Source organism: Lontra canadensis, unplaced genomic scaffold, assembly GCF_010015895.1.
Source record: "Lontra canadensis isolate GAN:19392208 unplaced genomic scaffold, GSC_riverotter_1.0 scaffold8, whole genome shotgun sequence".
Lineage (NCBI taxonomy): Eukaryota > Metazoa > Chordata > Mammalia > Carnivora > Mustelidae > Lontra > Lontra canadensis.
In genome coordinates, this window is record NW_022631002.1 from 36,080,113 (window position 1) to 36,152,201 (window position 72,089).

Consider the following 72,089-nt stretch of genomic DNA (forward strand, 5'->3'; position numbering starts at 1 on the left):
AACCCATTACTTTGGCTATTTTATAAGTCATCAAAGGGTCCGTGGTCAATCTTAGTTGTCAGAAGACTAAACAAATGCAATTCTCTAATTAGCTTCTTCATGGAATCTCAGCTAAGAGCAATTCATCCTGTGTGCTAAGAGAAGGAGTAATTGGTCAAAATTGAAAAGGGATAAATTTAGTTTACATATTTGGAAAAAAACTTGCTTTGTCAGATAAATCAGGCAGTAGAGTGATCTTATTAATGAACATGAAATAATCATTTGATGCTTTGAAAAGAGGGTTAGAAATGCTGAAGAGAAAGTGAATGAGAAATTGAGGGAGAAGAGACAAAAAAATTTGTCATTCTGCATTGTTTCTAACATCAACTTTAGACCATCTCTTCAAAAGGAATTTGAGGCTCACGCATTGATAAGTTTTAAAGTGTGTAAAATCTCACTTAAAACTGGTATTAAAGTATGTATTGTGCTTTGGCAAAGTTTATGAACTGCACTAATCTTAAACATAGAGCTCAATTAATTTTTATTCCTGAAAGCAACACCCAGAGAAAGACATAAAACCTTTACAGCACCACAGAGGCTTGCTTGCTTTCTTTTTTTCTTTTTTTTTTCTTTTTTTTTTTTTTTGCCTCTTTCTTGTTAACTTACAGAGATAACCACTATCTTGAATTTTATTCCCAGGGAGTAATTTTGTCAGTTTTTGAACTTTATATAAATGGAATTGTACTGTGTATATTTATGTGTCTGGCTTATTTTGTTTAGCTTAATGTCTGAGATTTATCTATGTTGCTACACATTAGTGGCTTACGTTTTTTTCATTCATTTATTCCTTTTTAAAAATTAATTTAGTGATGCAGTGCTCATTACATCAACTGCCCCCCTTAATGCCCATCATCCTTATATTCCTTGCCCGCACCAACTTTCTTCCAGTAACCCTCAGGTTGTTTCCTAGAGCTCAGTGTCACTTATGGTTTGCACCTCTTTAAATTTTCATCTTATTTTATTTTTCCTTCATTTCCCCATGTTCATCTGTTTTGTTTCTTAAATTCTACATATGAGTTAAATCATCTGATACTTGTCTTTCTTTGATTGACTTATTTCATGTAGCATAATACCCATAATACTCTAATCCCATCCACATTGTTGCAAATGGCAGACCATGTGGTTCTTCTTTCTTCTCTTATTGATTTGTTCTAGCACATTGATTGATTTGCAAATGTTGAACCACACTTGCATCCCAGGTTTAAATTCCATCTGGCCATGGTGGATAATCTTTTTAATGTGCTGTTGGAGCTTATTGAGAATCTTGGCATCCATAGTCATCAGGGATATTGGTCTGAAATTCTCCATTTTGATGGAATCTTTGCCTGGATTGGGGACCAGGGTAATGCTGGCTTCATAAAAAGAGTCTGGAAGTTTTGCTTCTGTTCCTATTTTTTGAAACACAGAATAGGTATTATTTCTTCTTTGAAAGTTTGGTGGAAATCCCCAGGGAATCCATCAGGTCCTGGGCTCTTGTTTTTTAGGAGGTTTTTGATCGCTGCTTCAATCTTGTCACTAGATACTGGTCTATTCAGGTTGTCAGTTTCTTCCTGATTCAGTTTTGGAAGTTTATAGGTTTCCAGGAATGCATCCATTTCATCTAGGATGCTTAACTTACTGGCATGTAACTGTTGATAATACTTTCTGATGATTGTTTCTATTTCCTTGGTGTTAGTTGTGATCTCTCCCTTTTCATTCATAATTTTATTAATTTGGGTCTTCTCTCTTTTCTTTTGGATTAGTTTGGCCAATGGCTTATCGATCTTATTGATTCTTTCAAAAAACCAGTTTCTAGTTTCATTGATGCATTCTACTGTATCTCTACTTTCTATCTCATTGATCTCTGCTCTAATCTTGATTATTTCCCTTCTTGTGGGTGGTGTTGGTTTAATTTGCTGTTGATCTTCCAGTTCTTTAAGGTGTAAAGAGATCTGGTGTATTCTGGATTTTTCAGTTTTTTTGAGTGAGGCTTGGATGGCAATGAATTTCCCCCTTAGGACCATTTTTTCAATATCCCATAGGTTTTTTACTGATGTGTCTTCATTCTCATTGGTTTCCAGGGATTGTTTAAGTTCTTCTTTGATTTCCTGGTTGATCCAAACATTCTTGATCTGAATGGTCTTTAGCCTCCAAGTGTTTGAATTCCTTCTATACTTTTTCTTGTGATTGAGTTCCAATTTCAAAGTATTGTGGTCTAAGAATATGCAGGAAGTAATCTCAGTCTTTTGGTATCAGTTGAGTCCTGCCTTGTGACCCAGTATGTGTTCTATTCTGGAGAAAGTTCCGTGTGCACTTGAGAAGAATGAATATTTAGGGTGGAATGTTCTGTTTATAACTATGAGGTCCATCTGATTCAATGTGTCATTCAAAGCTCTTGTTTCTTTATTGATTTTCTGCTTGAACAATCTGTCTATTACTGAGAGTTGCATGTTAAGATCCCCTATAATTAATGTATTCACATCAATATAACTCTATTTTGATTAACAGTTGGCTTATGTAGTTGGCTGTTTCCATGTTGGGGGCATAGATATTTACAATTGTTAGATCTTCTTGGTGAATAGACCCTGTAAGAATGCTGTAGTGTCCTTCTGTATCTCTGACTACAGTCTTTAGCTTAAAATCTAATTTTTTCTGATATGATAATTGCTATGCCAGCTTTATTTTGAGGCCCATTGGCATGAAAGATGGTTCTCCATCCCTTAACTTTCTGTCTGAGTGTATCTTTATGTTCCAAATGGGTCTCTTATAGAGAGTATATGGCTGGATCCTGTCATTTTGTCCAGTCTGCAACCCTGTGCCATTTTATGGGATTATTTAGTCTGTTCATGTTGGAAGTGATTATTGAAAGATATGATTTGTTGACATCATGTTGCCTGTGAAGTCCATGAAGGATGCAATCTGATCAAGATCATATGTTTTATAGGGACCTTAGGGTTGTTGGCCTCTTGTTCTTTCAGCCTATCTTCTGGCAGGAGGGGCCTGCCATGCTATTACTCATGCAACCCTGTTTGGGCAGAATTGCCTTGCCCCCTGTGGTGGGAGATGGCTCATTGAAAACTGGTTTTGGATGCTTTTGTTCTTTAGCGCCTTTCACTGATAGGTTTCTGCATCCCTTCTAAGTGTCGGAGCAGAAGTGACTACATCCTAACTTGTCACAGGACAAAGAGTTCGAAGTCTGTTCTCCAGAAAGCCCTCCAGCTCACACTGACTCTGTTTTTGTCTGAGCTGCTAAAAACCACAGCCACCTGGGTTGTACATCCTACAGCAGCACCCTGAGCCCTCACTTCCACATCCAGGCACATCTCTGCCTTTTGTGCTTCTAAAACCACAAGCTGCCCCCCAGTTCACATGTGTGCCCCCACAGCTCCAGATTTCAGTCTGGGGACTGTCCTAAAGTACTTTACTCACAGCTACTGGTCTGCGAGTCTGTGCTTGGGTCTCAGTACAAGACCTTTTTGTGCTCCTATATTATTTCACCTTCCTTATGCCAGCGCTTATGGTGGCTCCTTGCCCTTTCCATTTATCTTCAGATACCTGCCCATGGGACTGCAGCTCCCTGCTTCATACCTCAAAACCAGCGACCAGAGATATTCTCTTGGTATAGTTCCTGATATGTCTTCTTATATCTTAGGCTGACTTCATGGATGTTCAGAGTGGTCTGGCAGATATCCAGCTCAATTCAGGGGACTGGTTGAAATAAGGTCCCCTACTCCTCCAGCATCTTGTCAGACCCTCATGTTCCTCCATTCTTATTTGAGGTTCAGTGGGTATCTTTATGATCATTACTTTGAATTCTTTATCTGATAAGTTACTTATCTCTGTTTCATTAGTTTCCCCCCACCCCTTGGGTTTTTATCTCATTTCATTTGGAATGTATTCCTTTGTCTCATCATATTGTTTGACTTTCTGTGTGTTTTTTTCTTTTTCTGTGAATTAGGCAGAACAATTATCTTTCTTGGTCCTGAAGGAGTGGCCTTATGTATACTCATACATACTCCCCTATTTAAGCTGTGTGTAGCTGGTGACTTTGGTGGGCTGGCTGGAGCTGGAATGGGTGCAGGCCCAGGAGTTCCCAGTCTATGTCATGTTGGAGTTGCCTTGGCTGGAGCTGAAGTGGGCATGGGTCAGGGAAACCTTGAAGTGCACCACACTGGGGCTCTCTTGGGGGGACAACTGCAGCTGATGTGGGCCAGGAATCTGTGGTACACTGGGGTGGCCCTAGAAAGCTGGATAGAGTACCTGAACCCTTTTCCTTTCCACCCTATCACAATATAGGGGAAATGTAAAAAAAAAAAAAAATGGTATTCAGAGGGGTTTCCTATCCTGGAGAGCATTCCAGCAATATCCCACCCTTTTGGCAAACACTCTCAGATTAGTAAATATATGTCATTCACTTACCATCTCATTGTGTCTTAAACTACATTTTTTTTTTAATGCGTCTGAGGACACACAAGTCTTCACATGAAGCCTTCTGTGATATCCCTCCTTAATGCAGGTCACTGTGTTGGGGTGGGGTTCCAGTCTTCACCATATCTCTGCCTTTCCTACCCTTCTCTATTTGGTCCCTCTGTTATTCATTGTATAGTAGTTGTTCAATCAGCTCTCAGTTTTCTTTGGTAAAAATTGATCTATATGTGGGTATAGATTTAGTATATTCATGGGAGGAGACGAATACAGGGTCTTTCTTCATCACCATGTTGGATTGTCTCCTGAGCATCTTATTTTTAATGTGCACTCCCAGTGATAGTGATGGGTAGTGAGGGTTGATGTCTGTATAGCCTCAGAAGCTCTGACTTTTGAAGGAAACTTGTTTTCACTGTCTTATCTGTCAAATATGTGGTGACTGACCAGTACTCTGTATGCATTGGCTAGATGGTTTGGTGTCAGGAAGGCTTAGCCAACAACCTATAAAATCTACTTTCACATATGATATAACTGTGCAATTCTTTCTGTGGTGAGTGTTTTTATTTCCATAAAATCAAGAGAGACAACAACATTTCTAATTAGACTCATGGAATGCCTCCTGCTCATGATTTTGGTTTTTGGAATTTTTTGTTTAATTTTCAATGATGAGGTTAGGGCTAAAAAGCATAATTTTCTTTAAAATCTAGCTTTCAACTTTGTAAGTTCATTAAAACTCATAATGACCTGTTTTTCTAAGGATCAATAATAATTTGGCTTATATTTCATAAAAAGCCCATATCAGAGATGAAAATGTATGCTGCTCTGCTTTCTGGTATTCCATTTAGAGAGTATTTTTTGAAAGTGTCAGGGAGATGAGTAAAATGTCCTTATCCATGTTCAAGTTTGCCAGGAAAATCCATTGACAAAATGGTTTCCAGTAATTTAAAATAATTTAATACACTGTAAGCAAAAACCCCCTTTTCCATTTTTTTTTAAGTGAGAGAAATATCACCCAAAGACTGCTTTAATATGATTCCCGAAAAGCTTCCATATATCTTCAGAAAGATCAAGGGCTATTGGGGGATTTTATCCTCGGTCCAGGGAATGTATTTGTCTTTTAGGTATTTTGTAAAGGTCAGGAAGATGTCCAGATGGGTTGCAAGGATCTAAAACCTGTCCATTTCAGGCTTTTTTAGTTCCAGGCTAAGAAGCAGGGAAGTGGCCAGTACTAGCAAAGGATGACTGGAGATGCTTCTGGTGACAACTAGAAAGTTGATTCTTTAGCGGAAGAGAAGACTCTGGAATCAGAGAGTCTGGTTTTGGATCCTGGTTCAACAAATACTGAGTATGTGCAATTGGGGAAACTATCCAACTTGCTATGTATCCACTTCTTTATCTGTAACATGTGCATAATGATAATATAGTACCAGTTTCAGTAAGACTGTTATGTACATTCTACAAAAATGTACATCAAGCTGTGTATCCAGTAACAATCAGCTGTCACTTTTCTTATTATGTCTGGAGTCATAGGCCCTCTTGCCACTTTCCGGTGAACCTCACAAGTGTTCAACTAAGATAATTTTACAATACACAAATAATTTGTTGATTTATTCTGTTTCTGTCTACACATGGGTGGTTTTTATAAGAAGACAGAAAGGCAGGTTTACTTAGTGTAGAAATAAATTTTTAAAAAAGTTCCTGGAGTGGAAAGGTTGGGTTGAGTATTTCATGGAGTGTCTGAGATGATGTATGTGATTTGGATAGATGAATTAGAGTGGGAGCTTGATGGACAAAAGCCTCTCTTGCCAAACAAATCATCCCACCAGCTATGCTGGGATACAGTATTTCACCATTAAGATGAGCAGATTAGCTGAGAACATTGCAGTGGCAGGAAGCAGTCATCCTGATGAGCCAAATGTTACTTAGGAAAGTTCTGGGAGAATGTGTTGGTGGATGTGTTGTGGGGAAGAAACACAGACACAGGTGTCGCTGAGTTCAAGGAAGCCAGTGAACGGGGTATGGCAGTGAGGGCCATGTTATGACATGGTGACCACTCTAGCTCCACAGCCCACATACTTGGCTTGTTGCAGGTACCCAGTAACCATCTGACTGCAAGATAGGGATCCTCCATTCATCCTTTCAGCACTCCTCAGGTCTCAAGGACTCCTTTTCCTCTACTCCTGACATTTCTTTGTCCTAAATATCCTTTAAGTCTCAGTTTAGCCAAATCTTTGCCAGTCTTATAAAATAATTAGCATCTGAATGCTTTGAATGTGGATATATATTGCATTGGCCTCCATTCCTGTTCTCTGGTACAGCCAAGCTTCACTTTCTTCCCCCTCCTGCTCAAACCTGTAAGCACTTAAATTTCATCCCTTCGGAAGATATGATTTCCTTCAGGGCATCTTCTCTATTGCCACCAAGAGTCAAGCATTTCTCTGTAATTCTATTTATTTATTTATTTATTTATTTATTTATTTATTTATTTAAAGGGGAGGGGCAGGAGAGAGGGGGAGAGAGAATTTTTTTTTTTTTTTTAAGATTTTACTCATTTATTTGACAGGGAGAGAGAGAGAGAGAGTGAACGCAAGCTGGCAGAGTGGCAGGCAGAGGAAAGGGAGATGGAGAAGCAGGTTCCCTGCTGAGCAGAGAGCCTGATGCAAGGCTCAATCCCAGGACCTTGAGATTATGACCTGGGCCAAAGACAGATGCTTAACCAATTAAGACACCCAGGTGCTCCAGGAGAGAGGCAATCTTAAGCAGGTTTTGCAGCCAGTTTAGAGCCCAGTGTAGGGCTTGATCTCAGGATCCTGAGGTCATGATCTGAGCTGAAATCAACAAAAGTTGGATGCTTAACTGATTGAGCCACCCAGGCACCCCAAACATTTCTCTGTATTTCTAAAGCCCTCTGCATTTCTCCACCACATTGCTTCCCACCCAATATTTTTATTTTCTGTTTTATTTGGAAATAAGAATAGTTTCAGAGATGTTGCAAAAATAGTACAGAGGCATATTCGTCACTCAGCTTCCCGAGTGGTAATATTTTCTATAACTACAGAACATTCTCAAAACTGGGACACTGACATGATCATATAATTAACTATAAACTAGATATTACTCATATTTTACTAGTTCCTCCATACACTAATTTGTGTGTGTTTTTGTGCATAGTTCTGTGACATTTTATCACATGTATAGTAATAAAGATTTTCTCCTTAACCACATTATTGTCAGGCTTCTCTGAGTTCTTTTCAACTAGGCCCCTTCCATGGACAGACATGCCCTCAAGAGTCCAGTTTTAACAAGAATCCTGTTAAATTAGTTTGGTCATAATCCTCCACCTTCCATATCTGATCACCCTTAATATCTGACCAAATTCCTTATCTTCACCATCCCCAAGATGTCTGATCATCCTGACCTGACTTCAGCAAGAATTTCACCTTACCCATAATACTTCCTCTTAGAAATTTTCTATCCACTGACCCTCCCCACTCCCTGATCCTGCTTCTTGGCTATTAACTACCACTTTCTCTTGTTATATTCAGAGTTGAATCCAAACTCTCTTCCATATAGCAGAATGCTATTTTAGTAGTCTCTGTATCTATCCCAGTAGTCCCCATGAGTAAAATCTGCCTTACCACTTAAACAAGTATCAAGAACAAATTTTATTTCTTTAATAATAGAGATTATTACAAGCCACAACAATCAAGATAAAGAACTTTCCCTTACCACCAGGAACTCTCTCACCACATTAATTTCCTGTTTACCAGTCTGATTCCTCCCACAGATTATCAGCTGCCTCAGGGCAGAGTTTTGTTCACCCAGGAATCTCTTATGAAACAGAAAAAGTGCTTAGAAAATACAAGTTGAATAATGGGTTAATGAATCCAGAGTCTCTTCTTTCTAGAATGACTTCCCTATACTGTGAGGGCCTTGGGGGCATCAAGACACGTTTTCCTGGGGCGCCTGGGTGGCTCAGTGGGTTAAAGCCTCTGCCTTCAGCTCAGGTCATGATCCCAAGCTCCTGGGATCGAGCCCCGCATCGGGCTCTCTGCTCAGTGGGGGGCCTGCTTCCACCTCTCTCTCTGCCTGCCTCTCTGCCTGCCTCTCTGCCTACTTGTGATCTCTGTCTGTCAAATAAATAAATAAAATATTTAAAAAAAAAAAAAGACACGTTTTTCTGCACCCCTGTTGTCTGCTAAGGTCCTGGGCAAGGAGACCAGCCCAGGCAAGAAAGACATTACACTTCTAAACCTGGAAATTCTAGAGGCAAACAGTGGGATTGAAGTCCCTGATTAGGACAAGCCATATTCTGGTCCTCATGTTTGGTTTTAAGAAAATAATTTTGGGGGTGCCTGGGTGGCTCAGTGGGTTAAGCCTCTGCCTTCGGCTCAGGTCATGATCCCAGGGTGCTGGGATCGAGCCCCACATTGGGCTCTCTGCTCAGCAGGGAGCCTGCTTCCTCCTCTCTCTGCCTGCCTCTCTGCCTACTTGTGATCTCTCTGTCCAATAAATAAATAAAATCTTAAAAATAATAATTTTAGGCAACTTTTATGACAGAGCTACCTGTACTACAGCTTGGGGCCCAATAGGGATTCCTTGAGGTTTTCAGTGGATTGCTGCCTCTTAGTTCCTGACTTAACTCAAAACCTGACACCTGCCACTTAGCACTGAAGGCAGTTGGTGATGAAAAGACACTGGTGCAATAGCTGCTCAAGTAGTTGTACATGGTCCTTTTTAAAGAACTGTCTGTGCTCAGCATATTCCCAGCACAGTTATTCACAGTGAAGAAATTCCTCTTTGTCTGCCACTATTTCTACCCACATTATCAAGGTATCCTTGGATTTTATTCCCCCTGGATACATAGAATAGTTAAAGAAATGGACCCAAGAAGAAAATTTTCTTAAGCCTTTTGTTTTGCCCTTGTTCATTATTCTTTCCCTGCTTTGTTTATTTGTTTGCAAACTTGTATAGTTGTTTGGAGAAATTTTATGAGCACAGATCATGTAGACAAGATTAACTTTGTCCCATAATCAAATCTATTCCTGTGACAAAAAAATTAGCTTAAATTTAAAAGTGTTTGGTGAATAAAATTAATTGCATCTACTAAATAAAATACATTCTGTCCAATACATATAGATGTCCTGTCAACAAGACAAATGGACTCAGTTGTATAAGTATCTGTGTGGGTGAAATACATAATAATGTAATTACTTTGCCAACAAAATGCTAACTTGCTTTAATCATTCTGTTCACAACATAATGTAAAGTGATTTAGTGGGTAAAATGAATCCACTTACAAATTGTTTTATGGTCATAATGCAGCCCTTTGGTGGGATGTGAATTGATGATAATAATTTTATGGGCAACTGATTTTTCAATTAAAATGTATTTTAACAGACAAAATGGGAGTATTACAAATGGCTCCTGATAACCACATGCCAAGTAGCAGGAAGAAAGTATTGTCACCTACATTAACCAAAGCCTCAATTGAAAAGCCCTGAGTTCAAAAGGTGATTTACTTTCCTCTAATTTGTAATTTCCTTCCCTCCCATTTGCAAACTATTTGCTTCCTGCCTTTACTGACCCAATAACAAAAATTAGATCCAGCAATAAGCCCACCAATCACTGGCTGCCATGGTTCTTTCCTGGACCTTAGTTGACTATGCCGCATTGTTCATTAACAAGCATTTAGAACCAGGGCGGTTCTTTCTGTTACCTAACATGGACCCCATTATCTTCTGTTCAATAATTACTGCAGTCATGAAGATGGAATAAATCATTATAATATACTGGTTTTTAATTTGAGGCTGTGATGGAAATAAATTGTCATAATTTCCTTTTAGTAAGATCCAATGCCCTCGATTGCTGACCAGTTGGAACTTTGATTGCCTTTCAGGCTTAGGTTCTTGAAAATGGTCCCTCCTGCAATAAGTTAGCTTTGCTAGAGAGAAGATCTCTGTTCTCCAGCAGTCTTGAATTTTTTTTTTTTTTTTCTCCATAGCAGGAAACAGGGGTGATGGGCCCTAGATATTCATCTGCCCTTGTTCTATGGAGAGAAGTGGGAGGCAGTTCACCAGCCTGCCTCCCTAGTTTGGCCACTGATTGCCCAGTGATGTCTACTTACCTCCTCAAGCTTCATTTATATTCTTGCTGAGAGTCTCACATTCTTTCAGATATCCTTTTCTGGAGGTCAAACCCATAGGAAATGAAGCAAATGTATTTTGAGGCCATAGAGAGGAAAGGATCCATCAGAAATGCTGGACAGTTCTGTGGAGTGAGAGCAGAATTAGCAGTGAGAGCAGAAACTGCTAGAACAGAGATGGTATGGAAGCTGTGTTTGCTGTTCCTTGTCTGGGTGATCTTGAGTAGGTCACTCTACCATCCTGAGCTTCCCTTTCTGTAACTATAAAATAATGATAAAATGATTCTTTTGATTGCAGACATGTTTAAATGAGATAATGCACAAAAGTGCTTACAAATAATATATAGTAAACAACATCAGTTATTGCCACTGTGGTCACAACCACACACCTAGGCCCTGGGGATCAAAAAGTGGGGCAATAAGAAAAAATATGTAATATACTAATTGATGATGGTGGGATGAAAAATCCAGATGTATTTCTCATCTTCTGCTTCATGTTGAATCTCAATTTCCTGTTCTATTTGCCTCCAGTGTTTCAGAAAGCTTACTGGAATTTCTGATTTCATGTATAACTTCTTCATTGTCTTCTCTTCTTTCTGGGCAGCCAGAGTCCTTGAGGGCACTGCCCTCCATCTATAGCATTACCAGTACTTACAGGAAGAATGCTGGGGCATTGCCCAAGGCATTGCTGCCTTGGACTTTTGAAGTCCAAGTCTTGTTTACCCTCCACAGATAACTAGGGAGCAAACCCCTCTTCACCATCTTTGTTCACAGTTTATCCAATCCAAAATCAGAGGCAGATCTCACTCAGGGCTCAGGCAAATCCCCTGAAGACAGCCTTTACAACCTCTGACTAAGGCCTGCCTCCCTCTGTATGACTCAGGCCTGGCACCTGGACCTGAATTAGGATAGACAATAGTTATTCCCTTGTTTTCTAGTAAAAATACACAATTTTTGGAGGGAACCACTATTCTCTCATCCCAGTGGGCCATGTTTCTCTGGTAACCATGATTCATTCTGGCATGGGGACGTGGTGATGAGTCCATTTCCAGGTGAAAGCTGAATTATGATCAGCTTGCAGTACTGGATGAGATCTGGACTGCCCCATGACTAAGGTCTTGCTCTACTCTACCCTGTCCACACTGTGTCTAATGCCTAGCATGGGACTATGGCAGAGGCTTGGGAAGATACTACATCAGCCTATAAACAAGCTTGCCAGTCAAGATATTTAGAAGGATGAGCAAAGAATGGCAGTGAATGTCTTTTCTCCCAAACCCTCACATACCTGTGGCTTGGTTCCCAAGGATTGGCCCCATGACCTTTTGGTTAGCTGGTGTTATCAGATCTTCAGACACCCCTACCCCCTGACGAAAATGGGTGCAGGTGGGAGAGCAAATGTGGGCAGGAAGCTGAGCTGGCTCAGGGAAAGCTATTACATGCATGATATTATTTAAATATCACAACAGTCCAGTAAGATAATCACTGTTGTCATCCTAATTTTAAAGACAAAAAACAAAAACCCAAGGAGGTTAAGTAGTCTGTCCAACATGTGTAGTTTGTGACCATCAGAGCCCAGGTTGGGACAAATCCCCAATCTGTGTTCTATCTCCAAATATCCTGCAAGATATTCTCAAATGGAAATCAATTTCTTACCTTCTCTTTCCTTTTTCAATCATTTCTCAGGCAATTGTCACTTGCCAGAGATGAAAGATACAAAGATGAGCAGGAAACAATCTGGTACTTGAGAAGTTCAGAAGCAGCAGGAAGATGGAGAGACCACCCAGGGAAATGTGTAATTTTAGTACAGAATCTTTTGAAACTTGCTTCTCCAAAGTAAGATGTTTTCAAAACTAAATAGAGGAAAATAGTACTTGTCAAGGAATCATATTATAAAATGTGATCACCAACTGCTAATTTCTTTTCAGTTGACTTGAAACAATGGAATTCTGCAGCATTTTAGTAAATATTTATTTGTGTTAAAATCCAGAATCCCTGGAAGTCGTTAAAAACAAGCTTCTAGAGAATTAGAGAATCAATCATAACAGTGGCATGAGCCTTGTTAACCTCTAGTTGTCAAGACATCCTCTCTGGGCTATGGTTGAGTGGGTCTATTAAAAGATAGGAGAGGTTAAGAGGGTATTATGCTTAGCAAAATAAGTCAATCAGAGAAAGACAATTATCATATGGTCTCCCTGATATGAGGAAGTTGAGAGGCAATGTGGGAGGTTTGGGAGGTAGGAAAGGAATAGATGAAATGAGATGGGATCAGAAGGAAGACAAACCATGAGTCTTAATCTCACAAAACAAAAAGGGTTGCCTGTGGGGAGGGTAGGGAGAGGGTAGGTGGGTTATAGACATTGGGGAAAGTATGTGCTAAGGTGAGTGCTGTGAAGTGTGTAAACCTGGCAATTCACAGACCTGTACCTCTGGGGCTAATAATACATTATATGTTAATAAAAAATAAAGAAAATTATTTAAATTTTTTTTTTTTTTTAAAGATAGGAGAGGTGACGGATGGGACCTAATAAAACCTCCTGAGCCAGGACCTCTTCATTTAATATTTGGGTTACTCAGGCAAAAATTTCTTTGGGGAATGTATGAATTTTTTAATGTAATTTTTTTTGTTTGAGAGCAAAGAGATATAAATTTGTAGGGAATTAATGTGTATGCACACACACAATTATTATAATTTTTTGAAATTAGATAACTTTTCTTGGGCTTTTGCTGACATACAGATATGATTTCAGCGTATGTGGAAAAAAATTTGTATAAATACACAAGGAGAATGGGAAGACATTTTCCTATTAAGCTGAGAAAGGGGAATAAATAGGTGAAAAAAAAACCCTGAAATCCTGTCTCTGAAAGTCATTATTTCAAGTTCTACTCAGCTTAATTGAGAATGCTCCACAACTCAACTCTGAGCTGCTGCGAAAGCTGGACATAAGAATTTGGCTGTCAAGCACTCAGATAAACTTGTATGCGTGATTCAAACTGAAAAGTTAACCAGTTATACAGAAGTGATTAGAAAGCCAATCAGCAGGACAAGTGAGTCAGGGAGTGCATGGTGCAGGGCAGGCTTCATTCCAGTGAAGTGTGGCCCTATACTGCAAGAAATGCTTCCCTTTGTCTCAAGTCAGTATTTCGAAAAGTAAGGGATTTAACTTGGGGAAAACAATGTGGAAAATAATGTCCAGGGTGGATGGCCTCTCTGCTTGCAAGGCACCAACCTCCCCTGGGCAGGGCCAAGCTCATGAAACAGCTGAAAGCAGATTTCATTTCAGCCACTTTCAGAGACTGTCTTGAAGCACCAAAAATGTCTTGTTTTCATGTGATTATTATTTTTTTTAACAAATCAGTAGACGATCAAAAATTTAAAGCTCAATTTTTCCTGTTTCCTATTTTGGTTGATATGTTAAATGCATGTAAGTAATTCTTTTATTTGGGCCTCATGATGAAATAATCCTGGTATTGGTTTTTTTCTTTTATGGTGCTTTTATTAATTTATTCCAATTAACTAGTTATCTAGCTTGGTGATATCTGAGTTTTCATCATACATTAATCATACATTAATAAAACCTTTTGAGCATGCTAGTCTCCCCCATATATCAATATTTATTCTTAAATTATGAATATGTGGTATCTTTAGCTAATATCTCAAGGTACAATGACCCTTATGGTGAAGTTTTTCATGACCATGCATACAAATTCTATTTACTGTTTTTGTTGACTTTTTGACCAATCTAATCAGATAATGATGATTTCAACCTTATAATGTGGCTGACAAAGGTCAGTCTAGGAGATATAGTTCTAACACCACATTTTCTTGTTTTCTTGTGTTCATACCATAAATATTTCTTCATTTTTTACTTTCTCTGTAGGGAACTTCTTAAGCTTCCTATTCATTGATGAATGTTGGTTTCATTAAAACAAGATATTACCCAGGGCAAGATGGTGGAGGATTAGGAGACCCTATTTCAACCAGTCCCCTGAATTGAAGTCTGCCAGAGCACTCTGAACACCCATAAAATCAACCTGAGATGTAAGATTATACACTCCTGGATCTCTACAAGGGCAGAAGATCATCAGAGAGGTACAGAAGAGTTGGGAATGCACAGACAGATATTGGAGGATAAACAGAGGGGGGAGGGAGATACAAGAAGTGAGCCATTGAAAAGCCAATGAAAACATTCCAATGCAAAAGGCCACTGTGCGTGGGACAAGCAATAGCTTGGAGACTGGTGGCTGGGAGAGAGGAAGGGACCAATAACAGCACTCAAACAGAACAAAGGGACTTAAAGGGACAATTGTTGGGACCAGGCAGCTGCAGGCACAGACCAAAGCCCATGGCCCCAGGGCAGCCACAGCTATTGCCTGCCTGTGTCTGTGACAGGACCTGGAATGAACTTGAGTCAACAGTCTCAGGAATGGCAGCTGTGGGGACAGAGTGCCTGTAATGGTATCACTCACAGTTTTGATGCCATGGGGGTACACAGACAAGCAGGGTCCTCGGGAGACCACTGAGATTGTGGCTGGAGGTGTGCATCACCTGTGGGAGGCTGTGGTGTTCAACGGAGTTTGCAGAGGGGAAGTCTGTGTGTTCTGGACAATTCAGAAGGGAGCAGACTATGGCTTCTCTCTAAGGCAGAGCTCTGGGTGCAGACAGTTTACTTTGCTTTGCCCTTCCTAAAGGGCTTGAAAAACCTCCAGAGAACAAAAGCCTCTGGAGAACAAAAACTAGGAAAACCGGTTTTCACAGATCCCAGCCCTGTGATAGGGGACAGGGCAACTCCACCCAAGCAGGATCCACAGAGAAACAGTGCAGCAGCCGGCCCCTCTCCCAGAAGATAAGCTGAAAGAACAAGAAGACAACCACCACAGGGTCCCCATAAAACTGTAAAATCCCAACACCAGGGGAAAACAATATATTAAGCTCCTGGTATTTCCTCACAGCCTGTATATTTCTTAGATACTTTTCTTTCTTTTTTTCAAAAATTCTTTCTCATGATTCTTGTTCTTTTATTTTCTTTACCTACTTAACCATTTCAACTAGATGTTTAATACAACATTTTCCATAGTAACTTTTTAACTTGAACTTTTTCATAATATACATCTTTCTTTTTCCTTTTTTTACTATATATAGATATAAACTTCAGTTTAGTCTTTTTTCCCTATTCTATACTACCTGTCTATATAGAAAGAGATATATCTATATTAAATATAGACATGTTTATATATATTATATATAATATATATGTCTATAGATATATATTAAATATAGATATTTTTATATAGATATATACATATATTAAATATCTATATTTAATATATATTAATTTCCCTGTATAGCTATCTATAGTGTTATATATCTAAATATAGTTATATTTAATATATATATTAATATCCCTGTATCTCTGGAAAGTTGAGTCTTCTAAAAAAGATAACAAGATACACCCAGAAAGAACTGAAATGCCCTTCCTCACCCATATCCAGGGATTATAACCATCTTCCCATCACCCCCACATTTGTATTTTGTGGTTGTATTTATTTTTCTTTTGTCTGTCTTATTGTTTGTTTGTATTTGTTTTTGTGCTTTATAAATCTTACTCTTGGGGCTCATTTTAGCTGTTTTTTTTTTTTCCTTTTCTTTTCTCTTTTTTCTTCTTGGTGGTGACATGTGATTGCTCTGAAACTTTCCAGGGTGCACCTTGCCTGGATTATGGTTGATATTTTCAGCTGTACATGTCCCTCAACCACTTCTCACCAGAATGACTAGGAGGAGAAAATTCCAACAGAGGAAAATTTCAGAGACTGTGACTTCTGCCACAAAAGTAATGGATAGGGACATGAGCAAGATTTTGGAAATAGAATTCAGGGTTTCAGTTATGCAGACAATGGCTAGGTTGGAGAAAACCATTAGTGGTAACATAGATCCTCTAAGGACAGAAGTGAGAGCTGATCTGGCAGAACTTAAAAATGCTATCAATGAGATCCAGTCTAAGCTAGATACTTTAACAGCTAGGATAAATGAGGCAGAAGATCAAATTCGTGATCTAGAAGACAAACTGATAGAAAAGAAGGATCAGGAGGAGGCCTGGAACAAACAGCTTAGAATCCAAACAGAACTAGAGAAATAAATGATACCATGAAACATTCCAATGTCAGAATTATTGGGATCCCTGAGGGGCTGGAGAGAGGGAGAAGACTAGAAGATAGACTTGAGCAAATCATAGCTGAGAATTTCCCTATCTGGGGAATGAAATAAATGTTCATGTCCTAGAGACTGAGAGTACACCCCCCAAGATCAATGAGGGCAGACCAACCTCAGGGATGTAATAATGAAACTTGAGAATCTTAAAATCAGAGAAAACATCTTAAGGGCAGCTAGGGGGAAGAGATTCCTCAGATACAGAGAGAGGAACATCAGAATAACATCAGACCTGTCCACAGAAACCTGGCAAGCCAGAAAGGGCTGGCAAGACATATTTAGTACACTAAATGAGTAAACCAAGAATACTTTATCTGGCAAAGCTGACATTTAGAATGGATGGAGAGATAAAGGACTTTCAAGACTGACAAAGTAAAAGAATACATGACCACCATGCTGGCCCTATAAGAAATATTAAGGGGGGTTCTATAAAAGAAGAAAGGCCCCAAGAGTGATACAGAACAGAAATTTACAGAGACAATCTATAAAAGCAAGGATCTCACAGGCAACATGATGACACTAAAAACTTATCTTTCAATAATCATTCTCAACTTGAACAGCCTAAATGTTCCCATAAAATGACACACGGATGTAAAGGGGATAAAAGATAGGACCATGCATATACTGTGTACAAGAGACTCACTTTGAACCTAAAGATACATTCAGACTGAAAATGAAGGGATGGAGAAACTAAAATTTTTCATGTTTTTCATGCCAACAGGCCTCAGAACAAAGGTGGAGTACTGATTCTCATATCAGAAAAATTAGATTTTAAGCTAAAGGCTGTAGTCAGAGATACAGAAGGTCACGGTACCATTCTCATAGGGTCTATCCAACAAGATCTATGCCCCCAACATGAAAGCAGCCAACTATATAAGCTATACTATAAAAGTCAACTGTTAACTAAAATAAAGAGACATATTGATAAGAATAGAATAATTATAGGGGATCTTACACTACTCTCAGCAATAGACAGATCATTCAAGCAGAAAATCAACAAAGAAACAAGAGTGACACATTGAACCAGATGGACCTCATAGATATATACAGAACATTCCACCCTAAAACAACAGAATACTCACTCTTCTTGAGCACATGGAACTTTCCCAGAATAGACCACATACTGGATCACAAGTCAGGTCTCAGTGGATACCAAAGATTAAGATTATTCTCTGTATATTCTCAGACCACAATGCTTTGAAACTGGAGCTCAAACACAAGAAAAAGTTTGGAAAAAATTCAAACACTTGGAAGCTAAAGACCATCCAGATCAAGAATATTTGGATCAACCAGGGAATCAAAGAAGAACTTAAACAATTCCTGGAAACCAATGAGAATGAAGACATATCGGTCCAAAACCTATAGGATATGGCAAAAACGGTCCTAAGGGGGAAATACACAGCCATCCAAGCCTCACTGAAAAAAAAAATCCCAAATACACAAACTCTCAGGCCTTAAAGCACTGGAGAATCAACAAGTTAAGCCTAGCCCACATACGTGATGGGAAATAATTAAAATTAGAGCACAGATAGAAACTAGACATACAGTTAGAGTATAGAAACTAGTTAGAGTTAGAAACTAGAGATACAGTAGAACACATCAACAAAACTAGAAGCTGGTTCTTTGAAAGAATTAATAAGATTGATAAACCACTGGCCAGACTAATCCAAAAGAAAAGAGAAAGGACCCAAATTAATAAAATTATGAATGATAGGGGAAAGATCACGACTAACACCAAGGAAATAGAAACAATAATCAGAAATTATTATCAACAGTTATATGCCAATAAGTTAAGCAACATGGAAGAAATGGATGCATTCCCAGAAACCTATAAACTTCCAAGACTGAAGCAGGAAGAAATTGACAACCTGAATAGACCAATATCTAGTAACGAGATTGAAGCAGTAATCAAAAATCTCCCCCAAAAACAAGAGTCTAGGACCTGATGGATTCTCTGGCAACAAGATCTTAGCAAATAGGGCCCAACAGTACATTAAAAAGATTATCCACCATGACCGGGTGGGATTTATCCCTGGGATGCAAAGTTGGTTCAACATTCGTAAATCAATTAATGTGATAGAAAAAATTACTAAGAGAAGAGAGAACCACATAGTCCTCTCAATTGATGCAGAAAAATCATTTGACAAAATACAGTATCCTTTCCTGATTAAAACTCTTCAGAGTATAGGGATAGATGGAACATTCCTCAACTTCATAAAATCCATCTATGAAAAAACCCCAAAAGACATACAAATGCTTAATAGACACGTGAAAAAATGTTCACCGTCTTTAATCATCAGGGAAATTCAAATCAAAGGCACACTGAGATACTACCTTACACCAGTTAACATGGCAAAAATTAACAAGGCAAAAAACAACAAATGTTGGAGAGGATTGGAGAAAGGGGAACCCTCTTACACTGTGGGTGGGAATGCAAGTTGGTTCACCCACTTCGGAAAACAGTGTGGAGATTCCTCGAAAAACTAAAAATAGAGCTACCCAATGACCTGGCAATTGCAGTACTGGGTATTTACCCCAAAGATACAGATGTAGTGAAATGAAGGGACACACGCACCACAATGTTCATAGCAGCAATGTCAACAATAACCAAACTGTTGAAAGTCCTCTGATACCCTTCAACAGATGAATGGATAAAGAAGATATGGTCAATACATATGATGGAATATTACTCAGCCATGAGAAAGAATGAATACCCTGCTTTTCCATCATAAGGAATATGTGTAGGATCATAGGTTAGTAATGAAACATGGATAGGACTGGAGGATATTATGTTGAGTGAAATAAGTCATACAGAGAAAATCAATTATCATATAGTTTCACTTATTTGTGGGACATAAGGAATAGCATGGAGGATATTAACAGAAGGAGGGAAAAATGAATGGGGGGGATCAGAGGGGGAGATGAATCATGAGAGACTAGGACTCCAAGAAACAAACAGGGTTTTAGAGGGGAAGGGTAAGGGGAATGGGTGAGCCTGGTGGTGGGTATTAAGGAGGGCACATATTGCATGGAGCAATGGATTTATATGTAAACAATGAATCATGGAACACTACATCAAAAACAATTGAGTGACTAACATAGCATAGTAAAAAATAAAAATAAATAAAACAAAACAAGATATTACTATCCACAAATACACTAACCAAGCACAAGTAAGCTGTAGAAAGAATGCTCACTTCTGATTTGTGAAACTCTTCACTGCCTTCACAGTAATGGATCAGATGGGACATGTTTCCTTCTGACAATCTGGGAGAGGGATTCATGGACAATCATGTGTTAATTATTAGTAAGTGATTTTTAAAGCATTTCTAATGCTTAAAAATGCTTGTACCTCAGTAGATTGTCCTGTGAATCCCTGGAGATGTATGCTGCCCCATTCAGTGTCTGAATCTTATATCCTTTGATGGATCCAAGAATACATAAAACACATTGGGGAAGCCTAAGGACCTCACCTTGGACAGGGGAAACTCTGGTACTAGCTGAGGGTGGGCCATAAGATGACCAAATTTTCCTTCAGAAAGGAACTTGTAGTATGTCAAACTGTCAAAGGCAAACTTCACCTGTATCACAACTTTGATAGGCATTCTATCCCTTATCATATGAGTCAAATTCTCTTCCTTCTGCCTGATGCTTTGACCTTACACTTGGTTTTGAATTTGATGGATTTAATGGTACCGTGTCCAATACATACAAGTATCCATGTTTATTGAATAATAACATTTAATGTCATTTTGTATTACTTGATTGCCTTTAATTTTAAAAATAGAGTTTAATGGCATTTCTTTTTTTTTAATTTTTTAATTTTATTTTTTATTTTTTATTTATTTTCAGCATAACAGTAGTCATTGTTTTTGCACCACACCCAGTGCTCCATGCAATCCATTCCCTCTCTAATACCCACCACCTGGTTCCCCCAACCTCCCATCCTCCCGCCCCTTCAAAACCCTCAGATTGTTTCTCAGAGTCCCATAGTCTCTCATGGTTCACCTCCCCTTCCAATTTCCCTCAATTCCCTTCTCCTCTCTAACTCCCCTTGTCCTCCATGCTATTTGCTATGCTCCACAAATAAGTGAAACCATATGATAATTGACTCTCTCTGCTTGAATTATTTCACTCAGCATAATCTCTTCCAGTCCCATCCATGTTGATACAAAAGTTGGGTATTCATCCTTTCTGATGGAGGCATAATACTCCATAGTGTATATGGACCACCTCTTCCTTATCCATTCATCCGTTGAAGGGCATCTTGGTTCTTTCCACAGTTTGGTGATCGTGGCCATTGCTGCTATAAACACGGGGGTACAGATGGCCCTTCTTTTCACTACATCTGTATCTTTGGGGTAAATACCCAGCAGTGCAATTGCAGGGTCATAGGGAAGCTCTATTTTTAATTTCTTAAGGAATCTCCACACTGTTCTCCAAAGTGGCTGCACCAACTTGCATTCCCACCAACAGTGGAAGAGGGTCCCCCTTTCTCTACATCCCCTCCAACACATGTTGTTTCCTGTCTTGCTAATTTTGGCCATTCTAACTGGTGTAAGGTGATATCTCAATGTGGTTTTAATTTGAATCTCCCTGATGGCTAGTGATGATGAACCTTTTTTCATGTGTCCGATAGCCATTTGTATGTCTTCATTGGAGAAGTGCCTGTTCATATCTTCTGCCCATTTTTTGATATGATTATCTGTTTTGTTTGTGTTGAGTTTGAGGAGTTCTTTATAGATCCTGGATATCAACCTTTTGTCTGTACTGTCATTTGCAAATATCTTCTCCCATTCCGTGGGTTGCCTCTTTGTTTTCCTGACTGTTTCCTTTGCTGTGGAGAAGCTTTTGACTTTGATGAAGTCCCAAAAGTTCATTTTCACTTTTGTTTCCTTTGCCTTTGGAGACATATCTTGAAAGAAGTTGCTGTGGCTGATATCGAAGAGATTACTGCCTATGTTCTCCTCTAGGATTCTGATGGATTCCTGTCTCACGTTGAGGTCTTTTATCCATTTTGAGTTTATCTTTGTGTATGGTGTAAGAGAATGGTTGAGTTTCATTCTTCTACATATAGCTGTCCAGTTTTCCCAGCACCATTTATTGAAGAGACTGTCTTTTTCCCACTGTATATTTTTTCCTGTTTTGTCGAAGATTATTTGACTATAGAGTTGAGGGTCCATATCTGGGCTCTCTGCTCTGTTCCACTGGTCTATGTGTCTGTTTTTATGGCAGTACCCTGCTGTCTAGGTGGTCACAGTTTTGTAGTAAAGCTTGAAATCAGGTAACGTGATGCCCCCAGTTTTATTTTTAGGATCTTATGCCTTTTTGAACCTGACAGTTTTTTGTTTATATCTGTTGTATGAATTTGTTTTCTTTAGTTCAGATCATTCTGCACCTGTCTTCATTACCCACCAGGCCATAAATAAGTTCCCTGAAATCAAAGCTGGGTGTAGGGTACCTCTAAACTCCCTGTATCATGCAGGACAATTCTTGGCACAGAGCAGGTACTAAATCAAAATTTAAAATCAGGTGGTAAAAATCAGGCTGTCTATACATGGGAAAATTCTGGCCTGTATATGCCTGCAAAGTGTTATTATTTTTTTTCATTACCAACATTTAAAAATCAGGATATATTGCATAAAGAGCCATATTCCCAACTTTCTTAATAAAGGGAAGATCTGGATAACCTAGACCTAGTCTGCACACCTGCATGGCAACCTCAAAAGTTGCTGGAACACACTTGTGACTATCCTTTTTTTTAAAATTTAAATTAAATTAGCCAACATGGTACATCATTAGTTTCAGGTGTAGTGTTCAACAATTCATCAGTTGCATTATAACACTCAGTTGTCCTCACATGTTTGCCCTTCTTGATTGAGTAGTCACTCTCCAGTTTCTCCCAGTCGACACCACTCCCTGATACATGATTGTCAGGTTCATCTATTGTCAAACTTGTATTTTTTTAATAATAAAACAGTTAAAAGGAAAATGGACTATTTACTGAACCTATAGCAGATCCTCTTGGTGCCCTACATTATTTCTCCTCTGAATTCCTCTCTTATGCCCAAGACTGCTTATTACTGGTTATATATACAATAGTGCCAACCAGAAGTGCTGGGTAATTAATGGTCCTAGAAGTGGCCCAAAGCAACAACAGACAAGAATTTGAGGGTGGGTAGGTAGGAGTTCCAGCCTCCTGTTCCTCAGGTGAAATAATCTGAGCCATGTTCCATTTGATCTAGTAGAGAGTCCCCAGTAGGTTGATACCAGTTACCCAAAGTGTTCGATAACAAAATGTTTATTGGCTTTCTTCCTTTTCTATCTTACTTGCTCACTCTCTGATTTCAGTTTCTCTCAAAGTAAACAGGAGAAAAAGAAGAAGACATAAAGGAAAGATCATGAGGACCACATGTTTCAGGGGAGTAAAATTATTTATTTCTTAGCATATTGAAAGTGTAGGAATAGTCTTTCATTGCACAAATTGTGTCTATATTGAAATATAGCCACTTCACTCTACCTATTTGCGTTACATTTTTGTAGATATTTGAATTTTCAAGCTCTGTTTTAATAGAATAATGAATGACTAAAAAGTAAAAATATCTAATTTGCTTCTCACTCTTCTTAAGCTTTACTGTAGCATTCTAGGCTTTAAGAAAGCTTCTGGGATGGAAACATAGGCTATAATTTGGGATCCAGTTGGAACCTACTCTTTTGTAGAATTTGTACCAAGGTCAGTTTTCTGTAGCATCTAAACAAATACTGAGAGAATGACCTAAGCAGTCACTAAAGTCTCAGGGCGAAGGGTGTTTATTCATGTCTGTTGTGTTTAATTTTGTCATGGTAGATGTATGAGGCTTTAGACTCATAGTCTTACCTTATTTTTCTGGTCAGTGAGTTGGATATTGAACACTTTGAAGTCCTTCCTGGAAGGCTGCTGGATCTGGGAGAGATCATTTCATAGGGCCTGGGGCTTTAGAGCTTTGTGAGATGTGGAGAAAGAAAAAAGAATAAGAAGAAAATATAGCTGTAATTCTGGACCAAAATATGTTCTACTTTTCACTATATTTTCCTAGAGGCAATTACATGATTTGAGACTATCTAAAAATAAATCTATGATTTAAAGGTATAACCTTAAAGTACAAATGTTGGCCTCAGATACACGTTAATGATTGCAGCAATTAAAGTGTCTTCTCCATATTTGGGTATTTAGGTGACCATGTGTATGTCAGAAACCTATAAGAATGGCCAATATCTTTTTCTTTGATGTCTTCACCATTATTTATTTCCCAAGCCAAATAGGTATATCTCCAATATGTCAGAGGGTGAAACATTAAGTTACACCTAAGCTCAGTAAACCAGTGCTGAGATTGATTGATCAGGCCTGGTATGGATGGAGGAGTGGCCACTTGTGTGCTACACATTTGCCATTTCTGCTACAGATGGAAGTGGCACACATTGAGCAGTATCTGATAACGAATAGTGTTGTTTAACTGGGATACTACTGGCTCACAACATGTGTGTGTTTAAAGAAATTAACATTCAGCATTTAAACATCATGAAATTTTACATTTAAAAAAATCTACATTTCTAGCTTCTGATGAAATTTTAGAAGATCTGTGGGATTTACTCCACATGGTCTGGTGACAAAAATTGCCAAGGTTAAGGAGGAGCTGTGACTTCCATGTTCACCTCAGTGCTCTCTACTCCATATGATTTTCTCAAATCTTTATTTGGTGATTCTCTATGAGCATTTAATCTTGTTAATACAGGCCCATCCTCATGCAAACACTATTCTAGCATGTTTACTCTCCTCCAAGAAAAGGCACCATGGACCAGCTAAGATGACACTGACCTTGAAAGGAGAAGGCTTGATTTCACATTTAGAGCTGGTGTAACTTTCAGAAATTCACAGAAACCCTCAATTCCTATCCTCTTAGTTGTGAAATGATGAGAGTCATCACTTAGGCAGCTTTTTTTCCAAATTGATTTGGAAATCAATGGTAAATTGCTATGTGTAGGATCACAGATTAGTAATGAAACATGGTTGGGACTGGAGGAGATGATCCTGAGTGAAATAAGTCAAGCAGAGAGAGTCAATTATCATATGGCTTCACTTATTTGTGGAGCATAAGGAATAACATGGAGGACATTAAGAGAAGGAAAGGAAAAGTGAGTTGGGGGAAATTGGAGGGAGATATGAACCGTGAGAGATGGTGGACTCTGAGAAACAAACTGAGGGTTTTGGTGGGGAGAGGGTGGGAGGTTATGTGAACCTGGTGGTGGCTATTAAGGAGGGCGCATATTGCATGGAGCGCTGGGTGTGGTGCATAAACAATGTACCTTGGAACACTCAAAAAATAAAAAAATAAAATGCTAAAATGAGCAAACGAAAACAGTGAAGAGAGCCTAATCATTTTCATAATTGCCTTCATCCAGAAGGGTTGTTTTGTTTTGTTTGAATTTGGCCCCAAGAATGGAAGGAAGATAAACAGAAAGTATACAGAAAGTATAAAAGTTTGCTAAGGAACTTGGGTTTTTTTTTGTTTTGTTTTGTTGTTTTGTTTTTTTGTTGTTGTTGTTGTTCTGTGTTTTTGTTTGTTTGTTTGTTTGTGGGGTTTTTTTTTGGAAACAGCAATACCATGCAGTGGAAGGTTTTTACCTTTGTCATTAATAAGCACAATGAGTCCATAAACAGAGGCAGCTGAGGTGGGAGCCTCTCCCTGGCCCTGATGCAGGCTTTTGCCATTGCAATGTATTTACAGCATTCTGGTTGTCAATCAGTCAGCCCAAGCCTTGGTAACTAGGCAGTTTATTATTCAGGCAAACAAGAAGAGTGCATATAGTCTCAGGATGTGTATGAAATTTCATAGACCCTAAAAGAAATTTGACTCTGGCTGAGTGAGAATGATAACGTCAAAGAAATGATGACATTGATACTGGTTCTGTTTCATCTATTAAAAACAAATGATTTGAAATTGTTGTTTTTGTAAGTTAAAAGTGGTTGAATATTGTCAATTTCATGTTTCCAACTTAGTCTATATAGGCTGCTATAACAGAATATCATAGAATGGGTGTCTTTAAAACAACAGAAATAGATTATTTATATTTTTAGAGCCTGGAAGATTTGGTGTCTGAGATCCCACTTTCTATTTCAAAGGAGCTGTGTTTTGGCTATGTCCCCATGTGGTGGAAGGACTGAGAGATCTCTCTGGGGTGTCTTTTTAAAAAATTTTTAATTTTTTAAATTTCTTTTCAGTGTACCAGAATTCATTTTTTATGCACCACACCCAGTGGTCCATGCAATACATTCCCTCCATAGTACCCACCACGAGGCTTACCCAACTTCTCACCCCCTGCCCCTTCAAAACCCTCAGATTGTTTATCAGAGACCATAGTCTCTCATGGTTTATCTATCTCCCCCTCCAATTTCCCCGAATTCCCTTCTCCTCTCTATCTCCCCATGTCCTCTGTGTTATTTCTTATGCTCCACAAATAAGTTGAAGCATATGACAATTGACTCTCTCTGCTTAACTTATTTCACTCGGCATAATCTCTTCCAGTTCCATCCATGTTGATACAAGAGTTGGGTGTCTTTTATAAGAGCACTAGTCCCATTCATGAGGGCTCCAACTTCCTGACCTAATCACCTCCCCAAACCCTTTTTCTTAATACCATCTCATTCGAAATTAGGATTCCAACATATGAATTTTGAGGGAACAGAAACATTCAGTCTATAGCACACTGACTATTAAAATAAAAAATAAGTTAAACAACCAAGAGCTGACTTTGCCATATTGGGCTAGGATGACCTGGGAAAAAAATAAGTTTGAATCAGATTTGGTCTCTGCCCTCTAGATGCTCTCAAAAACAATCCTGATCAAGTCCAGCCATGAAAAGGACCATGAAAAAGCTCAGCAATCCCAGTGGCAGAGAGGTTAATCTTGACTGGGAAAGTCTGTTGGAGGAACTGAACTTGAAAGTGGGACTTGAAGACTCAAGAGTGTGGGGTAAAGCTGGATGATGGTGATGATGAAAAATACATCTTCCTCCTTTAAATCTCTTTCAATTTTAATTTTATTTCTTCCAGTGTTTTGAGATTCATTGTTAATGCACTACACCCAGTGCTCCATGCAGTACATGCCCTCTTTAATACCCATCACCAGGCTTACCCAACCCCACAACTTTCTCCTCTCTAAAACCCTCAGTTTGTTTCCCAGAGTCCACAGTCTCTCATAGCTCATCACCCTCTCCAATTTACCCCAACTCACTTCTCTCCAACTCCCAATGTCCTCCATGTTATTCCTTATACTCCACAAGTAAGTGAAACCATATGATAATTGACTCTCTCTGCTTGAATTACTTCATTCAGCATAATCCCCTCTAGTCCTGTCCAGGCTGATACAAAATTTGGCTATTCATCCTTTCTGTTGGAGGCATAATATTCCATTGTATATATGGATCACATCTTCTTTAGTCATTCATCTGTTGAAGGGCATCTTGGCTCTCTCCAGTTTGGGTACAGTGGCCATTGCTGCTATGAACACTGGTGTACAGATGACCCTTCTTTTCACTACCATCAAGATCAGAAGCTTCTGCACAGCAAAGGAAACAGTCAACAAAACAAAGAATCAATCCACAGAATGGGCGAAGATATTTGCAAATGACACTACAGACAAAAGGCTGACAGCCAAGATCTATAAAGAACTCCTCAAAATCAACACACACAAAACAGATAATCATGTCAAAAAATGGGCAGAAGATTTTACGAAGTAGAGGAATGTTCCCTCTATCCCTATACTTTGAAGCGTTTTAATCAGGAACCGATGCTGTATATTGTCAAATGCCTTTTCTGCATCAATTGAGAGGACTGTGTGTTCTTCTCTCTTCTCTTACTGATTTGTTCTATCACATTGATTGATTTCCGAATGTTGAACCACACTTGCAACCCAGGGATAAATCCCACCTGGTCATAGTGGATAACATTTTTAATGTACTGTTGGATCCTATTAGCTAGGATCTTGTTGAGAATCATAGCATCCATAGTCATCAGGGACATTGGTCTGAAATTCTCCTTTTTGTGGCGTCATTGCCTGGTTTGGGGGTTAGGGTAATGATGGCTTCATAAAACGAGTCTGGAAGTTTTCCTTCTGCTTCAGTTTTCTGAAACAGCTTCAGGAGAATAGGTGTTATTTCTTCTTTGAAAGTTTGGTAGAATTCCCCAGGGAATCCATCAGGTCCTGGGCTCTTGTTTCTTGGGAGGTTTTTGATCACTGCTTCCATCTCATTATTAGATGTTGGTCTATTCAGGTTGTCAATTTCCTTCTGATTCAGTTTGGGAAGTTTATAGGATTCCAGGAATGCATCTTTTTTATCTAAGTTGTTTAACTTATTTGCATATAACTGATATGTTGATAATAATTTCTGATGATTGTTTCTACTTCCTTGGTGTTAGTCGTGATCTCTCCCTTTTCATTCATGATTTTATTAATTCGGGTCCTCTCTCTTTTCTTTTGGATTGGTTTGGCCAATAGTTTATGGATCTTACTGGTTCTTTAAAAAAAATAGCTTCTAATTTCATTGATGTGTTCTACTGTATCTCTAGTTTCTATCTCTTGATCTCCACTCTAATTTTAATTATTTCCCTTCTTGTGTGTGTGGAGTTGGCTTCATTTGTTGTTGATTCCTTAGTTCTTTAAGGTGTAGAGACTGTTGGTGTATTCTGGATTTTTCAATTTTATTGAGGGAGGCTTGGATGGCTATGTATTTCCCCCTTGGTATTGCCTTTGCTATATTCCATAGGTTTTGGACTGAGATGTCTTATTCTCATTGGTTTCCATGAATTGCTTAAGTTCTTTGATTTCTTGGTTGATCCAAGCATTCCTAAGCTAGGCAGTCTTTAGTTTCCAGGTGTTTAAATTCCATCCAAACTTGCTTGTGGTTGAGCTCCAGTTTCAACACATTGTGATCTGAGAATATGCAGGGAAAAATCTCAGACTTTTGGTATCGATTGAGTCCTGATTTGTGCCCCAGCATATGGTCTATTCTGGAGAAAGTTCCATGTGCACTTTAGAAGAATGATTATTCTGTTGTTTTAAGGTGGAATGATCTGTATATATCTATGAGGTCCATCTGGTCCAATGTGTCATTCAATGCTCTTGTTTCTTTATTGATTTTCTGTTTGGATGTTCTGTCTATTACTGAGAGTGGCCTGTTAAGATCCCCTACTATTAATATAGTCATATCAATATGACTCTTTATCTTGATTAACAGTTGTCTTATGTAGTTCACTGTGCCCATATTGGGGGCATAAATATTTACAATTGTTAGATCTTCTTGGTGGATAGACCCTTTAAGAATTATGTAGTGTCCTTCTGTACCTCTGACTACAGACATCTGTTTAAAATCACTACCCCAGCCTTCTTTTGAGGCCCATTGGCATGAAAGATGGTTCTCCATCACTTCACTTACATCCAGAATGCAGTCTGGATGTATCCTTAGGTTCAAATTAGGTCAACATATGGATGGGTCCTGTTGTTTTATCCAATCTAACCATGAAAAACCCACAGTGAATATCATACTCCAGGGGAAAAAGCTGACAGCCTTCCCTTTGAGATCAGGAACATGACAAGGATGCCCACCCTCACCACTCTTATTCAACAATGTATTAGAAGCCCTAGCAACAGCAATTAAACAACAAAGAGAAATAAAAGGTATTCAAACTGGCAATGAAGAAGTCTAACTCTCTCTTAACAGATGACATGATACTTTATATGGAAAACACAAAACACTCCACCCCCAAACTACTAGAACTCATACAACAATTCAGGAATGTGGCAGGATAAAAAATTGATGTACAGAAATCAGTTGCTTTCATATACACTAAGAATGAAAATACAGAAAGGGAAATTAGAGAATCAATTCCATTTACTATAGCACAAGAACCATAAGATACCTGGGAATAAACCTAACCAAAGAGGTAAAGGATCTGTACTGGTGGAACTACAGAACACTCATGAAAGAAATTGAAGAAGACACAAAAAGATGGAAGACCATTCCATGCTCATGGATAGGAAGAATAAACATTGTTAAAATGTGTATATTACCTAAGCAATCTATACTTTCAATGCCATTCCGATCAAAATTCCACTAGCATTTTTCAAAGAGCTGGAGCAAATAATCCTAAGATTTTTATGGAATCAAAAGAGACCCTGAATTGCTAAGGAAATGTTTAAAAAAAAAAGCAAAACTGGGGGCATCATGTTGCCTGATTTCAAGTTTTACTACAAAGCTGTGATCACCAAGACAGCATGGCACTGGCACAAAAACAGACACATAGATCAGTGGAACAGAGTAGAGGGCCCAGATATGGACCCTCAACACTATGGTCAAATAATCTTCGACAAAGCATGAAAAAGTATCCAGTGGAAAAAAGACAGTCTCTTCAATAAATGATGCTGGGAAAATTGGACTTCTATGTGTAGAGGAATGAAAGTCGACCTTTCTCTTACAGCATATACAAAGTTAAACTCAAAATGATTAAATGACCTCAGTGTGATGCAGAAATCCATCAGAATCCTAGAGGAGAACATAGACAGTAACCTCTTTGACATTGGCCACAGCAACTTCTTTCAAGATATGTCTACAAAGGCAAAGGAAACAAAAGTGAAAATGAACTTCTGGGACTTCATCAAGATCAAAATCTTCTGCACAGCAAAGGAAATAGTCAAAAAAAACAAAGAGGCAACCCATGGAATGGGAGACAATATTCACAAATGACAGTACAAAGGGCTGATACCCAAGATCTATAAAGAGCTCCTCAAAGTCAACACAGGCAAAACAGATAATCATGTCAAAAAATGGGCAGAAGACATGAACAGACACTTCTCCAAAGAAGACATACAAATGGCTAACAGACACATGAAAAAATGTTCATCATCCCTAGCCATCAGGGGGATTCAAATCAAAACCACATTGAGGGGGGTGGAGTCAAGTTGGCAGAGAAGTAGCAGACTGAGACGACATCAGGTAGCAGGAGATCAGCTAGATAGCTTATCTAAAGTTTGCAAACACCTACAAATCCACTGGGAAATTGAAGAAAAGAGCAACAATTCTAGAAACAGAAAATTGACAACTTTCTGAAAGGTAGGACCTGCAGAGAAGTGAGTCCGAAGTGACGGGAAGATAGATCGTGGGGTGAGGGGCCGACTCTCTGCAAGTGGCGGAGCAATGGAGCACAACATCAGGACTTTTAAAAGTCTGCTCCACTGAGGGACATCACTCCAGAGGCTAAACCAGAGTGAAGCCCACATGGGGTCAGCGTAACCCCAGGTCCTGTGGGATCACAGAAGGACCGGGGGTGTCTGAGTGTCTCAGAGCTTGCAGGTATTAGAGCAGGGAAGCCAGCTACAGCGACAAAGCCAAGGAGTGAGCTCTCAGCTCGGGGTTACCTTGAACTGGTCACAGGCTGGGTGAGCTCAGAGCACGGCCAGAGGCCACGGAGAAGGAAGCGACCAAGAGCTTTTCTCCAGGCACGAGCGACCGGGCGCTTTTCTCCAGGTACGAGCGACCTGGCACTTTTCTCCAAACGCAACCAGAGGCCAGGGAAATGGGAGCAATTGGGTGCTTTTCTCTGAGGGTGCACTGAGGAGTGGGACCCTCAGCTCTTGGCTCCTCCAGGAGGGAGACTGGGAGGCTGCCATTAGCATTCCCGTCCTCCAGAAATCTACAGAAAGCATTCAGGGAACAAAAGTTCCCAAAAGCGAACCCGAGGGGATTACTTAGCCTGGCTCCTGATAAGGGCAGGGCAATTCCATATCGGGCAAAGACACTTGAGAATCACTACAACAGGCCCATCCCCCAGAAGATCAACAAGAAACCCAGCCAAGACCAGCTTCACTTACCATGGAGAACAGCGGAATTCCAGAGGAAAAGAAAGCAAAGCAAGGAATTCATGGCTTTCTCCCCATGATTCTTTAGTCTTGCAGTTAATATTTTTTTTTTTTTGCTTTTTTCTTCTGCTAATTTTTTTTAAACATTTTCCCTTTCCTCTTTTAATTTGTTTTCTTTTTTAACTAGTTTATCTTAACAATACCTTACCAAAAAAAATAATAACCTTTTTTTGAACATTTGTTATTATAGTCATATTTTATCCTCCATTGTATCTAACTATATTTATTTTTTGTATATACATATATTTTCTTTTTAAAATATGTTTTCTTTTCTTATTTTTTTTCTTTTTCTTTTTTTCTTGTTTATCCCCTTTCTCCCTCCCACGATTTGGGGTCCCTTCTGATTTGGTTAAAGCACATTTCCCTGGGGTCTTTGTCACCCTTTTAACATTTTATTTGTTCCTTTATATATTCTTATCTGGACAAAATGACAAGGCGGAAAAACTCACCACAAAAAGAACAAGAAGCAATACGGAAGGTTAGGGACCTAATCAATACAGGCATTGGTAATATGACAGATCTAGAGTTCAGAATGATGATTCTCAAGGTTCTAGCCAGACTAGAAAAAGGCATGGAAGATATTAGAGAAACCCTCTCTGGAGAGATAAAAGCCCTTCCTGGAGAAATAAAGGAACTAAAGTCTAATCAAATTGAGATTTAAAAAAGCTATTAATGAGGTGCAATAAAAAATGGAAACTCTTACTGCTAGGATAAATGAGGCAGAAAAAAGAATTAGTGACATAGAAGACCGAATGACAGAGAAGAAAGAAGCTGAGCAAAAGAGAGACAAACAAATACTGGACCACAAGGAGAGAATTCGAGAGATAAGTGACACCATAAGATGACACAACATTAGAATAACTGGAATTCCAGAAGAAGAAGATAGAGAGAGGGGAGCAGAAGGTATATTGGAGAGAATTATTGGAGAGAATTTCCCTCATATGGCAAAGGGAACAAACATCAAAATCCAGGAGATGCAAAGAACGCCCCTCAAAATCAATAAAAATGGGTCCACACCCCATCACCTGATAGCAAAATTTACAAGTCTTAGCGACAAAGAAAAAATCCTGAAAGCAGCCCGGGAAAAGAAGTCTGTAACATACAATGGTAAACATATTAGATTGGCAGCAGACTTATCCACAGAGACCTGGCAGGCCAGAAAGAGCTGGCATGATATATTCAGAGTACTGAACGAGAAAAACATGCAGCCAAGAATACTATATCCAGCTAGGCTATCATTGAAAATAGAAGGAGAGATTAAAAGCTTCCAGGACAAACAAACACTGAAAGAATTTGCAAACACCAAACCAGCTCTACAGGAAATATTGAAAGGGGTCCTCTAAGCAAAAAGGGACAATAAAAGTAGTAGATCAGAAAGGAACAGAGACAATATACAGTAACAGTCGCCTTACAGGCAATACAATGGCACTAAATTCATATCTCTCAATAGTTACCCGGAATGTTAATGGGCCAAATGCCCCAATCAAAAGACACAGGGTAACAAATTGGATAAAAAAACAAAACCCATCAATACGCTGCCTACAAGAAACTCATTTTAGACCCAAAGACACCTCCAGATTTAAAGTGAGGGGGTGGAAAATAATTTACCATGCTAACAGACATCATAAGAAAGCTGGGGTGGCAATCCTTATATCAGATCAATTAGATTTTAAGCCAAACACTATAATAAGAGATGAGGAAGGACACTATATCATACTCAAAGGATCTGTCCAACAAGAAGACCTAACAATTTTAAATATCTATGCCCCTAAGATGGGAGCAGCCAACTATATAAACCAATTAATAACAAAATCAAAGAAACACATCGACAATCATACAATAATAGCAGGGGACTTTAACACTCCCCTCCCTGAAATGGACAGATCATCCAAGCAAAAGATCAACAGGGAAATAAAGGCCTTGAATGACACACTGGACCACATGTACATCACAGATATATTCAGAACATTCCATCCCAAGGCAACAGAAAACACATTCTTCTCTATGTGCATAGAACATTCTCCAGAATAGACCACATCCTGGGTCATAAATCAGGTCTTAACTGGTATCAAAAGATTGGGATCATTCCCTGCATATTTTCAGACCACAATGCTCTGAAGCTAGAACTCAGTCACAAGAGGAAATTTAGAAAGAACCCAAATACATGGAGACTAAACACCATCTTTCTAAAAAATGAATGGGTCAACCAGGAAATTAAAGAAGAATTGAAAAAATTCATGGAAACAAATGATAATGAAAACACAATGGTTCAAAATCTGTGGGACACCACAAAGGCAGTCCTGAGAGGAAAATATATAGCAGTACAAGCCTTTCTCAAGAAACAAGAAAGGTCTCAAGTACACAACCTAACCCTACACCTAAAGGACCTGGAGAAAGAACAACAAAGAAAGCCTAAACCCAGCAGGAGAAGAGAAATCATAAAGATTAGAGCAGAAATCAATGAAATAGAAACTAAAAAAAAAAAAAAACCAATAGAACAACAAAACTAGGAGCTGGGTCTTCGAAAGAATTAATAAGATTGATAAACTTCTGGCCAGACTTATCAAAAAGAAAAGAGAAAGGACCCAAGTAAATAAAATCGTGAATGAAAGAGGAGAGATCACAACCAACACCAAAGAAATACAAACAATGATAAGAACATACTATGAGCAACTCTATGCTAACAAATTCGACAATCTGGAAAAAATGGATACATTTCTAGAAACATATAAACTACCACAACTGAACCATGAAGAAATAGAAAACCTGAACAGACCCATAACCAGTAAGGAGATTGAAACAGTCATCAAAAATCTCCAAACAAACAAAAGCCTGGGGCCAGATGGTTTCCCAGGGGAATTCTACCAAACACTTAAGGAAGAATTAATTCCTATTCTCCTGAAACTGTTTCAAAAATAGAAATAGAAGGAAAACTTCCAAACTTATTTTATGAAGCCAGCATCACCTTGATCCCAAAACCAGACAAGGATCCCACCAAAAAAGAGAATTACAGACCAATATCCTTGATGAACACAGATGCGAAAATTCTCACCAAAATACTAGCCAATAGGATCCAACAGTACATTAAAAGGATTATTCACAATGACCAAGGGGGATTTATTCCAGGACTGCAAGGCTGGTTCAACATCTGCAAATCAATGTGATACAATACATTAATAAAAGAAAGAACAAGAACTATATGATACTCTCAATAGATGCTGAAAAAGCATTTGACTAAGTGCAGCATCCATTCCTGATTAAAACTCTTCCAAGTGTAGGGATAGAGGGCACATACCTCAATATTATCAAAGCCATCTATGAAAAACCCACTGCAAATATCATTCTCAATAGAGAAAAACTGAAAGCTTTTCCGCTAAGGTCAGGAACATGGCAGGGATGTCCATTATCACCAGTGCTATTCAACATAGTACTCAAAGTCCTAGCCTCAGCAATCAGACAACAGAAAGAAATTAAAGGCATCCAAATTGGCAAGGAAGAAGTCAAACTATCACTCTTTGCAGATGATGTGATACTATATGTGGAAAACCCAAAAGGCTCCACTCCCAAACTGCTAGAACTTGTACAGGAATTCAGTAAAGTGTCAGGATATAAAGTCAATGCACAGAAATCAGTTGCATTTCTTTACACCAACAACAAGACAGAAGAAAGAGAAATTAAGGAGCCAATCCCATTTACAATTGCCCCCAAAACTATAAGATACCTAGGAATCAACCTAACCAAAGAGGCTAAGAATCTATACTTAGAAAACTATAAAGTACTCATGAAAGAAATTGAGGAAGACACAAAGATATAAAAAAATGTTCCATGCTCATGGATTGGAAGAACAAATATTGTGAAAATGTCTATTCTACCTAAAGCAGTCTACACATTTAATGCAATCCCTACCAAAATCCCATCCATTTTTTTTCCAAAGAAATAGAACAAATAATCTTAAAATTTATATGGACCCAGAAAAGACCTTGAATAGCCAAAGGAATATTGAAAAAGAAAGCCAAAGTTGGTGGCATCACAATTCCAGACTTCAAGCTCTATTACAAAGTTTTCATCATCAAGACAGTATGGTACTGGCACAAAAACAGACACATAGACCAATGGAACAAAATGGAGAGCCCAGAAATAGACCCTCAACTCTATGGTCAGCTAATCTTCGACAAAGCAGGAAAGAGTGTCCAATGGAAAAAAGACAGCCTCTTCAACAAATGGTGTTGGGAAAATTGCACAGCCACATGCAGAAAAATGAAATTGGACCACTTCCTTACACCACACACGAAAATAGACTCAAAATGGATGAAGGACCTCAATGTGAGAAAGGAATCCATCAAAATCCTTGTGGAGAACACAGGCAGCAACCTCTTTGACCTCAGCCACAGCAACTTCTTCCTAGGAACATCGCCAAAAGCAAAGGAATCAAGGGCAAAAATGAACTATTGGGATTTCATCAAGATCAAAAGCTTTTGCACAGCAAAGGAAACAGTGAACAAAACCAAAAGACAACTGACAGACTGGAAGAAGATATTTGCAAATGACATATCAGATAAAGGGCTAGTATCCAAAATCTATAAAGAGCTTATCAAACTCAACACCCAAAGAACAAATACTCCAATCAAGAAATGGGCAGAGGACAAGAACAGACATTTCTGCAAAGAAGACATCCAGATGGCCAACAGACACATGAAAAAATGCCCCACATCTATTGGCATCAGGAAATACAAATCAAAACCACAATGAGATACCACCTCACACCAGTCAGGATGGCTAAAATTAACAAGTCAGGAAATGACAGATGCTGGCGAGGATGTAGAGAAAGGAGAACCCTCCTACACTGCTGGTGGGAATGCAAGCTGGTGCAGCTACTCTGGAAAACAGTGTGGAGGTTCCTCAAAAAACTGAAAATAGAGCTACCCCATGACTCAGAGATTGCACTGCTGGGCATATATCCTAAAGATACAAATGTGGTGCTCCAAAGCAGCATGTGCACCCGAATATTTATGGCAGCAATGTCCACAATAGCCAAACTATGGAAGGAACCTATATGTCCATAAACAGATGAATGGATAAAGAAGAGGTGGTATATATATACAATGGAATACTATGCAGTCATCAAAAAATGAAATCTTGCCATTTGTGACAACATGGATGGAACTAGAGGGTATTATGCTTAGCAAAGTGAGTCAGTCAAAGACAACTATCATATGATCTCCCTGATATGAGGAAGTGGAGATGCAACATGAGGGGTTTGGGGGGTAGGAAAAGAAAAAATGAAAGAAGATGGGAGCAGGAAGGAGACAAACCATGAAAGACTCAATATCAAAAAACAGACTGAGGGTTGCTGTGAGGAGTGGGGACGGGATAGGGTGGTAGGGATACGGACATAGGGGAGGGTATGTGCTATGATGAGTACTGTGAAATGTGTAAATCTGGCGAGTCACAGACCTGTACCCCTGGGGATAAAAACACATTATATGTCTATTTAAAAATTTAAAAATTAAAATAAAAAAAAAACACATTGAGATACCACCTTATGCCAGTTAGAATTAATAAGACAGCAATTAATTAATAATTAAATTAATGAGACAGTAAACAAGGTATTTTGGAGAGGATGTGGAGAAAGGGAACCCTCTTACACTGTTGGTGGGAATGCAGTTTGGTGCAGCCACTTTGGAAAACAGTGTGGAGACTCCTTAAGTAATTAAAAATAAAGCTTCCCTTTGTCCCTGCAATTGCACCACTGGGTATTTACCCCAAATATACAGATGTAGTGAAAAGAAGAGCCATCTGTACCCCAATGTTCATGCAGCAATGGCTACAGTCGTTAAACTGTGGAAAGAACCAAGATCTCCTTCAATGGACCAATGGATAAGGAAGACGTGGTCCATATACCCTATGGCATATTATACCTCCCTCAGAAAGGATGAATACCCAATTTTTGTATCAACATGGATAGGACTGGAAGAGATTAGAGTGAAATAAGTAAGCAGAGAGAGTTAATTATCACATGTTTTTGCTTATTTGTGAAGCTTAAGGGATAACATGGAGGACATGGGGAGATGGAGATGAGAAGGGATTTGAGGAAAAACGGAGGGGAGAAGAACCATGAGAGATTATGGACTCTGTGAGACAATCTGAGGGTTTTGGAGGCACAGGGGGTGGGAAGTTGGGTGAGCATGGTGATAGGTATTATGGAGAGCATATATTACATGGAACACTGGGTGTGGTGCATAAACAATGAATTCTGGAACACTGAAAAGAATTTTAAAAAAGAGAATAAAATCGGGCAGAAGACAACACACACTTCTCCAAAGAAGACATAAAAATGGCTAACAGATGCATAAAAAATCGTCATTATCATTAGCCATCAGGGAGATTCAAATCAAAACCACATGGAGATACCACCTTACAGCAGTTAGAATGGCCAAAATTAACAAGACAGGAAACAACAAGTGTTGGAGAGGATGTGGAGAAAGGGGAACCCTCTTACCTTGTTGGTGGGAATGCATGTTGGTGCAGCCACTTTGGAAAACAGTGTGGCGAATCCTTAAGAAATTAAGAATTGAGCTACCTACCCTGTGAGCCAGCAATTGGGCTACTGGGTATTTACTCCATTAAATCTTTTATTTGGCCACAAATATATTCATTTCTGCTGTCTGGCTTGACAATGCCTAAGTCCACAGGGCCTGCAAACAATTGGAAGAAATAGAAACAGTTTCAGTCAAATATCCTAGATGTTCAGTCTGTGTGAGAACTTTATGTTTGTCAACATATGGATATTAATATTAAAGTAAAAATTGAGGTGAAGTATAGTGACCAGGGAGGATGTAGAGACTGATAGATAAGTAAATCACATTCCTCTGTCATATAGGATAAACAAATTCACATTTCCATTTGCTTCCCTTCCCCCTCGACATTTAATCTTTAGTAGCTGGCAGCATAGAAGGGAAGTTATAGTAAATGGAATTAATTCTCTAATTTCCCTTTCTGTATTTTCATTGTTAGTGTATAAGAAAGCCACTGATTTCTGTACATTGACTTTGTATCCTGCCACGTTACTGAATTGTTGTATGAGTTCTAGTAGTTTGGGAATGGCGTCTTTTGGGTTTTCCATATAAAGAATCATGTCATCTGCGAAGAGAGAGAGTTTGACTTCTTCATTGCCAATTTGGATACCTTTTATTTCTCTTTGTTGTCTGATTGCTGTTGCTAGGACTTCTAATACTATGTTGAACAAAGGTGGTGAGAGTGGGCATCCTTGTCGTGCTCCTGATCTCAATGGGAAGGCTGCAAGCTTTTTCCCATTGAGGATGATATTTGCTGTGGGTCTTTCATAGATAGAATTTATGAAGTTCAGGAATGTTCCCTCTATCCCTATACTTTGAATCGTTTTAATCAGGAACGGATGCTGAATTTTGTCAAATGCTTTTTCTGCATCAATTGAGAGGACCATGCGGTTCTTCTCTCTTCTCTTATTAATTTGTTCTATCACATTGATTGATTTGTGAATGTTGAACTATCCTTGTAGGCCAGGAAATAATCCCACCTGGTCATGGTGGACAATCTTTTTAATGTGCTGTTGGATCCTGTTTTCTAGGATCTTGTTGAGAATCTCAGCATCCATATTCATCAGTGATATTGGTCTGAAATTTTCCTTTTTGGTGTGGTCTTTGCCTGGTTTGGGATCAGGGTACTGCTGGCTTCATAGAAAGAGTCTGGAAGTTTTCCTTCTGCTTCAATTTTTTGAAACAGCTTCAGGAGAATAGGTGTTATTTCTTCTTTGAAAGTTTGGTAGCATTCCCCACGGAATCCATCAGGTCCTGGGCTCTTGTTTTTTGGGAGTTTTTTGATCACTGCTTCAATCTCGTTACTAGATATTGGTCTATTCAGGTTGTCAATTTCTTCCTGGTTCAGTTTTGGGAGTTTATAGTTTTCCAGGAATGCACCCATTTCATCTAGATTGCTTAGCTTATTGGCATATAACTGTTGATAATAACTTCTGATGATTGTTTCTACTTCCTTCGTGTTAGTTGTGATCTCTCCCTTTTCGTTCATAATTTTATGAATTTGGGCTTTCTCTCTTTTCTTTTGGATTAGTGTGGCCAATGGTTTATCGATCTTATTGATTCTTTCAAGAAACCAGCTTCTAGTTTCATTGATACGTTCTACTGTATCTCTGATTTCTACCTCATTGATCTCAGCTCTAATCTTGATTATTTCCCTTCTTATGCGTGGATTTGGTTTGATTTGTTGTTGATTCTCCAGTTCTTTAAGGTGTAGAGACAGCTGGTGTGTTCTGGATTTTTCAATTCTTTTGAGAGAGGCTTGGAAGGCTATGTATTTCCCCCTTAGGACCGCCTTTGCTGTATCCCATAGGTTTTGGACCAAAGTGTCTTCATTCTCATTGGTTTCCATGAATTGTTTCAGTTCTTCTTTGATCTCCTGGCTGTTCCAAGCGTTCTTAAGCAAGGTGGTCTTTAGCTTCCAGGTGTTTGAGTTCCTTCTGAACTTTTCCTTGTGATTGAGCTCCAGTTTCAAAGCATTGTGATCTGAGAATATGCAGGGAATAATCTCAGTCTTTTGGTATCAGTTGAGTCCTGATTTGTGACCCAGTATGTGGTCTATTCTGGAGAAGGTTCCATGTGCACTTGAGGAGAATGAGTATTCTGTTGTTTTAGGGTAGAATGTTCTGTATATATCTATGAGGTCCATCTGGTCCAATGTGTCATTCAATGCTCTTGTTTCTTTACTGATTTTCTGCTTCGATGATCTGACACATGAAAAAATGTTCATCATCACTAGCCATCAGGGAGATTCAAATTAAAACCACATTGAGATATCACCTTACACCAGTAGAATGGTCAAAATTAGCAAGACAGGAAACAACATGTGTTGGAGGGGATGTGGAGAAAGGGGAACCCTCTTACACTGTTGGTGGGAATGCAAGTTGGTACAGCCACTTTGGAGAACAGTGTGGAGATTCCTCAAGAAATTAAAAATAGAGCTTCCCTATGACCCTGCAATTGCACTGCTGGGTATTTACCCCAAAGATACAGGTGTAGTGAAAAGAAGGGCCATCTGTTCCCCAATGTTTATAGCAGCAATGGCCACGGTCGCCAAACTGTGGAAAGAACCAAGATGCCTTTCAATGGACTAATGGATAAGGGAAATGTGGTCCATATACACTATGGAGTATTATGCCTCCACCAGAAAGGATGAATACCCAACTTTTGTAGCAACATGGATGGGACTGGAAGAGATTATGTTGAGTGAAATAAGTCAAGCAGAGAGAGTCAATTATCATATGGTTTCACTTATTTGTGGAGCATAACAAATAACATGGAGGACATAGGGAGATGGAGAGGAGAAGGGAGTTGAGGGAAACTGGAGGGGGAGGTGAACCATGAGAGACTATGGACTCTGAAAAACAATCTGAGGGGTTTGAAGTGGCAGGGAGTGGGATGTTGGGGGAACCAGGTGGTGGGTATAGAGAGGGCATGGATTGCATGGAGCACTGGGTGTGGTGCAAAATCAATGAATACTGTTATGTTGAAAAGAAATTTAAAAAAATTAAAAATTAAAAATTAAAAAAAAAGAAAGGAACGTATATTTGTTTTTATCTCGCAGCTTGAGATGTGGCTGTGACTTAACTTTTTCCTTTTGATGTTAACTAAAAATGACTCATGTTAATTTCCATCTCAGAAGCCAGGAATCACTTTGATAGTATCTTCATTTTTTTGTACAATTTCCACTTGGGCTTGTTACCAGAACTCTAGCAAGCATGGTAATTTGTTAGAACATGAGAAAGTGTCTATAAATCCGTAAGGACTTGTCATATTAGGAAGAATTTAGCTGCATTATCTGGGCAAAAATTCACAGAATCAATGATAAGAATAAATAAGGAACAGCAGGTAGTCTAAATTCATATTGACATTGCACAATGCTGGCTATCTCTACCCCATTACACCTGCCCTAATCTTGGAGGGATGCTGAGGATCACTTATATCATGTCAAGAGAAGAGTTTGAAGAGCATCAGTTTTGAATATGTTATACATTAGTTTATTTTGTGCATCTAGTTGGAAATAGATGTCCCCAAAGCTTTAATTCATATTTTAGATTCAGGTTCCTTAAGAATGTGGAGATTTTCTTTGCTTGGAAATGGAGGGGGTATTTCCAGCAAAAATGAGCCTATCATTGATAATGTGTTTAGTGTCAGTCCAAACGAATCTGTCATGGGAATTCTAGGCTATTGACTTTTTTCCAAAAAACTTAAAATTTCCAGTTGTAAAAAACGATTGTGCAGAGAACCTGAGGAAGGATTCCCCTGATATTTTTAGAAAGGGATATATAATTCTAGTCATTCATAAGATCCTCTGAAATGAAAGCACTGACTAGACCTGCATGGGAGGATGTTGATTAGGAATCTCTAGGCCCTTTGGGCTGGCTGTGACATCAGTGTGAACTACACAAATCCAGCATGGCCTTAGTATGGCTTTGTGCCAGCTTTTCTGCTTTCATATGTTTAATTGAGGAGTAACCTGCTGGAAAGGCAAAGATTAAGCTTGCCCATTGGGAAGTTAGAAAGTATTTTTGTTTCTGTGATGCCCCTCAATCCTGATCTCCTTTGTTGTCTGTTAAATTTTAAAACAGACCATGTCATCTACTGGGAGCTGGAAACAAACCTGTCTGTCGCATTTGATAGCAGCTCAAAATTAGTGGTGAAATGGATCTGAAATTAGGTGGTTGTCATGTGAATGGCCAGACTGCACAAAAAGATTTTTCATGCAAAACAATGAACTTTATGTTGGATTTATGAGATGGGGCTGAGGGAATGCATCCCCAGACCTTGGCATTGCTGTTTGATAGAATACTGATTTTCTATTTGTGTTTCCTGCTTCAGTTTGTCAGTGTCTGCCTATTTTACAGGTTGGGCTCCTTGAGGCATTTAACAAAGGGTTGTGTTCTCTGTGGAATATTATCCTAGAGGCACTCCAACTCAGGTCATGGAAACTCCACTCTGCCCTTTGGATGCAAAGAAATGGACTTCAAGCATCCTGACACAATGAAGTCTTATGAGAAAAACAAACAGTAATATGGATGAAAATAAAAATTTCTAGAGGCACAGATCTTCTAGATTCTCCTTCCTGTGCTATTTGTGTTGTAATATGATATATGGTGAGTTAACCTTTCTTACTCTGCTTCTTCTCCTTTTCTTATTTCCTAACATCCTCTCCCAAACACATTCCTCAATAAATCACTTACACCAGACTCCCCATCTCAGTCTTTGCGTTTAGGAAACATGACTTAGGATACTCTAGAATTTAAAATCTGAAAGGAAGATATATTTGTTTCACTTTAACTTTCCACCATATTCATGAAACACTAACATCTTTCTGGACTTTTTGTTGAGGTCAGTTTGGGTGGGTGTTTTTGCATGTAATGAAAATAAACTCAACATATACGAACCCAAATCACTCTGTTTTTGTTACCAGTAAAGAGATCTAAAACTCAGAAACTGCACAGGATTCCTATGATACCTTGATGTGGTGAAGATGTGCATTTCTTGTTTAGGATGCTGAACAAGATCTGATAAAAATCCTGGCAACAAGCTCAAAACATGTCCTTGCTACAGGCTGGAACTTATGTTGGTCATATCAGAGAAGCTTAAAAGCACCACTCAAAAGAGCCCTTACAAATTTCCTGTGGAAGAACGATGTTGCTGCCACAGCTTTTTTTCTCACTGGCATGGTTTCATTAGCAGACTTGGATCCTGCCCAAATTAATCTATATCTTAAAGGATTTTGAGGTAGTTAATGGGATCTTTGTGCTAATAAATGCAGAGTGTCCAGAATAAGAGAGGAGAAAGCCCTACTTTGCCTGGTCCTGCTCAGATGCCAGGTGGAGTGGTATAGTCAGTTAGGGAGGCACCAATTAAGTAGGTAATTGACAATCTGGAGGGGGAGGGACCAGGATAAAAAGGGCCTGGAACTATCAGACACATGAAAAAATGTTCATCATCACTAGCCATCAGGGAGATTCAAATTAAAACCACATTGAGATACCACCTTATACCAGTTAAAATGGTCAAAATTAGCAAGACAGGAAACAACATGTGTTGGAGAGGATGTGGAGAAAGGGGAACCCTCTTACACTGTTGGTGGGAATGCAAGTTGGTACAGCCACTTTGGAGAACAGTGTGGAGATTCCTCAAGAAATTAAAAATAGAGCTTCCCTATGACCCTGCAATTGCACTGCTGGGTATTTACCCCAAAGATACAGGTGTAGTGAAAAGAAGGGCCATCTGTACCCCAATGTTTATAGCAGCAATAGCCATGGTTGCCAAACTGTGGAAAGAACCAAGATGCCCTTCAATGGACTAATGGATAAGGGAGATGTGGTCCATATACACTATGGACCTCCTCCGTCAGAAAGGATGAATACCCAACTTTTGTAGCAACATGGATGGGACTGGAAGAGATTATGCTGAGTGAAATAAGTCAAGCAGAGAGAGTCAATTATCATATGGTTTCACTTATTTGTGGAGCATAGCAAATAGCATGGAGGACAAGGGGAGTTAGAGAGAAGGGAGTTGGGGGAAATTGGAAGGGGAGGTGAACCATGAGAGACTATGGACTCTGAAAAACAATCTGAGGGTTTTGAAGGGGCGGGAGGTGGGGTGTTGGGGGAACCAGGTGGTGGGTATAGAGAGGGCACGGTTTGCATGGAGCACTGGGTGTGGTGCAAAAACAATGTATACTGTTACACTGAAAATAAATAAATAATAATAATAATAATAAAGGGCCTGGAAATCATGCCACCTGAAGGACTGAGAATGTTGGACCCGTTTTTTATAAAAGAGACATCATTGGGACCTACCAAGGGCATTCTTCATGTTTTGGAAAAGTTGTTATGTGGCTACATAGGAATAATTAAAAGTGAGTGGAAGATATGCAGAACTATCAAAGTCATTCAAATGCTCAAATTCCCATCACTGAGTTGTTGGAGCTGAGGCTTGAGGGTCATGTGTCAGTGCTATAGAACAGAACAGTATGTTTTGTGTAGAAGTCTGTATTAGGTAAGTTCTGGGTTCCTTCAAACATGAGAGCCATTCTTTTTCTCTGAATTGGGTTTAAACAGAGAGACATACATAGTAGATATGATCTAGAGTTAAAAATTTTTGTTGAAGAGTATTGGTAAAAGACTCTTGGGTAAACTAAGGCAAGACTCTCTAATTTGTATTTGTGAGATTTAGGATCTAGTCCTCCAGCTTGGGAAGTGAGGTTGTTGTTTCTGGGTCAATGGGACACATATCCTCCTTACCTATCAGGCAGGCTTTCTCTATTAGAGTTCAGAGGGTTCAGAAAAGGCACAATTTGGGAAGTATCATCAGTGTAAAATCTGGAGGTGCTAGATCTTCTGCTCATTATCTTTCTAACCTTGGGAAAATTCCTTAACACTGTTTATTGTGAAGATTACCATTTCTGCCATATCTACAGGGACAAAAGAGGAGACAGGTAGATGCCCAGGGATGATTCCAAACTTCCAGCTTCAGCAATGTCAGGACTACAGCCCAGTTTCTGATAGAAATGTCACATATTCTGGAAGCTGCATAATTTCTTTGGAGACATGAAGAGCCTGTTGGAAAGATGAAAAGTTGGGTAAGTGGCTTACCCCAGAGCACGGGGGAAAGGGAAATCAGGCTGGGTCCAGGAATCTTGAAGCCACCAAGAGGTAATTATTGAGACCATAGTCATGGGTGATACCTGAGGGAAAAAGTATGCAGAGAAAGAGCAGATGCTCTAGACAGAGCTTGGACAAGCATGAGAAGACAATGGAGAAGATTTATATGGTTACCAGGAAGCCCAGAGTAGCTATAGAGGGAAAGAAAACCACCAAGCCTTAGATTCATGGAATAAGTGTACAATTAGCAGTGTTATATTTTAGGGGTTTCAAGGAGGATGAGGACTGAGAAAGGGACACTTGGCTAGCTGACTGTGGAGTCACTACCAGTAAGTGAACAGAGAGGGACTCTATTTATTGTAACCTAGCTCAAATTAGCAGGGTTAAAAATGGGAACACATTGACTCTTAAAATCAAAGGAATGATTGACTCAGGAAATCACAAAGGGAGTCAGGGATGAGCTATCCTTAGAATAGCTGGAAATAGGAATAGGAACTGAAACTGACCACGGCTTTCTTGGTATGTCCCTTCTTCTTTCTGCCTGTTGGTCTTATACTTTCAGCAGGAATCCTGGCCAAAAACAATTATAAACCCTCATCCTCATAAGTACTGAGTAATAGAGTATACAAATGGACAATATCCAGACCATATATAAAAATAGAGCTCTGACCCATTACCTACAACAACTTTCAAGGAAACCAACCCTCTTATCTATTAAAAAAAAATACCCCAGAAAACCAGCCCATTACAAGTTAGACTTGTAGGAAGTCAGATTGTTGTCACTACTAACAATCCACCAGGAAGCTAGAATGGCCAAGACTTGATTAATAACTGACAACTTTTCTAATTTTTGTTCCCACTTATAAGTTAGGACAAAACACATAAAGCCAAATATACATCCCTAATCAATTGCATAGGATGCCCTACTTCTAGTTAGTCTGCCTACAGCTTCGCCATGTCAAGAGCCCCCAATCAGTGCTCAATCAGGGCACACCTGAAGACTTCCTTTTTCCCAAGTGTAAAGCTTTCCAATTTCTCTGTCTGCCTTTGAGTCTCTTCCAAAACACAAGTCATGATAGCTGACTCCCTTGCTATAGAAAGCTCTGAATAAATAGTCTTCTCTGGTTGGTCTTTGTTTATTTCTCACTTGATGCCCAAAAAGGAATAAGACCTTCTTCCATCAGCTCTCCTAGAAAGCATTCTCACTGGCTTGCTTTATGCCATTGCTCCTTCCCCAGGCCAATCACTATTGCAACTGTGGGTGTACTATATTTAGGAAATGTGTCTACTTCCCTCCCCTCCAAAAAAATGACAGTTTTCATTTTGATTGTATACCTAGACCTAGGAAAGGAATAGTTCTAAAAGAAGGAGGGTTCTGTGTCCCCACAACTGGGACCAACTGGGACAGATGGTGTTGGGGAGATGAAAGAACTAATGTCCTCTGGAGAGAATTGAGAGGTGTAGCTGTTCAGAGAGGACCATTCCAGAGTGTGTAATTGATAAGAAGATAGATTAGGAGAAGAAAGGGGTGAAGAAGTTAGGGCTTGAAGAGACATTGTTTCAGACATCCTGGACCTGAAATGGGGAAAGGGTCAAGAGGAAGAATGACAGTCCAAGGTGCCAAAATCACCTTGGTAGGTGGAAGCAGATAATGAGCTATGAAAGTAAAGAAGCTCTAAATCAAAGCAAAAGCTTGGTATTTTTAGCCAAGCAATTTTTCTTACATTTTTGTGCTTTTCAACTTTCCTATTCTTCCTCCTAACTCCTTTCCTGTAAGAGACAAACCAATTGACAGTGGCTGAACCTTGGAAAGGGAATGAGATGAAGGCTTCTTGGACATTCACTTTCTGTGCTTTCCCCCCTCCCATGTCCCTGGATGCTGCATCTTAACTCCTGCCAGAGCATCCCTGCCCATCCTTCTGCCTCCCCATTGGAGAAGGTCTTGGTGTTTAGAGGCTTCCATGATGAGATGAAACTGACTCTTCTGGGTGATGACCCACATTCTGCTTTATTCACAGTAGAGCTCATGTGGTTTCAAGGGTCAGTGAGAAGGAAATAGAAATATAAAGCAAGAACAGAAGATGTTCCTCTTCTTTTCTTCTTTCCTCAGAAATATTATAGGAGTGTGGCAGAGTCAGAAGATCCTGCTTCCTTGGGGAAGATGCTATGTGGGGATGGCATGTTTTTCTCTGGTGATCTTTATCAGCATTACTTCCTAGGATGTGAAAATGGTGATATCCTGGGGAGCAGGGGTCTAATTAGTCCATTAGGTCTAATTCTCAACCTCCTTTCTAGCTTCTAGAAATCGGGCCGATTTTTAAAAGCAAATTCAGGTTTCTGACGGTAAGTACTTGACATTTCCATAAGTGGCAGTGGTGGAGAAAAAACTGAAGAATAAAAATGCTAAACAAACTACATTCCAAAGGGTCCCAAAGCCTGGGGCCAAAGCTCCGTGGAGACCACCCATGTGGAAACCACCATCACACTGAACAAGGGTAATGGTGATGTAGGGGTTTCTGCCCTCCTATGTCCTCAGTTGAGGATGAGAAGGAACTTTCAGGACTATGTCCTCTGACTTGTCTATCTGGCCCTGACGGGTCATCTATGGCCTCACAGATCTTCCTCTGGCCAGTTAGTGTTTGGGATACAATTGGTTCAGGTATTGGAGCTGATGATCAAAATAGCCGCAAACTAGACTAGGATGGACAAATGTGTAAAGGATTTTAGTATTAGCATTGTATTATTTTGAAATAGAAATTTTTCAGAATTCAAGATTGAAAAAGGTAGAAAGTTAATGTGGAAATCTGTTTCCAACAAAGTTTGATTTCTGTTAACTTCACATAATCTAGTTATGAATCTGTTGGTTTGGTTTTGTTTCTAGTGCTTGTCCTGGTTCCTATCTTTCTAATTACTGTAGATTTAATCATTTTTAGAGAAGGCAGATCTAAGTCTGAGAAGCCTCTCCCCCTGCTCTGAGTGTCTTATTTCCTGTGAAGAGGCAAGGAAATGCATCTATATGTCACTTTATATACCTTTTTGTGACTCTGCATGGGTAGGACCTACTGTCTGACTCATCAGGATGGCCACCTGTGTAGAAGTTGGCAGGTCTTAACAAAAGCTAAATCATGTAGTCTCTCATCAGCCCTTTCTGCAATTATGCCATTCACAATGACAGAGACGCTGGTGAGAGACCACAGAGACCACATTCCAGGACCTGTCCATTTGAGTTCTGTCCCCAACTCCTCACCAATGTTTGCTGTGCTCTGCACTGGTGACCTTTTAAAACACTACTTCCCTGTCTTGCACCTATCCCTTTGGGGTACCAGTTTCCACTGGAGGAGGAAAAGTAGTCCCCTAGCTTCCAAAGCATGGCTGTAAACCTCAAACTTGCCAAAATACATCATGAAAACAATTCTCTGAAATTCCTTACAGAGCCTCTCCATCCAAATGTTGTCCCTGTAGGCAGTATTGTTCTCTTCCTCTCTCTGACTACCTCCAAGGATCTGAATGTGAAATGCCTTGATCTAGGCCTTATTCACATTATGATATCAACTCATGCAAGTAGATACCTGGGGGAACTACAAGCCAACTGATTTTTCAGACACTTCCAGAGTCTACAACCCATTTCAGGCTGTGGTGGGATAATTCCAACAAACACACAAGACAGGCAAGGTGTCTATAATATGTCTTGATGCCATCTCTTGTATCAAGCACTCCCTTGTTTACTCAGCCAGATGTTTCTATTATCTGAACCCCTAGAGCTGTGTGTTTGGAACTTTTTTTAGGTAGATATTGTGCATTGCTTTAACTCATAGTTCTATATGTATGCTTGATAAACCATAAGCTCTAAGGATGGAGTTTATACAGAATACATTAAAGTGCCTGACACACAATTCTTCTGTGTGTGTATGTCTATACATTCATACATACACAAATGTGTATACACACACATACACACATGTACACATTTATTTGTCTTCTATGATTTCTTATAGCTTGCTGCCATCTTTGGCACTCAGTGGTTCCTGTTGAGAGACTTGAATGATTCTTTGTGTTGATTGACCCCTAAGGAAGAAGAGGTTGTGCTATTTCTGTGTCATATGTAGTACCTGAAAAAATATCTCATGCTGAAAAATATTGCAGAAATTCAGAGTTTAAAATTTAATCAGCTCCATTCTGTACCTAATGATGTTTCTTACCAAGCCTGAGGTAAGTGCTCATTCTACAGGAGGACAGCAATTTATCTGTTGCTCTGTGGATAGCTTGCAAGTTGGCCCCAATTCCACACAGCTCTTGCCATGCCCAATTGGAAAGCCTCAGCTTTTACTCACTGGTGCTTTCCACCAGGTGCTCATAAGTCAAATAACCCTTTCAGAGAAGGAAGTGGTAGTTTCAAATTCAGTAATACAGTCTTTTCTTTGGAAAAAGCAGAGTCAGAGCCAAGAGACATTGGATAATTATTCTTCCAACACTAGTTTTGACACCAAAAGTAAGAGGATACACATAGGTGCTGGGCAGATAATAACACCTCATATCGAAGCTGACCATGTATACTTTCTTGGCTGCTCCCAGGAGTAAATCTGATTTGTTTATTCTGAGTAAAAATGGTATGGTTTCCTTTGCCATCACTGGATTTAGGCCATCCTCATCCATTCAGGTCTGTTTTGAATACCTACAGCAGATGAGAGCCACAATTTGAGGAACCCTGTTCTTGTATCTGTTGTTATTTAACAGGCTCCATGTACTGACTGGAAGCATCTGTTACAACACCTGTTTGGGGGCTGAATTCCTCCCTGATTGAGCATTCTGAGGCAGCATACTTGAGAACTGCTATATGTTGGAAACATTCATTTCTATCCAGGTCAATTTGTGTTAGGTAATTTTTCATCTCTCAGGATTTTGCTTTAATTGCAATTAATGTCAAACATATTTTTAGTTACTGTTTTGAGTTCTGTTGTTCTCTCCTTCATTAGTAATTTTGCTCAGGTTGTGAAAAGTGGGAGATTTTACTGGAAAACTCTCACACCCCACTGGAATTTTAAAATAGCTATAACATGTAATGGAGAAAGTGTCATTCACTACTATTCTTTCCAAGGAGGCCACCAAATGTGTTTGGGAGGCATACTTTGATAAACTAAGAGTAGAGAGGAGATGGGATATTAAAGTGTATGGATATGGGAAGATGTGTTTTGTATGACTCAAGGGAAGAATCTGTCATTCTGGAGATGGAGAAGGAAAAGAACAAAAGAAAAGGAAAAAGAGGCAGTGAGAAGTTGGAAGGGATATATGTGTTGTGTACTTTTCCCATAAATCTCAGAAAACTCTACTGAAAACATGAAATGGGATTCATGGTGTTTCTTGTGGAAACCAGGGGAAAACCTGGATTTTGAAATAATAGATATGGTGCAAATCAGAGACAAGGCACTTGGGTCAGGAGGTAGAAATATTAGGGAACAAGAGTGGCAGCATGTTATCATAAATTTAGGCCATGGAATTAGGTTTGGAGATAAAGCTACCTAGATCAACTCATCTGAATTATAGCTATAAAGGTCTTTTTATTCATGCATATCTTTACTCACATATTCTATTTGATTCTATTTATAAGTCACCAACTTTATGCTCAGTCTTGAGCTGGATTCTGTGAGGCAGAAACTAAAATAAGGACAGTTTATGCCTTAAGAAATGTAATGTCTCATTGGGGAGGTAAGCTTATGGGAAATCTTAAAATATTCAAAAGTTGAACCTAGCATATTTTTTATGCTAGTGCAGTGAATTGTTCTTTCACTTCATAGTAGCTTGGGTCTTGTAAAAATGCTAATCAAATGGGGGGGGCAAGATGGTGGAGAAGTAGGAGACACTGTTTCAACTGGTCCCTTACACTGAGCTGATTATCTACCAGAATACTCTGAACACCTATGAAACCTACCTGAGATGTAGGATTATACACTTCCAGATCTCTTCAGGGCCAGAAGACATCAGTGGTGAGAAACGTTGCAAGGTGCACCTTTCCTGGATCATGGTGGATACATTCAGCTACACATCCCTTTACACATCTCTCACCAAAATGACTAGGAGGAGGAATGCCCAACAAAGGAAAAATTCAGACTGTGCCCTCTCCATTAGAGCTACTGGATATAGACATAAACAGTATGTCAAAAAGGGAATTCAGGGTAACAATTATCCAGGTAATGGCTAGGTTGGAGAAAACCATAATGAAAACATGGAATTGATTAGTGAAATCCACCAGGGAAGAAGTTAAAAATTCTACCAATGACTTCTAACCTCATCTAAATTCTCTAACAGCTAGGGTAACCGAGGCAGAAGATAGAATTAGTGATCTAGAGGACAAAATAATAGAGAAAAAGGATAAGGAGGAGGTCTGGAACAAACAGCTTAGAAGCCATGAAAACAGAATTAGGGAAATAAATGAAGCCATTAAATGTTCCAACGTCAGAATTATTGGGATCCCTGAGGGGGTTGAAAAAGACAGAAGACTAGAAGATATAGTTGAACAAATTCTCCATGAAAATTTTCCCAATCTCACAAATGGAACCAGTGTTCATGTCCTCGAGGCAGAAAGGATTCCCCCAAAGATCATAGAATCTAGAAAGATCTTGAGACACCTGATTGTGAAAATGATGAATCATAATTGTAGACAGGAGCTCTTGAGAGCAGCTAGGGGTAAAAGATTCCTTATGTACAGAGGAAGGCCCATCAGAAAAACATCAGACCTGTCCACAGAAACCTGGCAAGCCAGAAAGGGCTGGCAAGACATATTCAGGCCATTAAATGAGATCATGCAACCAAGAATACTTTATCTAGCAAAGCTGACATTCAAAATGGATGGAGAGTACAGGAGCTTCTGAGACTGGCAATGTTTGAAAGAGTATGTGACCACCAAGCCAGCATTACAAGAAATATAAGGGTGGTTCTATAAAAGAAGAAAAGACCCAGGAGTTTCAGAGAATAGAAATATATGGAGACAATCTATAGAAACAAGGACTTCACAGGCAATACGATGTCAATAAAAACGTATCCCTCAATAATCACTCTCAATGTGAACAGCCTAAATGCTCTGATAAAATGGCACAGGGTTGCAGATTGGATAGAACAAGAAGACCCGCCCCTATGTTGTCTACAAGAGACCCATTTTGAACCCAAGGATACATCCAGACTGATAGTGAAGGGATGGAGAACCATCTTTCATGCCAATGGGCCTCAAAATAATGCTGGGGTAGTGATTCTCATATCAGACAAACTAGATTTTAACCTAAAGACTATAGTCAGAGATACAGAAGGACACTACATCAATCTTAAAGGGTCTATCTGCCAAGAAGATCTAACAATTGTAAATATTTATGACCCCCAAATGGGAGCAGTCAACTATATAAGACAACTGTTAATCAAGATAAAGAGTCATATTGATATGAATACATTGATAGTAGGGGATCTAAACATGCCACTCTCAATAACAGACAGATCATCCAAGCAGAAAATCAATAAAGAAACAAAAGCATTGAATGACACATTGGACCAGATGGAGCTCATAGATATATACAGAAACCTCCACTCTAAAACAACAGAATACTCATTCTTCTTGAGTGCACATTGGACCAAAAGTTCATTTTTGCTTTTGTTTCCTTTGCCTTTGGAGACGTATCTTGAAAGAAGTTACTGTGGCCGATGTTGGAGAGGTTACTGACTATGTTCTCCTCTAGGATTCTGATGGATTCCTGTCTCACATTAAGGTCTTTTATCCATTTCGAGTTTATCTTTGTGTATGGTGTAAGAGAATGGTCAAGTTTCATTCTTCTACACATAGCTTTCCGATTTTCCTAGCACCATTTATTGAAAGGACTGTCTTTTTTCCACTGGATATTTTTTTCTGCTTTGTTAAAGATTAGTTGACCATAAGTTGAGGGTCCATATCTGGGCTCTCTACTCTATTCCACTGGTCTATGTGTTTGTTTTGTGCCAGTACCATGCTGTCTTAGTGATCACAGCTTTGCAGTATTTTTTTCAAAGATGGCATATCCATGTGTCTGTTAGCCATTTGTATGTCTTCTTTGGAGAAGTGTCTCTTCATGTCTTCTGCCCATTTTTTGACATAATTATCTGTTTTTTTGAGTGTTGAGTTTGAGGAGTTCGTTATAGACCTTGGAAATCAGATATTTATAGTGTCATTTGAGAATATCTTCTCTCATTCTGTAAGTTGCTTCTTTTTTTTTTTTTTTTACTTTGTTTCCTTTGAGCCTAGTTGTAAGTATTAAGGAGGGCACGTATTGCATGGAGCACCGGGTATGGTGCATAAACAATGAATCTTGGAACACTGGGGGAGAAAAAAAAAGGATGGCATATCCACTGGTTCACAACAGGATTCACAGAAGGTAGAAAAGGTGTTTGTCTTCTCCTGAAGATTCTTATCTCTTAATGAGAGGAGACTCTTCTACATCAGATGAGAATATATATAACACAAGACTGCCTCCCACATAATCCCTAAATAATTATGGATTCTCAATAACTCAAGAACAGTTTAAAAAGTTATTCTCAGAAAAATGGGCACTTGTTTAAAATGGAAATTTTCTCCTCCTCACAATGGTACCTAGCCTGAACTGATGTTGCCATGGTCCTGCTCCCAAGGTCAGCCACCAGGAGCAGCAGGCCACCTCTGAAAATGTGATTAGCAATGGTCTTGGGCTGTGGACATGTTCTTTCTAAGCCAGACTTTTCCTGAGCATGAAAATTATTGATTCTGCTCCACACCAGTCACATCAGGCCATGACTTTCCTTTCAGCATAATAAACACAACTTATTAAAAAGAATAAGTGTTTGATTACAGTTTCAATTTATGGAATATCAGCTTGGGATACTAGGAAAAAAGAGGTTTAGCTCAGCTTGCTAAAGTTCGTGAGTAATTAAACAAGGATTTTTTCTCCATCTACATCGAGGAGACCGTACAATACTTGGGGTTGGTTAAATCCTAGCTCTGTTTCTTACCAACTTCAGGGCTTTGACTGCTTAGTGCTTTTCATATATGAGATAGGGATAATGATAGTAACTATATTGTAAGGTTATTGCCCAAGACAATGCATTTAATTGTATTAACACTGTTTGATACTTAGGAAATGCTCCAAAAATACTAGAAGTAGGAGATCATGTAATGAATTGTTCAAAATTCATCAAGTTTGAGGTGTAAGAGGGCACTCTCAGTACTTATACGGAGCTACAGGCATGAACTGAGACTCTCAAGGCAAACCAGCATATGTAGTCACCTAGCTATGAGAATGAATCTTTAGTGCAGTTTCCACTGGAGATGGGTTATAAACATCTCCAGTATGGTAGGAGATTACTTGCCAGGAATGAATAGATTTGTATAGACACCTGTATTATAGTTTGGACCATGCTATGGATTGAATTGTGTCCCCACAAAAGATACATTGTGACTCTAGCTGCCAGTACTTTAGAATGTGACTGTATTTGGTACCAGAGTTGTGACAGATGTAGTTAAGTGGAAATTATGTTGTATGGTGTCTTCTTAATCCAATATGACTGATGTCCTTTAAAAAGGAGGGAAAATTGGGAACACAGAGGGAAGATTACCATGTGAAATCAGAGGCAGAAACTAGAGTGATGCCGTCACAAGCCATGGAACACCTGAAGCCACCAGAGGCTGTATAGACAAAGGAGAATTCTCTTTTGAGGCTTAGAAGGCAGCATGGCCCTAATAACTGTTGGGGCCCGTTATCAAAGGAACAAGACTAAGACAAAGTGAAAGTTATACAAAGCCTTATTCTATGCCAAGCATTAGAAGTTAGACTGACTGGCCAGGGCTGCCTCTGAAGAGAGCGACCCCCTCCCGATCTCACAGGCTGGTTTTATAGGGCATAACCTCAGACCCAAGTTACGTGGCTTCTATTATTAAGGCGTTTACTTCCAGAATCGATACCCGGAACCATACCAGGAACTACTGGGGCATTTATTCCCAGAATGAAGTCCATGGATGTAAACAACAATATGGCTACCTAGGCAATATGGAGTTGCTCTGGCTAAGCAGGCCCTAATAGTTAAACAGGTTTTAACATTAAATTGGCCCCAACAATAACCCCTTGAATTTAGTCTCTAAAACTGTGAGACAATAGATTTCTGTTATTTTGAGGAGCCAGGTTTGTGGTATTTTGTTACTGCAGTCCCAGGATACTAGAACATATCATGACGTTAGCCAGCTCTTTGGTGCTGAACAATACAACCAGCATTGCTGAGCCTCAGTTCTTTGCCTGTTTTGCTATTTTAAATGGGAATGAAAGACCTCACAGGTAATGGTGAATGTACTCTCTGACCTAAGCAGTGTATTTCTCTCTGAGAGCAAGAAAAAGAGGTATATCACTTGTTTTGAGTCTTGCCACAGTTTAATTACAACTACTTAATGGAATAAGTGTAGTTAGCAAAACATATTGTTAGCAAAGGACATAGAAATTTTATTTAGTTATTTGAGCTAAAGGACTGGCTAAGTCCAATGACCAGCTAGAAAGCAAAGTCCTGAAGACCTCCACTGGGTCTGTGTGCACCACCCCCAACAGTCTTAATGTAATTGGTTGAGATCCTGATCCTGACCAAAGTGTATGATTCTGAGGGTGTTTGTATGTTGGAGAACTAAGGAAGAGGTGGGTGGATGGGATCATACAGAGTGCTCATATACCTTTAGCCACAGTGCTGGTACCCCTAGCTACCTGCCTGATGGCATTTACAGATTAAAAAAAAAAAAATCTGTAACATCAGCTGCTCACCAGGATTCTCCACTTACTCAGCTCTGCTTTGCAGTGCTGGGTCACAGGTCCCTATATTTAAATCAGCTGCCTCCTCGCTCACACCAGATTCGGGATCAATTAAGTTTTCCAGGGCATGGACACTTGATATTTTCAAAATCCACAGGCAGCATTGGAATAGATTAATATAGGATGCAAAGATAAATAATTGAAAGAATAAGAAAAAGATTTTTGAATCATAGGCTGGGGTTCAGTCCATTAGGAAGGCAGAAAGGAATGATACAAAAGCAATTCATGAGGGATTCCTATGGCTTATAACTCGGAGAGAGAATTGGTGTTCGAGTGTTCATGAAAACAACAAATTTGAAAAGCACTGAATTCTGATGGAAGACCTTAATGCATGTCTTCAATCTACATGAGCACTCATTATATGTGTATCTTCCTCCTAGATTTAGATTTTGGCATATCTCTGATCTATAAATAGCCTCACCAAAACCTTATAAACTTATATACATAAAAAAACCATACCCCAATTGTATATTTTACTCTAGCATGAACTCTTCTGTGACTTGCTTCTCACCCTGAGAAGGCAGATTCATCATGATGGCTGTGTCTCACCCAGGAAGCTGTTCTGGCAGTTCAGAGACTTCCACATGAGTGGTTTTGGGGTCCAGTCTAATGAAGGTCTGTGAATCGAGAGGCCTAGCCTTTTAAAATTTCATTTTATTTTTTCAGTGTTCCAAGAGTCATTGTTTATACACCATACCCAGTGCTCCATGCAATACATACCCTCCTTAATACCCACTACCAGGCTCACATAAGCCCCACTCCCTTCCCCTCCAAACCCTCAGTTGTTAATCAGAGTCCACAGTCTCTCATGGTTCATCTCCCCCTCCAGTTTTCCCCAATTCACTTTTCCTTTCCTTCTCCTAATGTCCTCCATATTATTCCTTATGCTCCACAAGTAAGTGAAACCATATGATAATTGACTCTCTCTGCTTGACTTATTTCACTCAACATAATCTCCAGTCCCATCCATGTTGATTCAAAAGTTGGGTATTCATCCTTTCTGATGGAGGCATAATATTCCATTGTGAATATGGACCATATCTTCTTTATCTATCCATCTGCTGAGGGCATCTTGGTTCTTCCCACAATTTGATGATTGTGAGAGGCCCAGCTTCTACTTTGACTTTCTTCAGTCTCTTCTCCAACAGAAGCCAGAGTAATCTTTCTAGAGCATACATCAGATCATGTCTTCCACTACTCAGAATTCTCCCAAGGCCTGACGTTATACTTAAAACAAAACATTGTATCTTCATTATAGCCCACCCAGACCTCAATGGCAGTGTTCTTCCTGCCCCTGTGACACCAGCTCTTACCCCTTCATTTACTTATTCAGCTCCAACTACATTGTACTTCTTTTTTACTATTTGACACACCAAGAAGTTTCTTGGTTCAGAGAAGAATGCTTGTGGTCTACATTCTTGATATTCTTTTCTCCCAGATATTCATGTGGACTTAGTTTCCTTTCTAGTCAAACGTTCCCTGACCTCAGTATACAAAAGTGTCATTTGTTCCTCTCCATCTGTTCATAGAATTTATCACTCCCTAACATTAAGTTAAGATGAAAACAAGTGCACATCTTTTTTTCATCCCACTGGACTCTCAGCTCTCTGAGACCAGATACTTTATCAGATTCTTCATCTGGGCACATCCCTGGCTCCTCGGATAGTGTCCAGCACCTAGTAGGTACCTCACTAAATATTTGCTGCATAAGTGGATGAGTTAATGGATCAATAGAGTGTTGAGATGCAGAATTATAGCTTAAAATAATTGGTGTCATTTAGAACTTTTGTCACAAACCTGCATTTCATGTAGCCTTAGGGCTTAATGTACTAGAAGCTTATGTTACTCTAGGCATATACTCTCCCTTTCATTCACTCACTCACTCACTCACTCATTTGTTCCACATATAAGAATTATGCACCTGTGATGGTCTGACACTATGCAAGGTGCTGGGGACAACTGGTGAACAGATAAACCTGGTGTTGGCTCTCACGTGGTTTACATTCAATTAGAGGCATAGCTAGCCAATTTAAAAGGTAAACAAATAAATAAACAAAAATGCTAAATAGTTATATAAGCTATTGATAAAATAAAACAGGAAAATGGGAAAGAGGGTGGCAGGAGGTATGCTTAATCTATGGTGCAAGTTTTATCAGAGGAGATTTTTTGAATGAAAACAAACTACTCTTGATTTTTCCTTAAGGATACTCTTCAATAAAGATTCCCCCATGAGGTATTTAACTGGGAGCATGGAGGCTAAGACACTATAGCATCCTGGCTCTTCAGTGAATTTAATTGTGTGGCCCTGGGCAAGTCACTTAACTTCTCTGTGTTTCAGTCTTCCTATCTTATAAAATGAGAGTAATACCTACTTCACAGTGTTGTTGTGGTGATTAATTAGTTATAATGTCTCTAAAGCATGAAAGGTTCTTGTAGAAGGCACTATATAAATACAAAATATCATTAAAATTGGTTTATTTGTGGAAAAAAAAACAAATACAAATACAAAACTGAATGAGGAATGTTTTTCCATTTTTGTGTCATCAGTGAAATTCAAATCAAAACCACATTGAGATACCACCTTACACCAGTTAGAATGACCAAAGTTAACGAGACAGGAAACAACATGTGTTGGAGAGGATGGGGAAAAAAGGGGAACCTCTTAAATTGTTGGTGGGAATGCAAGCTGCTGCAGCCACTTTGGAAAGCAGTGTGGAGATTCCTTAAAAATTCAAAATAGAGCTTCCCAAGACCCAACAATTGCACTACTGGGTATTTACCCCAAAGATACAGATATAGTGAAAGTTTATAGCAGCAATGGCCACAATCACCAAACTGTGGAAAGAGCCAAGATGCCCTTCAACAGACGAATAGATAGAGAAGATATGGTCCATATATACAATGGAATATTGTGCCCCATCATAAAGGATGAATACCCAACTTTTTTATCAACATGGATGGGACTGGAGGAGATTATGCTGAGTGAAGTAAGTCAAGCAGAGAGAGTCAATTATCCTATGGCTTCACTTATTTGTGTAGAATAAGGAATAACATGGAGGACATTAGGAGAAGGAAGGGAAAAGTGAATTTGGGGGAATCGGAGGGGAAGATGAACCATGAGAGACTGTGGACTCATAAAAAAACTGAGGGTTTTGGAAGGGAGGGGGTGGGAGGATGGGTGAGTCTGGTGGTAGGTATTAAGGAGAGCATGTATTACGTGGAGCACTGGGTGTGTTAAATAAAAAATGAATATTGAAACATTGAAAAAATAAAATTAAATTTACAAAATGAATGAGGAGAAGAAGGTGGTCATGTGAAGAAGTCCAGGTAGAAGAAATATCAATGGCAAAGTCCTCAGGCAGGAATAAACGTTAAGTATTTGAGGAACAGAGAGCAGCCATTGTGGCCAGAACCCAGTTAGCAAGGAGATCATATTGCTCAGTAGGAAAAGGCTTCAGTGAGATAGCAGGTACCAGAACTTAAGGGGTCTGGTAAGAAGTCTCAGTATCCTAGTCTGAAACAGGCATAAGACTGCTTATCTTATCTTATAGGATTTGTCTAGGGATCAAGTAAAATAGTTCATGCCATGCACATAGCACATACCTATACACCATGTTAACTGAAAACTAAAATTATTCCAGTATTAATGCTTTGCAAAAAAGATGCATAGGCTTCAATATTTCTGATAAGTTTTGCTGTCCAGACTGGGTATTCCAGGACTTCTTTCCCAATGAGAAAGTTGATCTGGGAGTATAGATGGGCATCTTCTGCCTGCATTGTTCCTACCCCTCCTCCGATCTTCCTGTCTGCCTGCATGTTTTGATAATGTTCATTTATTTTAACATAGGTACAAATGGAGAACTTGGCAAGTGTCACTGGGAATGAATATATCTGCTTGTTACAATCAAGTTTGGAGCCATTATGTAGCTGCAGAAATTTTTAAAATGAAATGCTGACATGATAGTAAAAGATGAGGGAAGATCACAAAAAATCAGCGATCTTCCAGTTTGGGGCTGTGAAATAGGAATCAAACCCCAGGGTCCAAAATTAAAATGGCTCTTGACCAATCTTGGTCAAAATCTGTCATCACTCAGAGAGATTCTGACCTCTCTTTACTCTCAAAATGGTGAACTTTGCTCTTAACCTGGATGGCTTAAAGGATGTGGGAGGTGGTATTAGAAGGTTAGCCAGTCAGGTGTGCTGGGCTTAGGACTATTCTTGGAATAGCACTATACTCCTCACTATGTCCTTCAAGTTGCCAAAGTAAAGGCTCTGTCCTCTGTTTGCATTCTCTCCTGTGTTCAGCTGCTCTGTCTTCCATTCTGTTCCTGAGTGCACCAAGTCCCTTTTTATAGCTTTTCCATTTGGCTTTACCATTGCATGACAGGTTTCTTCTTATCATCTGTGATTCATCTCTTCCTCAGAAAGACCTCCAGACTAGTCTAAATAAGACAGTTTTCTTTCATCCCCATTTGTTTTCTCCCTAATGCTTCTCACTGCATTAAATTCTTTTTTTTCTTTCACTTACTAGCTAACTGGCTGTTTCCTCATATAAAATTGTATGCCACATAGGAGACTGACTGATTTGCTTTCCATCACACCCTAAGGCCTAGAAGCATAACTGACGACTAATAATTATTTATTCAATGGATGAATAGATGAATGAATGAAGAAAAACAAATCTGGAACTTGAACTTGCATAGGTAAACAAAGGAAATTATTACTGGAGGGATATGAGTGTATCTCATACAATTGTAGGCAGTGTTGAACATTTAAGGTGTAGAAGGTACAGAGGGATGTCTGGACTTCTAGAACCAGGGACTTGAATGCTGCCAAGACTTTGTTCTTTCTACGTCATTCTATTTCACTGTGGGTACTTTCTTCACGTAGCGAACAATAAGGCCATAGACAGCTACTGAGGTTAAAAACTTATCAATTCTGGCCCTGAAGAAGAAATGGAGCTCTTAGTAAATTCCCTTGTAAAATTTCTCAGGGAAGAGCTCTGATTAGACTGATTTGTGACCAAGGGGTTTGGCTTAGATGAGAACTTACTGACTCCTATTTGAACTAGGTGGTAGATGGAGATGGAGTAGTTTCCAAACTGGAGAAGAATTGGAAAGATGTCCAATACATTGGGCTTTGGCATTTGGAAAGATGGTAAAACCAGAATAACTACAGATGGAGATGGAAATGAGAAAAAAATCTATCATAGTGAAAAGCAGAGAAGCAGACTGGAGATAGAAAAAAACTGATTGGAAATCTTCTATAACAGTTTAGGTACAAGGCAGCGCACACTTTCCTTATCCATTTCCTTATCCTTCCTATACAAGTATCATGTGCTTCTATATCACTGGGGGACACAGTGCTAATGGGCAGGAGTGAGGTGAAGAAGCGGAATCAGTGGAAAGAGGAGAACCAAAAACTGGATGTGTTATGAGCTGCTACTACCTTGTATTAAGCACACTGTTCCATATTGGAGTGCCATACTCCAGGAGGCTGTAGAAATAATACCTTCTTAGTCATTGCATCTGAGGAAAGACTGGGAAGAGAATTTATCTTCTGAACCTCTTTTTCCTTGGTCAAAATTAGCACCATGTGGCAGTAACTTCACCACACTTCCAGATTGTACATATGAGGGCTTCTCATGCTTTAATACCAACAAATAGCCTCTGAGAATAAGGCAAGCTACCATCAGCTGTAACTTCAAAGTTAAATGAGATGGAGAGGGTATGGACTGACATAAAACATGTCTGCAGCAGCATCAAAATAGAATGAATAACAGCTGGAAGAGAAGAGAGGATCTGTGAAAATGTGTGACAATTGAATGGAAATTACAAACATTAAATATGGTGGTTGAAAATAATATTAAGAAGTTGAGATGATTCAAGAGTTCTCCATGAAGAGCTTGCATAGCATTTTGGGATGTTATAAATTTCTTTCCCACTTGCTCCCTAAATTCTGATTTCTCTGCCCAAGTTTAAATATTAGGACTTGGTGTCTGGATCTTGGAGCTTCATATTTCCTACCAACTCGGCAAGTCCTGTTCTCATGGGCAAGTAACCAAAGCTAAGGTCTGGTTTTCTTTGCAGAGCAAGGCCTGGACAAACTAGACCTTAGGGGCAGAAGAAACTCAACTGTCTGAAAACCAGATCAGAGCTGAGGTTGTATAAAATAAAACACCAGGAAATACTGCTGTTAATGTTCTGACCATAAGCCATGACTGCAGGAGTTGGCAGAGAGCTCTGGGAGCAGTGTGCCTTTGTCTTTTGATGGGTTTCCTGTAGGGACCACAGCTTCTGTATGGGCATGTCAGGAAAATTAAAGGACATCAAGATAGTCACCTTCTTTTTCTTCCAGTGAACAGAATGGGTATTATCCATGGGCAGAAGAGCCTATGGACAACAAGGAAGGGAAACTGAAAGTGGCATGGTAATTGCTCCATATCTCTACAATTAAGGTGTGATGTTTTATACACATACCCTCATCCCCTTTCCTGCAGTTAATGATACCACCAATAAAAAACAACAATGAAGTAATGAGAATCTTTCTTTTTTTTAATGTTTTCTTTCTTCTTCTTTTTATTTATTTGTTAACTTTATTGAGGAACAATTGAGAAATACAACTGTATATATTTAAAGTCTGTAATGTAATAACTTGACATACATATGTAATATAAAATAATTACAAAAATTAGATACTTTACACAGCATCACCTCAAATAATTAAGAGTTAACTCCTGATTATGTGTGTGTGTATGGAAAGAATGCTTAAGATTTGTTTCAGTGACTTTCTTTTTTTATTTTTTATTGTAATTTTATTTTTTATCAGTGTTTTAAGATTCATTGTTTATGCACTACAGCCAGAGTTCCATGCAATATGCACCTTCCTTAATACCCATCACCAGGCTCACCCATCCCCCCATGCCCTTCCCTTCCCAAACCCTCACTTTGTTTCTCAGAGTCCACAGTCTTTCATCTTCAGCTATACCTTCCCTCAACCACCTGTCACCAAAATGGCTAGGAGGAGGAACACCCAACAGAGGAAAAATTCAGAGACCATGCCCTCCACATCAGAACTATTGGAAGTGGACATAAACTTTATGTCAGAAAGGGAATTCAGGGTAACAATTATCCAGGCAATGGATAGGTTGGAGAAAACCATTAGTGACAACATAAAATCTCTAAGGGAAGAAGTGAGAGCCACCCAGATGGAAGTTAAAAATGCTATCAATGAGATCCAATCTAACCTAAATACTCTAACAGCTAGAGTAACTGAAGCAGAAGATCAAATTAGTGATTTAGAAGACAAACGTATAGAAAAGAAAGACCAGGAGGAGGTCTGAAACAAAAAGTTTAGAAGCCATGGAAACAGAATTAGGAAAATAAATGATGCCATGAAATCTTCCAGTGTCAAAATTCATGGTATCCCTAAGTGGGTGGAGAAAGAGAGAAGACTAGAAGATATAGTAGAACAAATTCTGGATGAAAATTTTCCCAGTCTGGGGAATGGAAAAAGTTTTCATGTCCTAGAGGCAGAAATGATACCCCCCCAAGATCAACAAATCTAGAAAGACCTCAAGGTACTTGGTGGTGAAACTGATGAATCATAAGTTTAGACAAGAGCTTCTGAGGGCAGCTAAGGTGAAGAGATACCTTGTGTACAGAGGAAGGTCCATCAGAATACTGTCAGACCTGTTCACAGAAAACTGACAATCCAGAAAAGGCTGCCAAGACATATTCAGGACACTAAATGAGAAGAACATGCAACCAAGAATAGTTTATCCTGCAAGGCTGACATTCAAAATAGGTGGAGAGATAAAGAGCTTCCAAGATGGGCAAAGATTAAAAGATTATGTGACCACCAACCTGTCACTACAAGAAATATTAAGGGGGGTTCTATAATAGAAGAAAGAACCCCAAAGTGACATAGAACAGAAATTTACAGAGACACTCTATATAAACAAGGACTTCACAGGCAACATCATATCAATAAAAATATCTTTCAATACTCAGTCTCAATGTGAACAGCCTCTGCAACAGGGTTGCAGACTGGATAAAATGACAGGACCAGTCCATATGCTGTCTACAAGAGACATATTTGGAACCTAAAGACACATCCAGACTGAAGTAAAGTGATGGCGAACCATCTTTCATGCCAACAGGCCCCAAAAGAAAGCTGGGGTAGTGATTCTCATACCAGATAAATTGGATTTCAAACCAAAGACTGTAGTCAGAGATAAAGAAGGACACCACATTATTCCTAAAGGCTCTATCCACCAAGAAGATCTAACAACTCTAAATATTTATGCCCCCAATATGGGAGCAGCCAACTACGTAAGACAACTGTTAATCAAAAAGTCATTTTGATATGAATACCTTAATAGTAGGGAATATTAACATGCTACTCTCAGTAATAGATCATCCAAGCAGAAAACCTATAAAGAAACAAGAGTTTTGAATGACACATTGGACCAGATGGACCTCACAGATATACAAAGAACCTTCCCTTATAAAACAACAGCATAATCATTCTTCTCCAGCACACATGGAACTTTCTCCAGAATAGACCACATACTGGACCACAAATCAGGGCTCAACCAAAACAAAAAGATTGAGATTATTCCCTGCCTATTCTCAGACCACAATGCTTTGAAACTGGAACTCAACCACAAGAAAAATTTGAAAGAAATTAAAACACTTGGAAGTGAAAGACCACCCTGCTTAGGAATGTTTGGATCAACCAGGAAATCAAAGAGGAACTTAAAACAATTCATGTAAAACCAATGGGAATGAAGACACATCTGTCCAAAACCTATGGGATACGACAAAGGTGGTCCTAAGGGGGAAATCCATAGCCATCCAAGCCTCACTCAATAAAACTGAAAGATCCAGAATACACCAGCTTTCTTGACACCTTAAAGGACTGGAAAATCAAGAACAAATTAAGCCAACTCCATGCACAAGAAGGGAAATAATCATGATTTGAGCAGAGATCAATGAGATAGAAACTAGAGACACTATAGAACACATCAACGAAATCAGAACCTGGTTTTTTGAAATAATCAATAAGATCAATAAACCACTGACCAAATTAATCCAAAAGACAGGAGAGAGGACCCAAATTAACAAAATTATGAATGAAAGGGGAGAGATCATGACTAACACCAAGGAAATAGAAATGATCATCAGAAATTATTATCAACAATTAAATGCCAATAAGTTAAGCAACCTAGAAGAAATGGATGCATTCCTGCATCTATAAACTATAAACTTCCAGAACTGAATCAGGAAGAAATTGACAACCTGAATAGACTAATATCTAGTGTTGAGATTGAAGCAATGATCAAAAACCTTCCCCAAAACCAGAGCCCAGGACCTGATGGATTCCCTGGTGAATTCTACCAAACATTCAAAAAAGAAATAATTCCTATTCTCCTGAAGCTCTTTCAAAACATAAAAATGGAAGGGAAACTTCCAGACTCTATTTTTGAAACCAGCATTACCCTGATTTCCAAACCAAAAAAGACCTCATCAAAAATAATTTCAGACGAATATCCCTGATAAATATGGATGCCGAGATTCTCAACAAGATCCTAGCAAATAAGATCCAAGAGTACATTGCAAAGGTTACCCACCATGGCCAGGTGGGATTTATCCTTGGGATGCAAGGGTGGTTCAACATTCATAAATCAATCATTGTGACAGAACAAAATAAGAGAACAGAGCCACATGGTCCTCTCAATTAATGCAGAAAATGCATTTGACATTGCATGCATCATTTGACACTTGACAAATGCAGCACCCATTCCTGACTAAAATGCTTTGAAGTATAGGGATAGAGGGAACATTCCTCAACTTTGTAAAATCTATCTATGAAAAACACACAGCAAATATCATTCTCAATGGGGAAAAGCTGACATCCTCCCTTTCAGATCAAGGATAACCACTCTCATCACTATTGTTCAACATAGTACTAGAAGTCCTGGCAACAGTAATCAAACAACAAAAAATAAATAAAATGTATTCAAATTGGCAAAGAAGAAGTCAAACTCTCTCTCCTTGCAGATGACATGATTTTTTTTTATTTCTTTTCAGTATAACAGTATTCATTGTTTTTGCACCACACCCAGTGCTCCATGCAATCCGTGCCCTCTCCAATACCCACCAACTGGTTCCCCCAACCTCCCACTCCCCCGCCCCTTCAAAACCCTCAGATTGTTTTTCAGAGTCCATAGTCTCTCATGGTTCACCTCCCCCTCCAGTTTCCCTCAACTCTCTTCTCCTCTCCATCTCTCTATGTCCCCCATGTTATTTGTTATGCTCCACAAATAAGTGAAACCATATGATAATTGACTCTCTCTGCTTGACTTATTTCACTCAGCATAATCTCTTCCAGTCCCATCCATGTTGCTACAAAAGTTGGGTATTCATCCTTTCTGATGGAGGCATAATACTCCATAGTGTATATGGACCACCTCTTCCTTATCCATTCATCCGTTGAAGGGTATCTTGGTTCTTTCCACAGTTTGGCGACCATGGCCATTGCTGCTATAAACATTGGGGTACAGATGGCCCTTCTTTTCACTACATCTGTATCTTTGGGGTAAATACCCAGTAGTGCAATTGCAGGGTCATAGGGAAGCTCTATTTTTAATTTCTTGAGTTATCTCCACACTGTTCTCCAAAGTGGCTGCACCAACTTGCATTCCCACCAACAGTGGAAGAGGGTTCCCCTTTCTCCACATCCTCTCCAACACATGTTGTTTCCTATCTTGCTAATTTTGGCCATTCTAACTGGTATAAGGTGGTATCTCAATGTGGTTTTAATTTGAATCTCCCTGATGGCTAGGGATGATGAACCTTTTTTCATGTGTCTGATAGCCATTTGTATGTCTTCATTGGAGAAGTGTCTGTTCATATCTTCTGCCCATTTTCTGACATGATTATCTATTTAGTGTGTGTTGAGTTTGAGGAGTTCTTTATAGATCCTGGATATCAACCTTTGTCTGTACTGTCATTTGCAAATATCTTCTCCCATTCCATGGGTTGCCTCTTTGTTTTGTTGACTGTCTCCTTTGCTGTGCAGAAGCTTTTGATTTTGATGAAGTCCCAAAAGTTCATCTTCGCTTTTGTTTCCTTTGCCTTTGGAGACATATCTTGAAAGAAGTTGCTGTGGCTGATATCGAAGAGGTTACTGCCTATGTTCTCCTCTAGGATTCTGATGGACTCCTGTCTCATGTTGAGGTCTTTTATCTATTTTGAGTTTATCGTTGTGTATGGTGTAAGAGAATGGTTGAGTTTCATTCTTCTACATATAGCTGTCCAGTTTTCCCAGCACCATTTATTGAAGAGACTGTCTTTTTTCCACTGTATATTTTTTCCTGTTTTGTCGAAGATTATTTGCCCATAGAGTTGAGGGTCCATATCTGGACTCTCTACTCTGTTCCAGTGGTCTATGGGTCTTTTTGTTTGTTTGTTTGTTTGTTTTTGTTTTTTTTTTGTTTTGTTTTGTTTTATTATTTTACTTTATTATTATTCTATTTTCATTATGTTCAGTTAGCCAACATTTTGGACATCATAAGATTTTGCCATGGTTTTCAACGATTCATTAGTTTCCTATAAGACCAAGTGCTCATCCCAACACTTGCCCTTTTCAATACACATCACCCACCATTGCATCCCCCAACCCCTCCCTTCTGCAACCCTCAGTTTGTTTCCTGGAGTCGAGTGTCTCTCATTGTTTGTCTCCCTTTCTGATTTCTTCCTATTCAGTTTCCCCCCCTTCCTCTGTGGTCTCCTGCTCTATTACCTATGTTCCACATATAAGTGAAACCATATGGTAATTGTCTTCTCTGCTTGGCCTATTTCACTTAGCATAATCCTCTTCAGTTCCATCCATGTCAGTGCAAATGTTAGGTATTCATCCTTTCTGATGGCTGAGTATTATTTCATTGTATATATAAACCACGTCTTTATCCATTCATCTGTTGAAGGGCATCTTGTTCTTTCCACAGTTTGGCTGTTGTGGATATTGCTGCTATGAATATTGGGTTGCGTGTGTCCCTTCTTTTTACTACATCTGTATCTTTGTGGTAAATACCTAGTAGTGCAATTCCTGGTTAGATAGCTCTATTTTTAACCTTTTTATGCCAGTACCAAGAAATAACACCTATTCTCCTGAAGCTGTTTCAAAAAATTGAAGCAGAAGGAAAACTTCCAGACTCTTTCTATGAAGCCAGCATTACCTTAATCCCCAAACCAGTCAAGGACCCTACCAAAAAGGAGAATTTCAGACCAATATCACTGATGAATATGGATGATAAGATTCTCAACAAGATCCTAGCAAACAGGATCCAACAGCACATTAAAAAGATTGTCCACCATGACCAGGTGGGATTCATCCCTGGGATACAAGGATGGTTCAACATTCACAGATCAATCAATGTGATAGAACAAATTAATAAGAGAAGAGAGAAGAACCACATGGTCCTCTCAATTGATGCAGAAAAAGCATTTGACAAAATCCAGCATCCGTTCCTAATGAAAACGCTTCAAAGTATAGGGATAGAGGGAACATTCCTGAACTTCATAAAATCTATCTATGAAAGACCCACAGCAAATATCATCCTCAATGGGAAAAAGCTTGCACCCTTCCCGTTGAGATCAGGAACACGACAAGGATGCCCACTCACACCACTCTTGTTCAACATAGTATTAGAAGTCCTAGCAACAGCAATCAGACAACAAAGAGAAATAAAAGGTATCCAAATTGGCAGTGAAGAAGTCAAACTCTCTCTCTTCGCAGATGACATGCAATTCAGTAATGTGGCAGGATACAAAGTCAATGTACAGAAATCAGTTGCTTTCTTATACACTAACAATGAAAATACAGAAAGGGAAATTAGAGAATCGATTCCATTTACTATAGCACCAAGAACCATAAGATACCTGGGACTAAACCTAACCAAAGAGGTAAAAGATCTGTACTCGAGGAACTACAGAACACTCATGAAAGAAATTGAAAAAGACACAAAAAGATGGAAGACCATCCCATGCTCTTGGATTGGAAGAATAAAGATTGTTAAAATGTCTATACTGCCTAGAGCAATCTATACTTTTAATGCCATTCCAATCAAAATTCTACTGGTATTTTTCAAAGAGCTGGAGCAAATAATCCTAAAATTTGTATGGAATCAGAAGAGACCCCAAAATGCTAAGGAAATGTTGAAAAACAAAAACATACTCATGGCTTATCTCCCTTTCTTATTTCTTTCCATTCAATTTTTCCTTTCCTTCCCCTATGATAGTCTGCACTGTTTCTTATATTCCTAATATGAGTTAAACCATATAATTGTCTTTTTTTTTTTTTTGGACTGACTTATTTCAGTTAGCCATGAGTATGGGAAAGAAACTGAGGATTTCTGGAGGGAAGGTGGGTGGGGAAATGGGGTAATGGTGTGATGGGCATTAAGGAAGTCACGTGATGTGATGAACACTGGGTGTTATATGCAACTGATGAATTACTGAACCCCACATCTGATCTAATTATGTTATATATGTTGGCTAATTGAATTTAAATTAAAAAAAATAAGATTGTTGGAAATTTTGGGATATGATGAATAATCAATGAATTTTACTGTGACAATTGTTTCACAGGTGTATTCAATCCATAAGTTTTGTATATTAAAGATCTACAGTATTTTCTGATGTCAATTATACCACAATATACTGTATTTTAAGATAATCTATTTTTTAAAATGTATCTATTTGACTGACACTTATTATATGATCAATAAAATCATTTAAAATTACTATAAAAAAAGAAAAACAAAAACAAAACTGGGGGCATCACGTTACCTGATTTCAAGCTTTACTACAAAGCTGTGATTACCAAGACATGATATTTTATATGGAAAACACCAAAGACTCCACCCCCAAACTACTAGAAGTCATTCAGCAATTCATTAATGTGGCAGGATACAAAATCAATGCACAGAAATCCGTTGCTTTCTAATACACTAACAATGAAAATATAGAAAAGGAAGTTAGAGAATTGATTCCATTTACGATAGCACTAAGAAGCATAAGATACCAGGGAATAAACCTAAACAAAGAGGTAAAGAATCTGTACTCGAGGAATTACAGAACACTCATGAAAGAAATTGAAGAAGACAAAAAAGAGGTAAGACCATTCCATGCTCATGGATCAGAAAAATAAATGTTGTTAAAATGTCTATACTGCCTAGAGCAATCTATACTTCAATGCCATTCTGATAACAATTTCAATGGCATTTTTCAAAGAGCTGGAGCAAACAATCCTAAAATTTGTATGGAACCAGAAAAGACCCCGAATTGCTAAGGAACTGTTGAAAAATAAAAACAAAACTGGGGGCATCATGTTGCCTGATTTCAAGCTTTACTACAAAGCTCTGATCACCAAGACAGCATGGTAATAGCACAAAAACAGACACATAGACCAGTGGAATAGAGTAGGGAGTCCAGATATGGATCTGCAAGTCTATGGTCAAATAAGCTTCGACAAAGCATGAAAAAATATCCAGTGGAAAAAAATTGGACAGCTGTGCATAGTAGAATGAAACTCTACCATTCTCTTACACCATACACAAAGATAAACTTCAAATGGATAAAAGACCTCAACATGAGGCAGGAATCTATCAAAATCCTAGAGAAGAATATAGGTAGTAGCCTCTTCAACATTGGCCACAACAACTTCTTTCAAGACATGTCTCCAAAGGCAAAGGAAACAAAAGCGAAAATGAACATTTGGGACTTCATCAAGATCAAAAGTTTCTGCACAGCAAAAGAAACAGTCAAGAAAACAAAGAGGCAACCCATGGAATGGGAGAAGATATTCACAAATGACAGTACAAAGGGCTGATATTCAAGATCTATAAAGAACTCCTCAAACCCAACACTCTAAAAGCAAATAATCACGTCAAAAAATGGGCAGAAGACATGAACAGACACTTATCCAATGAAGACATACAAATGGCTGACACATGAAAAAATGGTCATCATCACTAGCCATCAGGGAGATTCAAATTAAAACCACATTGAGATACCACATTACACCAGTTAGAATGGCCAATATTAACAAGATAGGAAACAAGTGTTGCAGAGGATGTGGAGAAAGGGGAACCCTCTTACCTTGTTGGTGGAAATACCAGTTGGTGCAGCCACTTTGGAAAACAGTGTGGAGATTTCTTTCAAAATTAAAAATAGAGGGATCCTATGACCTTGGATTGCACTAGTCAGTATTTATCCCAAAGATACAGATGTAGTGAACAGAAGGGCCATCTGTACTCCAGTGTTCCTAGCAGCAATGGTCACAGTCACCAAACTGTAAAGAGCCAAGATGCCCTTCAACAGTTGAATGGATAAAGAAGATATGCCCCATATATACAATGGACTATTATGCCCCTATCATAAAGCATGAATGTCCAACGTTTGTATCAACAATGATGGGACTAGAGGAGATTATGTTGAGTGAAATAGGTCAAGCAGAGAGAGTCAATTATCCTATGGTTTCACTTGCTTGTGGAGCATAAGGAATAACATGGAGGACATTGGGTGAATGAGAGGAGAAGTGAGTTGGAGGAAATCAGAGAGGGAGATGAACTATGAGAGAATGTGGACTCTGAGAAAAAGAGGGTTTTTGAGGGGAGGGGGATTCGGGGTTGGGTGAGCCTGGTGGTGGGTATTAAGGCAGGCACGTATTGCATGGAGCCCTGGGTGTGGTGCATAAACAATGAATCTTGGAACATAAACAATGAATCTTGAAAATAAAATTTTAAAAATTAAAA